At 36.1% G+C, this 60,948-nt stretch overlaps 7 protein-coding genes across 11 annotated transcripts; 2 read left to right on the forward strand and 5 right to left on the reverse strand.

Annotated features, from left to right (window-relative positions):
- Positions 1-6,156: 6,156 nt before the first annotated feature.
- On the reverse strand, positions 6,157-8,415 carry LOC125187130 (WUSCHEL-related homeobox 1). Its single transcript, XM_048083662.1, has 4 exons — positions 7,864-8,415; positions 7,457-7,780; positions 7,195-7,283; positions 6,157-6,640 (listed from the first exon to the last, which is right to left on the reverse strand). Exons 1-4 carry the CDS (start codon positions 8,003-8,005, stop codon positions 6,257-6,259), a joined length of 939 nt encoding a protein of 312 aa, XP_047939619.1. The 5' UTR covers positions 8,006-8,415; the 3' UTR covers positions 6,157-6,256.
- A 12,934-nt stretch (positions 8,416-21,349) lies between these two features.
- LOC125188473 (thaumatin-like protein) lies at positions 21,350-23,606 on the forward strand. The gene is made up of 3 exons (XM_048085329.1): positions 21,350-21,477; positions 21,573-21,938; positions 23,161-23,606. Exons 1-3 carry the CDS (start codon positions 21,363-21,365, stop codon positions 23,460-23,462), a joined length of 783 nt encoding a protein of 260 aa, XP_047941286.1. The 5' UTR covers positions 21,350-21,362; the 3' UTR covers positions 23,463-23,606.
- A 334-nt stretch (positions 23,607-23,940) lies between these two features.
- On the reverse strand, positions 23,941-26,602 carry LOC125188474 (ras-related protein RABA6b-like). Its single transcript, XM_048085330.1, has 2 exons — positions 26,203-26,602; positions 23,941-24,438 (listed from the first exon to the last, which is right to left on the reverse strand). The coding sequence occupies exons 1-2, from the start codon at positions 26,418-26,420 to the stop codon at positions 23,985-23,987; spliced, it is 672 nt and encodes a 223-aa protein (XP_047941287.1). The 5' UTR covers positions 26,421-26,602; the 3' UTR covers positions 23,941-23,984.
- Positions 26,603-29,223: 2,621 nt separating this feature from the next.
- LOC125188470 (golgin candidate 2) lies at positions 29,224-35,272 on the forward strand. The gene is made up of 10 exons (XM_048085325.1): positions 29,224-29,486; positions 30,254-31,369; positions 32,631-32,741; positions 33,149-33,208; positions 33,481-33,538; positions 33,803-33,846; positions 33,925-34,017; positions 34,249-34,374; positions 34,504-34,551; positions 34,635-35,272. The coding sequence occupies exons 1-10, from the start codon at positions 29,433-29,435 to the stop codon at positions 34,998-35,000; spliced, it is 2,076 nt and encodes a 691-aa protein (XP_047941282.1). The 5' UTR covers positions 29,224-29,432; the 3' UTR covers positions 35,001-35,272.
- A 720-nt stretch (positions 35,273-35,992) lies between these two features.
- Positions 35,993-39,447, reverse strand: LOC125188471. 2 transcript variants are annotated; one of them, XM_048085326.1, is made up of 10 exons: positions 39,230-39,447; positions 39,074-39,143; positions 37,972-38,039; positions 37,561-37,622; positions 37,318-37,399; positions 36,999-37,232; positions 36,766-36,894; positions 36,617-36,678; positions 36,418-36,528; positions 35,993-36,248 (listed from the first exon to the last, which is right to left on the reverse strand). In XM_048085326.1, exons 1-10 carry the CDS (start codon positions 39,278-39,280, stop codon positions 36,206-36,208), a joined length of 912 nt encoding a protein of 303 aa, XP_047941283.1. In that variant the 5' UTR covers positions 39,281-39,447; the 3' UTR covers positions 35,993-36,205. The 2 variants fall into 2 exon arrangements, with proteins under 2 accessions (XP_047941283.1, XP_047941284.1); XM_048085327.1 differs by having other exon boundaries at positions 35,993-36,242; positions 39,230-39,446.
- Positions 39,448-39,782: 335 nt separating this feature from the next.
- On the reverse strand, positions 39,783-49,000 carry LOC125187775 (probable serine/threonine-protein kinase SIS8). 4 transcript variants are annotated; one of them, XM_048084409.1, is made up of 14 exons: positions 47,911-48,987; positions 46,883-47,009; positions 46,572-46,678; positions 46,016-46,119; positions 44,552-45,813; positions 44,413-44,453; positions 43,816-43,884; positions 43,472-43,572; positions 42,468-42,546; positions 42,270-42,368; positions 42,121-42,189; positions 40,893-40,942; positions 40,601-40,777; positions 39,783-40,229 (listed from the first exon to the last, which is right to left on the reverse strand). In XM_048084409.1, exons 1-14 carry the CDS (start codon positions 48,388-48,390, stop codon positions 40,097-40,099), a joined length of 2,898 nt encoding a protein of 965 aa, XP_047940366.1. In that variant the 5' UTR covers positions 48,391-48,987; the 3' UTR covers positions 39,783-40,096. The 4 variants fall into 4 exon arrangements, with proteins under 4 accessions (XP_047940366.1, XP_047940365.1, XP_047940364.1 ...); XM_048084408.1 differs by having other exon boundaries at positions 44,570-45,813; positions 46,572-47,009; positions 47,911-48,989; XM_048084407.1 differs by having other exon boundaries at positions 46,572-47,009; positions 47,911-48,988.
- Positions 49,001-54,111: 5,111 nt separating this feature from the next.
- Positions 54,112-60,480, reverse strand: LOC125188361 (formin-like protein 3). Its single transcript, XM_048085156.1, has 4 exons — positions 60,248-60,480; positions 59,273-60,148; positions 54,753-54,839; positions 54,112-54,649 (listed from the first exon to the last, which is right to left on the reverse strand). Exons 1-4 carry the CDS (start codon positions 60,335-60,337, stop codon positions 54,482-54,484), a joined length of 1,221 nt encoding a protein of 406 aa, XP_047941113.1. The 5' UTR covers positions 60,338-60,480; the 3' UTR covers positions 54,112-54,481.
- Positions 60,481-60,948: the final 468 nt, after the last annotated feature.

A 60,948-nucleotide genomic window follows, 5' to 3' on the forward strand; every position in this document is an offset into this window, starting at 1 on the left:
ATTTTACCCCATTCTTCATCAAAATTACATAAAAATGTCATTATCTACATTAAAATAAATCAAAACAAAAATCAAAAGTCAAAAGGGACTCACTTTAACCAACTCCACCATCTCACTTCATTTATTACACATTTTATCATTTCACTTCATTTATTATACACTTCAACTTTTTCTTAAAATCCGAGCCATAACAATAAGTGACTCCAAATATGGGACGAAGTAAGTATTAAATAAAGTTGAGTGAAAAAAAATTAAATAACTAAAAGTCAGAGGGAATTAACTATAGAAATTAATACAGATCGTAAAAGTCATGAAAAGTAAATGTACAGCGGGTAATACAAATAACTATTATGAATTTATGATCTATTCCCCTGAATTATTGCGAGTTATTAATTGCATATGGATTTGTTTAAGAATCAAATTTTCACGGGAATTAAACATATTAAATTAGGGCATTTATCTAATAACAAAATAGTACTAATAAATTATGATTGGCAATATTCTGTTATCAAAATAATTAAAAATTCTCTTTTCAATCCTTCATTAAATTTATAAGTATATTGGAGTGTTACTTATATTCTTGTTTTATTGTAGTAGTAATAATATTTTTAGAAAAAGGTGTAGTGACCAGCCTACCCTAGATTGCAGGCCACACTGTGACAGAACAGATTTTTTGTAGGGACAATTTGGTTGGAATTAAAACATATATTTATGTTACTTAACTTTTATTAAAAATTAAATTCTAATTGACCCCATCATTAAATGTTTAATATTTATGGAGTATAACATAAAACTCTCACCTCTGGGACATTCCTACAAAAAGAACATTATAGTTTACTTAATTAGATCAACATGCTCGAGTGAAAATCCATGTTTTAAATAGGGACAATAAATTAATTTTTAATTAAGCGGGGGTAACATTAAGGTATGAAAAGACTAGTCATTTATTCATGTCGAGATGGGACACCATTTTTATTTGTGAAGGTGTACTTGTTTAACATTTAAGTGCTTAATACAGATTGCTGGTCCAACATCAGACATTTTTCCTATTCTTGTTATAAAGTGGTCATGTCCCAGTGGCCTTTCATCAAGAAAGATTCGCATTCACTCACGTACTACAAAATATGTCTATATTTACATAAGCCTTGGCTAAATTCATCCACATTTCACTACTTAACAACGAAAATATCTATCGGAAATTAACAAAACTCCGTAGGCAGACAGTGTTACCGACGGAACCATTAAATTATTTCTAATATATATGTTCAATTATAAATTAGAGAAAGATGATAGCACTCAATTTTAAGACCTTAGAGTAATTTTCGAAAATTAAATATTGTATTATACGGCAATAGGGTCCAAATGAATAGTTGATCGAGGACCTCTGAAAATATTGTCGGCAATATAAGTCTCTTAAAAGTGAAAATTGACCTTACTATGAAAAGAAAATAAATAAATAACAATGAGTTATATATATCTCAGGAAAATGACTTAATTCACTTTTGTCTTGGCAAGCATGGGGACATTTTGAACTATTTTACCTGTAAATACCGTAGTTGCAGTTTCAATTCATTTGGTCACAATTTATAAATAGTCCGCTAACTTTTGTGAGAGTACTTGAAACAAATAATTTAGCCTCAAATTTATACATACGGATACCATCAGAACGGCACATGTATATTTACTTTTTGAAAAATATATAGACCCTTTACTATAAATATGTAAATAATTTATACGCACAAATTTTTTCCTGTGCTATTACTAACAAACTTCAGTTAATTACAAGACTGAGACTGAAAATAAGATAAATTAATACTATGATGCTTAGCTGCTATCGCATTTTTGATAGAGTAGATAACTCAGCAAGAGATGATATTCTATGAATAAAAATGTGAATTCCACTCGGACCAAGTGAGTCTTTTGGACGAGGTGAAATGGGTTCCACTCGGACCAAGTGGATTATGAAATGAATCCCACTGGGACCGAGTGAACTCTCTGTATTGGCCGTTGGACATCCTACTCGGGCTGAGTGGAAAATGGTATGAATTCCACTCGAGTTAAATAAACTATCTATATTGGTCGGCCTCGGGCGGAGTGGAGGGTGGCCTATATTCCACTCGGATCGAGTAAACTTTCCTTATTACTGTGCTTGGGTTTTACTTGGACCAAGTAGACTTACTAACTCTCTCGTTCGATTTTTAGCCCGTTTCACTTGTATTCTTAGCACATCTTTAACAAACTCGTTAAACTCCAAATAGTTGGAAACAAAGGATTCGAGTTATAAAACTCAACTGAATATTACGATTAACGCGCATCAAACAACCGTATAACCTATACAAATACTAGTTTAATGATATCAATTTTATCAACGTTACACACATCAAACGACCAATCTAGCCTATACAAATACTAGTTTAATGATATCCATTTTATCAAAACTCTTTTGATTTTAGACCTATTATTTGAACTTCAAACTATAAATGCTATGAAATTTTTTATTGTATTTTTAAAATTATAATATGATAAACAAATGTCATATAGGCACTATAATATTTGAAAGAAATGATATCATTTTCTCAGTATTATTGCACAAAATGACTAGCTATGTCAGTTAAATTACATAGTGACATCTAAGCTAATATAGTTTGGAATTCATATGAATGATTCTTGTAATTCTATAAGAGTAGAAGTGGTGATATTTTCGAATAATTAAATATTAGTAAAACGTAATTTAATTTGAAGCAGATTAGCCTGAGTGATATGGTTTTTAGGTGTCCAGTGTAATTCCTTTGTCCTTACTCACATTCATGAGTTATGTAAATTGAAATGTCAAATTTCCTTTATTAGTACATATCAGAGGCCAAACATAGCCTTTGTAGCAGTTGTTAGGCAGACCTGTGTAACGTAGAAAAGGCTAGTTATACAATGCAGATTGAATACGACACACCTACACTAAACTCAAGAAAATATCACACACACACACACACACACCCACAAGTATATCTGTGTGTATATTCATTCTATTTCTAACTCAATATATATTTTTCAGATAAATCATTCCATCATAATTACAGTGGGACATATTCATGTAAGTAAATATTTTCTCTTATACGGATGACCTGTGCTACTGTTAAACCCAGTACCCTCATTTTACTCACTACCTAGAAATTAAATTCCTCAACTAATCTCGATTTTGTAATAATTAATTTTTATTATGAATCAATATTTCTCGTAATAATAGTACCACAATCCTAAATCATACTGGTGATATTATGTTCTAGTCGATATACTTGAAAGTCTTTCATATGAAACTTACCTAAATTTTGGTTATTCACAGAACAAGATGATTCTATCATTCTATGTATAAATTACCAAATTTTTAATTCATTTTGATTTTGCTAGAATCTCTTTGTAGTGTATAAACTAGAGATAATTTACATGCTAGGTTTTTTTTTACTGGAGGAGGAATTTTGAAATTTGAATCATATACCTAGTTGTTTAGAGTTAGAGATTTGTATCGCTTGGATGTTCCATGAAGAACTAATAACTCCTATACATAGTATGCATAGGGATTTTCAAATAAGAATGTTTTCATAGCTAGACAGCTGAAAATTATCATTCTTGATGATTCTGTCTCATTTATATATTCTTGGATAACTCTCCCCCATATAAGGCCTTTAAAGATATGAATGGTCCACTTCTAGATGGTATCAGAACATGCCCAAATCGATGTGGATCTCTTTATCTGCGCGTGTGAAAATCTGATGTGCATTCCGGCCCACACGTGCAAGGGTGTGTTGAAACTCCTCATTCTTGTCGCACATCAACTTGGTCATAATCATGTCACATCTATATATCATTGGATAACCCTTTCTCTTATAAACTTTTTCAAGGGTGGCTGGGTGAGTGACTCATTTCTCTCCAGTAATCAATTGCATATTGAATGTATACCATAAGTGCAATGGAAAGTATATACTCAGTATATTCATGTCATTAAGTATAGTGCAAAAGTTGAATGCATGTGGCTTATGGGTTGAATGCAAATTATTTATGAGTACGTTCTTATTTAAGTTATGATTTAAAAAAGATATAAATATGCAGAGAGAGGGTGAGAGTGTGTGTGTGGAAATTAAAGGAGGAAGGAGAAGAGACAGAAAGGAGAGGGTGAAATAAGAATGGTTGCAGAGAAGATTCGAAAAGGGACAGCACAGTAATTGTGATAGCATCTAAATGTGTAAAATGGTTGTATCATATGTCATATAGCATGAACGAAAGGACAATCATATTATGGGCATCAAAAACCACCCTCTCCTTATCACTACCTTGATTTCCCCTATGTTATGTCACTACGATTCTCTATCCTCCTCAATTCTCCTTCTTTCATCACAATTTACTCAATCCTACCTAATTCATTATTTTCTTCTTTTTTCTTTCTTTTTATTTTGTTATAATCAATATATTACCTTTGCTTCATTGCAATGGATTGAGTCGATTATTTACAAGCTAGCTAGAAGAAATTTATAATTAAATGTAAAAAATAACTACATGAATCGATCTGTCCCATGTAGTTTTTATACTTGTCATCTTCAAGTGAATGAATATCTTGGTGTTTCTCATTTTTTCCTAAAGAAGAAATTCAGTGATCATCGAACAACAAACGTACAATCAACACAAAGAAAAGGGATACCTTAGTCTTTGTGAATAAAAAATCGATGTACAAAATCAGGTCAATATATAGCGGCCAAGAGTCGAGGGCTGTAAATTTCTAGTGATGGTGCATGATTGAAGGTTGCCAAGTCTTGGTTTGTTTTGTAGTTTGGCAAGAACATTTTCTGAAATAATTACAGGGTACATTTTTAAAATGTTGGAAAATATACAAGATTTGAAATATTGCGGATTTTATTTGCGTCACTAACACCATATTTTTTTAATGGATGATTTTCATATATATGAAATCCTTTAAAAGGGAAATCCGAACTTAAAAAATTTTAATTTGGCATTAATAGTAAACAGTTAAAGAGTGCGCATTGTTACTTATATTGCTCTATTAATTTTAAATAATGTATGATGTATCAATGCAGTTGATTCTGTTCGTAAGTTTCAATTGAATTAATCTTTTATGTTCTTAGATACAAGAATTCACTATTTCTTAATCTTCTAATTTAACTACTCCATTAATTACGAATTAAAAGTTCAATTACGAAAGTTAGGTTAAACTCATTTATTGTGTAACAATCTAAAACAGCTAATTTTATAATCATCTCTAAAATGCAGAGTTTATTAATCTAACAATTATCTGTTTTTATCATACTTTTAGGAATATCATGTACTCCAAATATTGATTTACAAAATGCACTAGAAGTTCAGAGTAGATGTGTTGCTATATGTAACATAAATTATAGGAGTACTATTTATCCATGTGTAATAATAAAAACAATTTATATTAAATGTGAGTGTATGAACCACTGCACCTCAATTTTTTTTTTATTTTTAGTGTCTACACTTGTAAAATTTGTGATTTGTCGACCCCTGCTGTGGCTATCTCATTCACACACAAGTATTGCTCCATCACATAACAAGTAGGACTCTTTCATAAAATACATTAAATTAAAGAAGATCTTGTGTCCACCACTACATCTACATGTGTGTTTTCCTTACCTATTAATTCGACAATTTCTCACCGACTATGAGAAGGGACGATATATATTAGACTGGTGTTGAACCCTAGCCAAACTCCTACCCCAACAACATATTCATTTATTGGTATGCAAGAAAAATTAAAAATTTCAATGAAAGACGACAATTAATATACTCCATAAAACATCCGTGTAATAGATAACGGTTAATGTCACACAAATTTAGCATTGAATGCGACTATAGTCTATAGTGTATTACCAATACCTATCCCAAGATTCTAACGAGTCACCTCCCTTTATAGTTTCAGTCTCATTGAATTCTAAATTTATGATTTTATTGGAGATTCTCTCTCTCTCTCCTTCTACTATTGTCAACAAAGGTAGACCAATCTTCCTCAAATTAGCTTACCACTTTATTTGATTTTACCCAAATTTCAACATATGACAAATTCATACAAGGCACATTAACTTTTGATTTTCGTCTCATTTGGAATATTCAAAGCTATTTGCAATGATAAAATAAAACCAAGAAAGAAGCACAAATTCCATTGCATATCATCATATCATAATACATTAAATTGAGAAGCAAATTAAGTTCAATTTGGAGAAAACCCTAATTTTCAATTCTTTAAAGGAAGGAATTCGAAAAACTGGAAAGGGGCAGCAATATTATTGAGGGAAACAGCATCCGGAATATCCTGGCGGCGGTGGCAGTCGGTGTCGCTCTGAAGGGGGAAGAGCTGGAGGGTCTGTGCGTCGGCGGCGGGGGAGGAGGAGTGGTCGTAGGGTTGGAAGAAAATGTTGAAGAAATCTTGAGGGTTGAATTGCATAGTAGCAAGTGTAGAAGGAATAGTGGAAGTGGGGGCGGAAGAGGATGATGAAGAAGAACAAGACAAATTCATCATCTGCAACGTGGCATTCCTTCTCCGTTGCAGCTCTGCCTCCTCTTCGAACTGTACCCATCCATCATCTGCTTTACATTCTGCCTCTGCCTCTCCACTTTTCTGATAATCATATTTATTGCATGCAAAACTTGCTAAGCGTTAGTCAAACACTAACCTAAATCACAATCTGACATCCCTAAATATCTCAACAAATACTAAATTCCTTTATTCACTATAAATGATAATAAAAGAAAAATAACACAGTACTATATCAATGTGTATGTAATTAGAATGGAAAATGTGAAGGGTGAAAGTGTCATTTGATGGTAATATTAGTAGTCCACTGCATTGCTTCCAAAAAGTAATGAAGAAGCACAATCCCCAAAACCCTAGTAACAAAATGCAGCCCCGACAGAAAGGAAGGTATGCAGCTTTTGGATCATTTTCATTTCCCAACAAAAATAGCTTTTGCTGCTTCTTCACTCCTATCCCCTGAAACATTATACTTTTTCCAACCACACAACCTAATTTCCATAATCATCTCATAATTATGAGCTTATTAGTACTAGTACTCCTACTAACTACCACATTAGTATAAAAAAAAATGTTCCTATCATTCAACACCAAATTAAAGCCCTAGCTAGTGAGAGAGAGGGGGGGAGATAGTGATGAACCTGAGCAGCAGCAGCAGCAGCAGGTGTAGTAGAGTGAGTAGGAGATGGCCAGTCCTTGGTGTGTTCAACTTCAAATAGTGTCGTATTCGCTGGTGCGGACAAACAGAAAAACAAAATAAACAAGCAAATCCGAGAATACAAACAAAGGCCCATCGCGGAATCAAGCAATGGATCGCAACTTCTCATGGCAGAATTCCATGCTACCAAACAAACTCGGGTTTTGGAAGGAATAATATTAATTTATTAAATAAATATTCTTTACCTGCCGCTTCTTCTCTCTTCTCTCCGTTTTCTTGCTGATTGCTCTGCGCCTGCTCGACGTCGGGATACGACTCCAGCTGGCGCCGCCGCTTCTGCCTCTCCCTCGCCTTGTGGTTCTGGAACCAGTAGAACACGTTCTTCCCCTCGATCTTCCCGTACCGCCGGAGCTCCGTCGTGATGTGCTGGATTTGCTCGGCCGACGGCGTCCGCGTCCCCCGCCGGTACAGCTCCTCCAGCGTCTGCAGCTGCTCCGGCGTCGGGTTCCACCTCGAGCTCACCACCACTTGCTGCGTCGTCAGATCTCGCTTCCCTTGCTCCGCCATTGCTGCCGTCCATCCCAATCCATTATTATTAGTAGTAGTAGTAGTAGTATTCATAGAGATATAGAAAGAGAGAGATTAGACTTGCCGAGATGGTGATTGAGGGCGAAAATGTCGGCGCCATGGATGCGGGAGAGGCAAGAGGCGGGGCGGGGGATGAGGGGGCGGAGTTTGCGGTCTTGGATGGTGTTGAAATCTCCGCCGCCGTCGCTGTATCCCATCATCCACATGATGAATAGGATTATCTGATCATGCCTTTTTGGAATGAGAAAACCAGCTTTCCAACTGAAGAAGAGTGAAAATAAGGGTTTTCGATTAAAGGTGGGAATGAGCTCAAGAGGAGCAGCCGTGGGCAGTAAATATAAAAGCTTTTTTTATGTGTACGGAGGGAGCTGAAACAGTTAGAGTGAAATTCGAATTGTGGAAGAAAGGAAGTTGACTGGGGTTTGAAGAGAGGAAAGGAAATGAAGAGGGCAGTGCGTGGCAGAGAGAGAGAGAGAGAGAGAGAGAGGGGATGAATAATTGATAATAGTGAAGAAGGGAGGGTGCTCGGAATTCTGGGTATTGAGTTATCGAGAAGCGTGAAGAGAAAGGGACGTGACGATGATGAGGGTTATCATAAGCCTCATCACCTTCTTACAACATCATTTATTGTTCTTCTGCCTGTCTCGTGCCTTTCACACTTATTCTCAATCCGAACTGCCCCTCCCTCCCTACCTCTCATCTTTTTTCCTATCACAACAATTTTGTGACTTTTCTGGAATATTTGTAATTATTCATCCTTATATATATAAATACCTCTATATGAACCGCATCATTCTCTATAACTACGCACTTATGTGTTTTTTAACTTTGCAAACACATATTTGTGCTTGTCATCCCCTAATTACATTAAAGCCCATCATTTTGTTGTACTTTGAAACTGAAAAGGAAAAGAGAACAAGTGATTGGTTTATATTGTGTTTTTAGAACTACTCCATGTTTTTGTTTTATTCTATACCACTTGGTTACAAGTTTGTACTACTATATTTTTTGTTGAAAAATATGACTCAAAAAGAGATTAAGTATTCATAAACACGGTATTATAATGCATAGGGGTTAAATTTGGTGTGCCATGTGTAGTTTTCAAGCTATATGTCTGTGCCTTTGAATTCTCGTTCAATTATTTGCTTGATTAGTTTGGTTTAGTTTTGTAACATATAAGATGGTAAAAATGAGTTTGAACCATTATTAAAAGGCTACCAATATCGTCATATTAAAAAAAATTCGTGTGGATATCTTACACTTCTGAATCAGAATTATATATAGAGAGAAAGTTATGATAATCTTACCAAATATAGACGCAACCTGAGTGTGATATACATGATCGTGTGTCCATACATGTTGAGCACACAACCATCTGTGAAGAGAGGACTTTAGGCAATTTTAACTGAACGAATTTAGTTTCTTCAAACATGTGGAGAACACGACCCATCTCCTTAGCCATAGGTTACGATGGACTTCGGGCATCGGACATTATTTAGAGAATCCACAATGGTCACTAGATCGGGGGCCCGATCGCGCGAGATCGGGCTCGGGCGAGATCGGGCGTCCATTGCAGGCGACCGAGTGAAACGACCGAAATATCGGGCGTCCCACTCGGGCGCCCATTGCAACGCGACGCCCGAGCCTGATCTCGCGGATTTGCAATTTTTTTTTCTTTTATTAAACAAATATAAATACCCTAAACCCTCATTCACTTTTCACACACTTACAGATAATACTCTCTACTCTACTCTCTTTCTCTTATCTTTTCTCACTTTCACACTTTCAAGAATGGATCCGAATCAATTCCCAAACCTGCATAGTGTCGACGACGATATGTCGATGTTTGGCGGTGGCGGTGGCGACGCCCGTGAAGGGGTTGGCAGCGGAAGCGCTCACATAAATCAATTACATAATAATTCTGATCTATTTAGCGGATTATTTAGACAAAATCTATTCGCGTAATTATCACATGTATCATGCTCATAACTCAAATAAAACATGCTTTAAATTAATTGAAACCTAAAACATGTTTTTCTAGGGTTTAGCCATTATACCTTGAAGATTCTCCAAAGAATCGAAGATAGCTAGCGTCTTCTCCACGTGAAGATCTTTAGTACAAAACCACGAGAACTTCTGTCTGGTTCCCGGACTGTAAACGATATCGGGGTGAGCCAATCTTACCAGTGCACTAGGACTTAAATAGAGAAGACAAAAATCCTTTCCCACGGAGGAGAAAAATTCGACCACTACTAGGAGTAGAGGGGGCCGAAAATTTTGAGTAAAATTAAGTGTGTTTTCTGTCTCCTCTATTCTCCTATTTATAATAAGTCACATATTGGGCCCAGACAGAGATCTATCGAAGGCGTTGGATATGGGCTCCTCCAATTAGCTTTTTACTAATTAAATTAAACCCAATTTAATATAAGCTTGAAATTGGAATATTACGAGCAGCCACTACAGAAGTAATATTGCACTCCCCATCCAAATCCGAAATTATAAGTACTTCGGGTTTCCAATACTTTATATTTATTTCCCGCGCCAAAAATAGAAACATCCATTAATTAATTATTATCTGCTATGGACTTAATTAATTAATATCTTATTTATTCCAAGAGATGACTCAGCAAGAAAAACTTATTTATTATTCATAGAGTAATTAAACTCCAACTAGCTAGGTTTCGAATAATAAAACCTTATTTCAAGCTTCTCTTGAGGATGTTATCAAACGAGACTCACCTCGCGCACGATTCAACATAATAGCAATCCTAGCACCGCTAGATATTAATCACCACTACCCAATATACCAGGCTTATTGGGTTGCGAAAAAACCCGCACCATTTGGTAAGTCAAAGTAGTGCATAATCAATACCGTATGCTCAATGCTAACGTACATTGATTGAGAAATAATTTACGAGACCTCGTCTTTTAGTAGATAGCATAAAGACTGTCTCGTTTGTTAGATCCATTCAGTGCTATACCACACCAACGTCATTTTAGTTCAGTAAGGCTTAGAAATAATCGGACTGACATTGCAACCTTTCACGATAGGTAGTCTAAGCCTATCTAGGTTGTGAAATTATTCTTTTTCTTTGTTTAGAACTGACCGTGTTACCTTAAAGTGAACGACGCCCACAACCGGTCTACTAAAACAAAGACTTAGACTTTGTTAAGTTACTTATACATTTAAATATGCAATAAACATCCATTAAATGTAAAACATAACAACATTATAACAAAAATAATTTGTTTATTCCTTTGGAAAATAAAATAAGAGTTTTAACAGTATTCAATCACTCGAAAGGTGATTTCTAGTATACAAACTCTAACAGCCCGTTGGCCCGGCCACGAGGACTACCGAGTCGAGACTCCTGGATCTGTAGGGTCCACTTACGTTTCTGACTCTGAGTTCAATTCGTTCTTCAACACCAACGCGTATCGGGTTAAGGACATGGAACCCAGTTGTGGGCAACCTCCTGCCCCTGTGCTGCCGTCGCCGAGGTGGAAGAAGAAGATGCCGCGAAAGAAAAAGGAGCCATCCGTCCCAGTTACACTCCCATCAAACGAGCCCAACTAAGAGTATGCCACGGTGCGTACTGACTACGAGATGGAGGAGTACATGAAGGTGGCTCAGTGTTGGGTAGATATATCGAAGGATTCGACACAGCCCAACAACTAGACTTCGAGCAGGATGTGGGAATCGCATTGAGGCCAGATACAACTCGGTGGGCGCACAAGCGGACCAAGGATCAGCTGCGCAAGTGTTGAGATCGGCTCAAGGTCCATGTCAACAACTTCGCCTATATCTACACGAAGAACAGGGACGGAAGGGGCAACGGTGAGAGCATGGAGGATGTCATCCAGAAGTCGATGGCCGAGTAGCAGTAGGAGTACGGGCAGTTCAAGTTCTACAACATTTGGCTGATATTGAAGGACAAAGCGAAGTTCAACGGAGGGATACCGGTTGGATCCTGAGTTGTGAAGCGGACGAACACCGCCACTGGCCGTTACACGAGCAGCGGCCCATCTCTTGTGGATCTGAATGTTGAGCCGGAAGGGAGTTCCAGCATGCCTACGTCTACTTTTAGACGTCCCATTGACACCAAGGTTGCCAAAGCCCAGGCCAAAGGGAAGGCGAAGGCGGCTGCGTCTAGATCAGTTTCCCCGCAGACTACGCCTCTTCCGTCTACTCAGCTCGTGGCCTCAACGATCGAGGAGTTCAGTGGTTTTCACGAGGTGTGCGGGTATAGGTTCCTACTTGACACACAAAACAGCCTTCATCAGGAAACCGATCCGGAAAAACGACGGTGGACTGAGAAGATGTTCAAGAATTTGAGCCACAAGTTAAATTTAGATGACTAGTAATTTAGTTTAGTAATGTAGTTTTTTTTTAGCTAAATATGATATTTTTTTTAAAATTAAAGTAATGTAGTTGTTTTTTAAAATTTGTGGTGTTTAATATAATATATTTTGATATTTTAGTAATTTAAAATAAAAATAATAATAATATTAAAATTAAATGCAAATTGAATTTAATTAATATGGCGAACATTAGGGTGATATCATTACAGAAAGAAGGGGTGAACTAAAAATTGTTGATGTGGCAACCACTAGGGCGCCCATTGTGGATGCTCTTAAAGAGTAAAATCATAAAAAAAATTCAGGCTTTTATACGATTTTTTGTAATTTCAGTTTAATTTATTTTTGAATTACTATGATTTTTGAAACACTTATAAATAGTGGTTTTCATTCTTTTACAACCAATTTGGATTATTATTAATAATGGATCCTATATTCGAGAAACTAGGTGTGTAGACCACACATGAATTGTTGACCTTTTATTTTCAAATGAACAAAAATTTAAAAATCCCGTCACAATATAGTTAAATCTGAAACCTTTAAATTTAAACATTAATCTACCACTAAACCAACTAGGATATATTACTGGTGACTTTCTTGGTAAGAGATTTAGAAAGTGCAAATACCATATGTAGCCAAGTGGATAAGTAAATGAAAAATTATTTCTAAAATAATATCTTGTGAGAGTTAGGAATCAAACTTAAAACCTCTACTCTCACTAAGATGTCAATATTTGCTTTTCTCCACATTACAACTAATATATTTTATTTACAGAATTAATAAATTATACCATCTATTACCAAAAAATAAAGTATACCATCTGTGTGATTGCTGATCAATTTCATAATTTTCAATCCTGCATATGAAAGCATACTATTATTTCAATTTGCAATTGTACCACGATATACGCGAATTCCCAAATATGTGAATACCTAAATTTTCGCTTTTGTAATATTATCTTTTAGTTTTGGATGGCTTGAAAAAAAGTAAATCACTAACTGAAAAATTAACTTCCATAACTGCAGATTTACAGTTGCATATGCGCTTCTGCGCTTGTCTTAATTTGAGAAGTGGTGAGCTGTTAAGATTCTGGGACAGGTGTCACTGATATATTGGTTAAATCTTATCTTTTTCTTCTTTCTATATTTCGTTTTTTGTCATTTTATATATGTATGTGCTGGTTTTTTAAGTCTTAAACTTCCCTATAGTAAAAATTAACAAACCAGAAAATTACCGGATACAATAATGTTCGGTGACGTGATTATTTTTTCTATCTTAACCGTACTTTCCAACTTTATATCTCTTTTTTGTATCTTAGAATGTTTATTCTATTCGATTTTCATACACAAATAAAATTTTGAGAAAATATTTTTTTTTTTCTAAAAAGAACCCAGTGATCAGGTTTAGCATATAATAAATGTAATTAAGTTTAGATTTTGCACATCAGCTCATTAACGTAAAGATTTACAATGTGATTATGGATTTAATGTCCTTAGCAACTAAATCACACATGAAAAAACGTTAGGTATGAATTAAAGTGATGTTCGGTTTTCTAGATAAAATAATACAAGATATAATTTAGGATTGAGCTGTAAGATTATTTTAGTCACAGGCCCATAAAGGGTTAGTTATGACTAATTATCTCATGATTATACATCTAGGATTGAGTTGGAGGACTACATCTGATGAACCAAACACACTACTGAAATTAATCCCGGGATAAATCTTGCAAACCGAACACTCCCTAATGAGATTAAATTTGCTTGAGAAAAAATGGACGTTTAATGAGTTAATTTTATATTTGGGCCATCATTTACTGATGGACAATAATAATAAAAGTAATGATGAACAATAATAATAATAATAGTAATAATAATAATAAATCGGCCTGTATAATATGATTAGACTGGGCTACCTTATTTAACTATAGGAGCATCATTATCAATTTCAGATAATTGTGTTATTTATTTAGTTACAAATCACAGATTAATTAAGCTATATCGGCGGTTTCTCTTTCTTCCAGAAAACACACACAGAGAGGCTTGGGCTCATTTTATTGTTGGGCTTTACGATTTATTTAAATTGGGCTTCATATTATTTAGTCCGATCAATAGGCTTAAATTGGGCTTTTATTGGTTTGATACTTTGATTAATCAAATTTTAGGATTTACTCAACAAAATGTGTTTTAAATTATCGGGAAAGTAAATGTCTTATATTTCTCAGTTTACGAAATGCCGTTTTTAGTTGTGGTATAATTTTTCAAATCAATCTAGGGTTATTTGAAGTTTTGAACTATTTAGGATATTAATAATAACTGTACAATGGACGAAATTCCGATGATAATGGAAATTTCACTACAAATATTATTATGTCCATATTTTAAGTAAGAATAGATTGTGTATATTTAGAGCATGAGAAGAATAGCTTAGAATAACATAAAGTTTTATATCATGCATTTTGTGATTTAAGTATTTTGGATTAAAGTGATTTTTTTTGTAATAAGTCTATTTAAAGAAAAGTCAAGTAAGACATCGTTTTTTTCATGATTGGATATTTTGATTCTGAGTATAAGAATTTCTCCAGTCCTTGCAATGTTAAGTCAAATGGAAGTTAGAGTTATAAAGGGACTTAAAAAAATTCAAAATTCAAATTCGTTTAAGCAAACAATGATTAGGTTAAACCCCAGTCATATTGAGGGATTAAATGGTTAAACAAATTTAAAAGTAATTAATTGATCAATATAAATACTAAATTATTAATATCTGTCATCTTATTGCCAAAAGTAAACTTACATGAGAGATATGATTACACTTTACTAGCAAGCTCAAGGCCTGTTAAGCTTTAACTTATTTGTGAGCCCAGCAAAATATATTACTACTTTTTATTAGTATCCAATAGTATTATTGAAAAGTCCATAATGTGCTACGGGCTTGTTCATTTATTTCTACCCAAAAACGATATTTTAGCCAAATTATACAACATTTGTTTTCCAAAAATAGGAATTTTAGAAACAACATAGGTTATAATGTAAAATTGATAAAGTAAGAGAGACGAAAAAAATGGATAAAGTAAGAGAAATGAAAGGAAAAAGTAGTGAAATTGATATTAGTGGATTATGGGTCCTTTGCTTAAAATAGAAAGTTTCTAATTTTAGATAACGAACCAAATAAGAAAGAGTTTCTATTTTTAGGAAATGGAGGGGGCGTGATATTGAGTCCACTAACGAGAGTTCACACGTGATGAACAGTTCTTTTTTTAATTAAATTCAAGGGATAATAATTATTTAAATCATAAAATTTGGTCAAATTCTAATCTATCCCATAAACTCTAAAATTGGAATAGTAAAACAAATGCACTTCACTCAATCTATTGGACTTTGGCCTCCTTATTCTTTGTTAAATAGTTTTTCCTTTTGCAGTTTACTTTATGACATATGGAAAACAAAGTGTTCGATTTTATTATATATTTTGTTTAAACTAATAGTACTATTTACAACTAAAACTATTTTTTTTGGGTGAATGTAGTATTACCATGTACCATGTACCATGTTACCTAATTTTACCATCTTTTAGGTATCTCTAAAGGATAAAGTTGATACTTAGTTATTCTTTTTATATCAGTTGTTTCCCTTTTTATCTTTTAAGTTGGAGGAAGTGGTCTTTTCTTTCCTTTTTATTTATATGTATATATTTAATTTTATAGAGCATATTTATTTTCTTTAGCCGTTACAAAAAAGAAGAACTTGTTAAAGGGAAAAGCGAAAGGCATATCTCTCTGCAAATATAATTTCACATCTATTTTTAATTAAAGTGAAATACACTTTTCTTATTATTAGCCAACCCCAACCGTAAACCACAAATTAATCCTCCAAATTGACAGTTTGTCTCACTGTTGATTAACGTTCATGTAGTTCGAGCTTTGAAATCTGGGTTTTCATTACTTAATTATTTTGTCAGCAATAAAGGGAGAATATTAAATATAACCGCCGTACAACTTTTTCTATCTCTATACATGTAAGAAATTTATAGATCTATTGTGACTAAATATATCTTACCCAATGTCACCTAGTAATTAAATAATCGTTCCGTAGTTTGTCACTGAATTATTCTGTGAACCTCGAAAATCATAGTAGAAGAGTATTTATAGCTATAGTTCAACTTTTATTCCCTTCGATTAGCAAAAATATCATTTAGTAACAATCCACCGTTTTTGCCTTATTACGCAACAGTATTTTACATCTGGATAATGAATTTTATTAATTAAAATTAAATATTGTTAATTAAATTTAACATTATCTATACCATATTTTATCGTGCCAATAGAAATTTTATCACCGCATGTAATTAAAATTTATGAGCGAAAATTATTTACTCCAATGTAAATGTGAAATTTCTCTAAGAGCATCCACAGTGCCGGCTAGCCGGATTCGCGTCGCTAGCCGAACCATTACAATAGGCCACCGGCGAATCGACGTAAAAATCGGCGTGGGCTGGCCGATTAGAGGGCGCTGGCCGCCATTGTGGCGTGCCGATCGGCTAGCGATCGGCCAGCGCCAATTTTTGTTTTTTTTTTGAAAAAAAAAAAATTGAAAACGCGATTTTAGTTTCATTTTCATTTGCACCACTTGTTTTAACGAGTTTTCTCTCTCTCTAAATTTATGTACAAGAGCAACATCGAGGATGAGTAACGCGGGTGGTAGCGGTGGGGATGCTGAGGAGTACGAACGGCAGATGAACGAGGCAATGGAAGCCTACATGAACCGCGAGATGGAGCGGTACATGCGAAGGAGTGGAACAGCCAGGCGGTACCTCGCCCTCCACCGGTTGTCCACCGCCAAGCAGTGATTGATCGGGATCACGTAGCTGCACATCAGCGCGTTATATGACGACTACTTTCGCTCCCGGACCCGCGGTTTCCGGCCGAAAACCATGTTCGGGCGGCGTTTTAGAATGCGCAGGGAGTTGTTTATGCGTATCGTTGACGCTTTGGAGCGTCGATATCTTTATTTCCGCTTCGGGCACGATGCGGGCTGGCAGACTTCGGCCACACCCCTATCCAAAAGTGCATTGCGGCAATCAGACGGTTGGCCTACGGAGGCGTGGCAGACATGTGGGATGAGTACCTCCACATCGGTGAGAGCGGCTGCTCCGGAATGTCTGAAGGTTTTCTGTCGGGCGTGATAAACATTTTCGGTGACAGTACCTTCGAAGCCCTACTCCCCAAGATTGTCGGAATTTGATGCAGATGCACGGAGAGTAACATGGGTTCCCCCGGGATGTTAGGCGGCATAGATTGTATGCATTGGGAGTGGAAGAAGCTGTCCGACTGCCTGGAAAGGGGCCTACACGACCGGCTACAAGGGAAAGAATCCCACGATGATCCTCGAGGCCGTAGCTGATTATCCGGCTGTGGATCTAGCATGCGTATTTTGGGGTAGCCGGGTCGAACAACGACCTCAACGTCCTCAACTCGTCGCCCCTCTTCAACGAGAAGTGTCGGGGCATCGGTCCGGCCGTCTCATTTGTGGCCAATGGCAACCGACATGATATGAGCTACTACTTGGCGGATGAGATATACCCTAGGTGGCCCGTCTTTGTGAAGACGATCGGCACGCGGCGGATGACAAGAAGGCCTACTTTGCGGAACGACAGGAGTCGGCGCGCAAGGACGTGGAGCGCGCATTTGGTGTGCTCCGGTCTCGATGGCGGCAATTAAGGGTCCAACGCGTTTGTGGGATGTCAAATGCGTTTCCCAAATAATGTACGCTGCATTATCATGCACAACATGATCGTCGAAGGACGAAGGCGTACAACTGACTAGTTGGGCCAATGACGATGAAGCCGGTCCAAGCCACGGAGCGGCCACCCCTAGCGTACGACATGGGGTACCTCTCGATGAAGTCGGCCGCCTCCAGGAATATGCCGACATGCGCCAAGTGGATGCTCATATTCAACTCCAAAAGGATATAATTGAAGAGTTGTGGGCACGGAGGACTGCACGGCGATAGTTTTGTTTCTTTATTATGTAATTTATTTTTTTAAATGAATGTAATTTTTTTTAATGCAATTAATAAATTTTCCCGTATATGTCTCGTAAATTTAATTCCGCAATTTAATCGTAAATTTAATTTCGTAAATGTAGTTATTTTTTAATTATTTTTATTGCGGATGGCCTATGGCTGGCCTAAATCAAATGTGGCAGGTGGATTTTTAGTGCTATTGATGTGGTAGGAAGAGAGAGTGGCTGACCTATTTCTATTGTGGATGCTCTTACGCTACTAACTGACGTAGCAAGAAGATAGAGTGGCTGGCCTATTTCTATTGTGGATGCTCTTATAGTACTAACGTGATTTTTGTGGAAACAAATTAAAAATAATGAGTGGCAAAACTGAATTGGTAAATGGTTTATTCTTTGGAATGCGTGAAGCTGCATGGTAAACGACAACAATTCCAGTTGAATATCTTTGGACTTTGGCCTGAATAAGTCGGTAGTGTAATTAAAACTTTTTAAAAACTCCATCCATCAAAGCAGCAATATCTTATTTACTGTTACCTATTTGATGGTTCTACTAAAGATTTACAGCCATTTATGGCATTTTACGAGTCATTTATATTACAGTATATTTTTTTTGGGTTAAATAACTTTTGAAATTGCATATTTCATTCCATGTTAATTGAGTTATTTTATTTTCTACATTCATTTTAAAAATATGATAATAAATAGTAAAAATAGAGATAGAGTAAAGTAAGTGGCATCATAAGGTGGATAATAGTCTTATCTACATTATTCTCTCACTTACTTTACTTTTTCTCTACTTTAACTATTTTTATCATTTTTAAAAAACGAGTGCAGAAAATGAAATGACTTGACTACGGCGGAACGGAGGGAGTATTACATGTCAATGTTTCACAATTATTCTACTACTATGTTTTATCGATGCTTTCATATATTTATGGATATCAAAAGCATATCAAAGTTCAAACTGAGTAAACAATTTCTTATATGTCCATTTTTTTTTTTATATTTGTGATTGTTTTATGTTTATTATCCAACCAACAAATAATAATCACGTCCACATATTGACATATACACACAACTTTCAGTTTTTCTATTTTTTTTTACCATAATTTCAATTCTTCTGCAATTAATATCTACATGGGTGCTTGTAAGGTCAAAATAATGAAATGAATAATAAATCTAACCGACATAGTTGGATGTTTACTCTATTTTAGTTAGGAAATGATTACCGCACCTTGTTGTTTTATCTTGTTATAATGAAACTAGTTCACTAAAAATTGAAAATCAAATGACAAGCTCAAAAGAATTGAAAAATACATGTGGCTTGAACTGCTCCAACTTTTCGATCCATTGCAATTCACTCCACATCTCTTGCAATTTAAATTATGTATTTAGATGAGACATCCTAGTATATATTTCTTCCACCAAAAATTAATAGTTGCAAAATAACGTCCTTGTTATAGATGATAGCGAGAGGGGTAACAATTGGTTCTAATTGAACTATTATAAAATTTCCTATAATCTATTTAAGTCCGACAAAAGATCAAATATCATTAAATCCTTGTCAAATAATATATGGTCCTAAATGTCTATTTTCCTTTCCGATTACATTAACTCTGCGCAGATGTACGGTACATCAAGCACGGACGGACATACTACTACTCACATTATTAAAGCTATGACAATTCACCAATTATTTAGGTGAGGGTGGTACAAGTTTTAAATTTAAATTTTTAGAACTATTACTTTAACTTATTTCTTGTTTCTAGTTAAAAATTAAAATAAAAGGTAAAAGAGTTCAAATAATAGTTGTTACAAGTTTCAAATGTAAATTTTGGAATGTATATATATTTTTATACAACTTCTTTTGTAATTTGGAGAGAGAGATTTATAAAGATTTTGTCATACTAGTAGAGTAGTAGGTATTTAAAATCTTGTTACAATGGCTTTCATTTTTTTTAGTGCCAAACGTGAGAAATAGTAGTAATTTAATTTGCTTAGTCAATGCGTTAATTGTAACCAAAGTTTAAAAATATATAAATTCTAGCCATTTTATGTAAAAATAGACTATATCACTCTTAATGAAATTGAAAAAAAAACTTGCTCATGCAATAATCAAATGTTCACATGATTATTTCAGATGAATGATATCGCGTGAATATATATTCATGAAAAATCCAAATATAATCCGATCGAATGGATTGAACAATTATATATCGCACAAATTTTTGACATTTGCATGACAACATGTATTATTTCCAAATTTGACGCAAGCAAAGTCCAGAATTAATATAAATATATGACTATTTTATAATTTTAGTCTAAAACGTTATATTTAGTACCTTATGTATCTAATTTATGAAATTGGTGTGTTTTTTTTGTCGGAATCGTAAAAACTAACGGTCAACACATCTTTGACCGATTTAGTATATAGCATTAACTGATTATTTTGTTTTTATATTTGAAAAATGAAAATTTTGAGTTGATCTATTATATATATCCACACCACCAAATGTCATTCTCTCTCATTTTAAATTTATGTATGGGTCTTGAATATTTCTAACTTTATGAGTTATAGTCTTAAACATTTGCTTGGCCTTTATTCAGTCACGCTTTCTGCAAAATCAATGAATTAGCCAATCACTGAAATCTCAATAACCATTAAAATGAGATTATTATCAACTAATATAAGACAATATTACAACACACATTCATAATATAGGACAAAAAAAATGACCACTACTTTTCAAAATTAGAGATGACTTCAAAATAGGACCATAAACACTTTCCACGAATATAAAATAAAATGAAAATCAAGTCCAACTAACCTTCGTTATATTTAATTATTGCATGACTTTTACTGTTTTTGAACGACATCCTCCTCACAAGAGAGACGGATGTCGCGTGTGTTACGCCGGGGGAGCAATAAAACTAGAGCGCGGACTCTCATCTCATGGAGAAACAAAATTGTAAAATAATCATTTGTTTAGAACTAATTTTGAACTTTAGTTTACTATGCCATTTAAAGAAGAATGTATACTAAAAATCAATTATATTAAAGTTTTGGTATATTATTCCACCATTTATTTATTAAAGTAAATGTGTGAGAAATAAAAATTCTAGAAGAATATGAAAACCCTTTTCCCACTTATTTGCCTATAAAATCCCATCCAACAAACTCAGTAATGAGCACAAACTCTGCTTCACTCTACTCCACCACCCTCACTCCCACCATGGAATCCCTCAAACAACCCCTCTTCTCTCTCCTCTTTCTCTCCCTCCTCACTCTTCACATCTCAGGTAACTTCTCCCTCACCTCCAGATCCAAATCCTCCGACCGAAATCCGCCACAATTTCTAATTTATAATTCTAATTTTTTGAATTGATTTTGGCAGCTACAACAATGACGCTGTACAACAAATGCAGCCACCCTGTCTGGCCTGGGATCCAGCCTGGCAGCGGCTCTCCGGTGCTGGCCAAGGGCGGATTCAAGCTGCCTCCGGGGAAATCGTACGCGCTCCAGCTCCCCGCCGGCTGGTCCGGCCGCGTCTGGGGCCGCCACGGCTGCTCCTTCGACGCCGCCGGCCGCGGCCGCTGCGCCACCGGCGACTGCGGCGGATCTCTCTACTGCAACGGCCTCGGCGGAACCCCTCCCGCGACGCTGGCTGAGATTACCCTCGGGAACGAGCAGGATTTCTATGACGTCAGCCTCGTCGACGGCTACAATCTGGCCATCTCCATCACTCCCTTCCGCGGCAAAGGTATGATTTCAAATCGAATTCAATCTTCAATTTGCTGCACTTAAATGCGCTTCAGATTATACCTTTAGAATGTGTGCTTTTATTAATTGGGGCCATCTCATTCCCTATTTTAAATTGTGTTTCCAGATTTGTTTGCGTCTACACTGTTAAAAAGGGCTTAATTATGATTTTTTAATTATTAATCCCCTAATGATTTTTATTATGAATTTTTAGTCAACTAAAGCTGACATGTCTAGTGTTTTCTAATTACAACTTTTTAAGGTTTTACTGTTTTCATAGTTTTTCAATTGAATTTTCCACAAACTCTGCGCAATGTAACATATACTACTAAGTACTACTTATATTTGTATCCCTATTAAGTTTGAGCTAAAAATTGGAATTGGATGTCAAAGTTTATAATTTAACAATAATTCATTATAGCTTCTACCAAGTTTAATCACAGTCTGAATATATTTTACACGGCACTTTATATAATTAATTAATTTTCTAGCTGCTGTCACTGACTTTTCATTGTCGTCAAAGGGGATCTAAGTTTGGATCCGAAAAATTATTTATTGGTTATTAATAAGTCGAAGTGAATCTGAAAATTGATCCAAACTTTTGATGCAAAAGTGTAATCAGCGCTTTTATAATTAAACGAAATGCAAGAAAGCATATTTAGGTGTTTTAATGTGGTTTAGTTTTTAATTAATTCAAGAAGCTTTTGAATGCATAAAAGAAGAATATGATGTGATATTTAACTCCTTTTCTTGTAATATGACAGCAAAAATGTTTCTTGAATGTGATAGGGTCCATGGATAGGTCACTATTCAATAGTTTTACTTTCAAGTTTCAATGCTTTTCTTGAGTTGCGGATGCCACATTTGAAATCCTATTTATCTCAACTTATTCCTTTTTCGTGCATTGCCTTTTTCTCTCTCTTACTTTTTCACACGATTTAACATTTCAGAAGTTTGTAATTTCAATGGCATTATCTTGCAAAAAGCTGTCTTCACACATTCGAGTTCAACAATATCTGCCTGCCTCACTAGTTGAATTTTTTATAGTCTTTACTCCTCTTACATAATGTAAAAAGTGTAGCATGTTTTCCCTATCTTGATATATAGCTATTGCTTTGCTTCACATTGATTTGGTAAAGATCTGGTGTCTTGGATATAAGGTGTTTAAAGGAGATGATGTGTTCAATTCTAAATTCTGATAGTGATCACAAATCATACTACAGGCAAATGCAGCTACGCCGGGTGTGTGAGCGACCTAAACATGATGTGCCCGGTCGGTCTACAGGTCCGTTCTCACGATAAGAAGAGGGTAGTGGCGTGCAAGAGCGCGTGCTTCGCCTTCAACTCGCCCAGGTACTGCTGCACAGGGAGCTTCGGGAACCCTCAGACGTGCAAGCCCACGGCCTATTCTCGGATCTTCAAGACCGCTTGCCCCAAGGCCTACTCGTATGCCTACGACGACCCCACCAGCATCGCCACTTGCACCGGCGGCAACTATTTGCTCACTTTCTGCGCCCACCATTAGACATATCTCCCATTTATGCAGCACTATATTATTATTATTATCATAGTTAGCTAGCTAGTACTACTAAGTATGTTGTGACAATTGATGGATTTGGACAATGGAATTTTGTTGGTATTCTATTCATGGCATGTTGAATTTAGGTCATTCCTTGTTTTAATAGGCAATGCATTGGAATGGGAATCAATTTAGGTCACTACATATTGCACTATATTTTACTTTGTATTTTATGGGCCATGCTTGAACTAAAGTTTCTTTGGATCCATTTCTTTGCCATGTGACTGAGATCGTGTTTCTGAAAAGTCAGATGAAAAATCTTTTTAACTTCTGCTAATTTTCAGTCATCTAATGTCTTTTGTGGGTTTATTTTATTTTCTCAACTAAACTTGACAAAGTATTAACTGCTCCTTCCTTAATCTGAGATTCTTTTTTGTAGTAGGTTGTAGTGAAGTGATTCTTTAAACAAAGGTAAAATTGTATATCAAACACAAACAAATATATTCATAATAAATCAATCAACCTTGTTCAATAAGCGCAACATCGACTAGTTTGTTTAGTGGCAGACACTTCATCGATACATATGATTTCCTTGTTCCCACTTAGTGTTTCAACATTAATAGTATCAGTTTTTTGATCACTTGGTTTAGTGTTTAGGGCCTTATGAGAAGTGAGGGCATAGATCTTATTGATCATTTGCAAAAATGCTTCTTCCACGTTTAAATTCTCCTTGGCTGAAGTTTCCATGAAGGAGAGGTCCTCAAGTTGGGCTAGGCTTTGACCATCTTCCAAGCTGACCTCTCGGGAGTGGGCGAGGTCGGACTTGTTTCCGACCAGCACTACCACCATCTCACGGCTACCAAACTCCCTCAACTCCGTCAACCACTTCCTTAGGCTCTCGAATGTCGACCTCCTCGTTGTGTCATAAACGAGAAGGGCACCCATTGCCCCGCGGTAGTATGAGCTCGTGATGGCTCGGAATCTGAAATATCATCACATTGTAGTTATGAAATCTAAGGCAAATGTGTAACAGTGAGAGTGAAACCAATGTTGAACCAAGCCTATACATAATTGGGAGTTTAGGTAAGCCCATGAAAGTGATTTATTGTGTTTATGCGCAATTGAGCCCATTACTGATATAAGTAAGCCCATGAAAGTGATTAATTGGATTTGTATTCGTCGTATTGTGTTTTATGCATGATTGGGCCCATGCTCTCTCTCTCTCATCATTTAATTCATATTGGATTATTATTAGGGATATTGACATCTAATTTCACGAAACTTTAAAAAAATTGAGTTTTTCCCACAAACTTTAAAATTGGCAAATAATATCACAAATTTTACCCCGTGTTTGTTTTTTCCTACGAATGAAAAAATTCCCACAAATAATATTATGATACCATTTTTTTTTCGTAATTTCTCCACAACAATTTTGAAAATTTCAAGTTTTTCAATTTTTGTAGATAGTTTTTCTTGAAGCACACCCTCCAAAATTGTTCTTCAATCTATTAAAATAACATGAATTTTTTCATTCGTGGAAAAAAAAACACGGGATAAAGTTCGTGATATTATTTGCCAATTTTAAAGTTCGTGGAAAAAACTCAACTTTTTGAAAATTTTATGATATTAGATGTCAATATCGCTTATTATTACTAGACCACATACATAAATATATCTAAGTATCTAAAACAAAAGAGCAGCTATGCAATCCTTCTTCAAATTGGGAATGCCCTGTTTCAATCAATTTACTTAATTTAATTCCATAAAACGACTTAAACAAATACTACCATCCTCCTCTAGGGAGGGACCCCAGTCACCTTTATCTCCTAGGGACTACTTTTTTAAGTTGATACTTTGACATATCAATTTTAAGTTTTTAACTATTTTAGTAGTAGCACATAATTTGAAAAAAAAGGACATACTATAATTCAACCGGCAGAGTTTCTTTGGATTAAATTGTAAATTGGAATTGGAACTCTGAAACTTTCTAAAATAAATTGGGGGATGTCTGTCTTAATCGATACATATCATTTGGAGGTTAGAATTGGAGTCATGCTGCAATAGGGGTCAAATTAATAATTCCGACTTAAATTAATACTAGTATATAAGTATGCATTATAAATGTAAGGGTGGGAATATTTTCAAATAAATAATCAAATTTTAGGATACGATTGGGTTTCATTTTTAAAGGGAGGTTGATGGTTACATATCTTAATGATTTCTATGAAACGTTACGTACGGAACTCTCTCTCTCCCATTTTTTTTTATTTTTTTTCAAGGATTTCTAAGTGATCCAATTCCATCATAAATCTTCAGATATCAACTCAGAATCTATATCATGATTTTTAGGGAGGGATGCACTAATCAACCATCTGACTATAAATTCAATACGAACAATTTGTAATGGTTTAAATTCAATATGAACAATTTGTAAATTGTAATCAACCAACTAAATTGAATAGGATCAAAAACCATTTACCAAATTATGATTAGTTTGTGCTAATACAGTTTAGTAATTGATTCACCAAAACTCATTCACAACTAACACATAACAATATCAAACCCATCAACTCCTCCCATTTTCCATTCAAAAATCAACTCTTCCCATCATCTAATTAGATAATCCAATTTCATTTTCACAACACTAAAGTCCATATCAATGATCCATCAAAACACACACACAAAAGCAAAGTATTACCAAAATACATATATAAACATAAATTAAAAGAGGAAGAAGTGTGATTACCTTTCTTGGCCGGCGGTATCCCATATCTGAGCTTTGATGAGCTTATCGCCGATCCTAATATTCCGGTAGGCGAATTCGACTCCGATGGTCGGCTTCGACTCCAAACAAAACTCATCTCTAGCAAACCTCGACAGCAGATTGGACTTCCCCACGGCCGAGTCTCCTATTAGAACCGCCTTGAACAAATAGTCACACTCTTCGTCGAACGAACCTTCCATGATCCAATTCAAATCCAAAAATTATGTATACCTAACAAGATTTGTGTAAAGAGATCATACGCAAAAAGAAATTCGAAATATTGGTTTTATGCCATGATCATAATATGGAGAGAAGGTAAGCAAAGTTCACAAGGGAGATAGATATATTGATGAGTAGTGGCATGTGATAGCATTAAGAAAGTGACATAATTTGGTTGTTGCTTCATTATTGTTGTCAAATGGCTTTGTTGGCTTTTAATTTTTTTAATCATGGCACCACATATAATGCTTTATTTTTGGGTAAACTATCACTTTAAATTGCTAAATCACTTCCTCATTATATTTATATTCAACTATTTTAAATAATCGACTATTAACCGATTTTGTATCAATTTTGTCCTCTATCCACATGTATTTAGCTTTTTCGATTTATGATCTATAATTCGTGATTTGGAAAATTAATTTCAGAGTTTAAGCTACGATCAATTGTATGTGCTGAAATATTTTAGAGTTTAAGTTACTTTATTTCTTCTTCTTCTTTTTGTAAAGAAATTGAAAAAGTTTTGACAAACATACTTGACTTTTCTTGAAGCTAATTGAGTGCATGTCACGAGTGTCCAACCCTAATTGAGAAAAGGGATTTTTCTAGTAATTTCATATTTTTTGTGTGCTCTAGACATTGAAAATGTGTCTTCATGGACTCGAATGGTGGTATTATTACTTTATATGATGACATCCGACCAAAAACCCCATGCTTAGATAGTTAGATGTAATGTACTATAAAATTTTAATGTTTTTTTTTATGTTGTGGTCATCATATTATAATTACCAAGTTACCTACTAAGGTTGTTATTTATGATCATTAAGGAATATTGTTGAAGACTAGTCATTATAATGGGTACACAGTACACTTAATTAATCTTCTACTATTTAGTATCTACACTGTCTTTCATTAATTTTTTGTGTTTTACAAAGTATGCATACCTTGTGAATGAAAAAATATTTAATTTTAAAATATAAATTGAGAGTGATTTTTAATCATGAAACGTGAAGATTTGTGAAAAGTTGATCTTTGTTATATATCAAATCAAATTATTCAAATAATTATGAAAGGCGAATAGTTGCAATTAAATGTGCGTGCGGGTACATCTATTTAAATTAGAATTTCACCAAATTCTAATTAATAAAAATTTATTGATCCTTAATTACAATTAAATTAAGGCCGATGTATGTCTAATAAAGGAATAGGACTGCACATAAATTGTCACGATGGTGTTAGCTTAGCACCATAGGTCGTCATTTCGAATAAAGACAGGAATAGGTAGCTTAGGACAAAAGTAATAAAAAAAGATAATTACTCGTGACTCATTGCATTTGGAAATTATACCACTTGATTTGACCGATTTGTTGGCTACGAAACCAGAATCTCTATCAATGTTTTCATGGCCATGTGGTAGGTAAATCAGTAAATGAAATCATATTCAAAAATAAGAAAAACGAACAAATTTCAAAAGTGAAGAGTAAAAGTAATTAAATAAGGTTTCTTTAGATTAAGTATGATTATGCTAACCTAAGGACAATTATGTTAGTCTATAAAGAGAGGAGATAAAAAAAAAAGAGATCATTATACTACTACTCCTTATTATACTATACAACTAGATATTTTTTTTTCATTTATATAGTTATATTCAAATTTAATTATCTATATTAAGGGGCGGAGCTAGCCATTGTCTAGATGGGTCATGTGTCAATTGCCCCTCACCCCCAACAAATCCTTCTATATTTTGGTACAAATTTCTATATATATATCAACTTCTTCACTAAATGTCCCCTTATTAAAATTCATAAAATTACTATGGATATAATTTTGCCCCATGTGGCATGATGTTCTGGCTACGCCCCTGTCAGTCTGTATACCTATTTTTACTGTCAAAATTTAATATTATTATAGTTAATACATTACTTTCAATTAGATATTTCTAAAATTATATTTGAAAGACTTACGTTTTTTTTCATTTATTTTTACTCATTATTAACGATATTATATAATAGCATTACTTATTTAAATTAATATTTTTTTATTACTTTCATTCATTATTTTGAAATATTAATTATTTGTGGAGTATACTTAATGAATTTAAGAGTGATAAATGAAATAAATAAGAAAGAAAGAAAATAAAGAAAAGATATAGAGGAAGAGGATGATAGAATCATAAATAAATTGGAAGATAGTGGAGAAAAAATAGACTAATTTTAATATTTTGGGTCATCTTTCAAAATTAGACCATGAAAAGTTTTTAATAATATATTAATGTGGACTTCACAATCCACTTTCACACTACTTCCACTATATTTTTCTTTTATCTCTTACTTTAATAATTACACATTAAAATCTGTATGATTTACAAATTTGTCTATTCTTTTAGATTGGAGAGTATAACTTATATTTATAGTAGAAAGAGAGATATAAATACTTTAAATGTACTAAAATACCCTTCAATGCAAAAAAGTAAAAAAAGGTAAAAGTTAAAAAATAATGAAAAAGTACCTTAAATGAATTAAAATATTATTCATGTACGTCAAATGTAATTTATTTTCATAAAATTGATAGTATTTTTATAAAATATGGGATGAATTTGAAAATTTTGTAAAAAGAAAAAGATATGGTGATGAATTTGATAAAATTTCAAAAATCAGATATGAAGTTAATATTTTATAAAGAGTACGATAAAGTAAATCGGTTAATAGAAAATATAATTAATGAGTAGTCCTAATTTAAATAGGAATACAAAATTAAGAATGGGCGTGACACATCTGGGTCACAGCCGACACACAAAGCAATGAGAGACAAGCGTCACCTAACAAGTGAATTTAGCTACCCACAATCCACATCATCTTCTTCCTCCCAATTCACGCTATGCTGCTGAAATCCCGAGACTTTACAATTTACATGCTCCTCGCTAAAATACGCCGTGACTCAACGAAGTTGATCCCTGCGCCCCGACTAATGCTCTGAGAATTCAACGCCTCTCAATGGCTCACTGGATCTCCTCGAAGCTCAAAGCCGCTGAAACCCTACTCCAACAGGTAATCAATCAATCAATCTATCCGCATTTCTGTGTCCTTTTAATTTTAGGTTATTGAATATTTACATCCCTTGGTTTTGCGCTGTTGATTGTTATTCAGAATGTATTTCGGATCGTTATGAATCATTCTTAGCTGACAACTCATATCATACGGATCATAGACGCATTACATTATTGGCAGTTCGCCTGGCGAGGTTATTTGGTTAAATTGGGATTGGAATCATGAGAACTGGAATTTATGTAAATTGAACTGTAATTCAGTTTTATCAAAATGCCCTACATTTTGGGGATGATTCGTTTGGCTAAGATAGATTTGAATAGTGACATAATTTGTTCATGCTGAGAAGCCATACAAGTTTGGATCGATGACTATATCATTCTCAACAAGTATTTGGCTTCCTGAAAATTTAGAAACAGGCAACATTCATTTTGTTGTCAAAACTGAGAAAGGGTGTTGTGAGGAGATTGTAGTTGGCATAATATTGTAACGCACTGTTAGTAAAAAGGTGTATTTAACTTTCATTATATGATTCCAACTAAGGAACATTTTGCTGTATCAAGCAAAATGTAGAACTTACAGATTGCAGACTACTATTTCATGTCGGTATGTAGGGAAAGAACCAACACCATTTAAGAGTATATGACAATTATTCTATTGTACATCAAGATCTATTATTTTTTAATGGAAGTAGATTCTATGAGTTATAACTTCTTGAATGTCGAGTGCTTATTTCATGATACATATTTCGTATCTGTTGGATGATTTAGATCGACCAGCAAGCTGCTGACTCACTCAAAAAAAATGAAAAAGAGACGATAGATGATCCATTGGTTGTTGAAACTTCATCAAAATCTCCTGAAACTAAATCACTGATAAAGGACCAGCTGAAGAAGAAAAGCCCAGAAAATGTGCTTAGCCCAAGTATTTCTCCCAGTCACAATCGTGATTTAAGTGCATTTAGTAGAAGTAACAGTGATGTTAACAAGAATGTTGAAGCTGAGAGGTCACCGAACTTGAATTCAAAGCCAAACTTGAGTCCAGGACTAACTGATAGTGATTGGACAGAGTTACTCAGTGTGCCAGATAAAAGGCCTGTATCTGGTGCAGGAGTTACATCACAAGGTAGTAATCGGGTACCGGTAACTCGGGCCCTTAAGAAAAATGGGAAAAAGGCAGGCAATTCTGGGAAAGGACTAAATCTGTCTGTGGTAGACGGCAGGACTGAAAAGGTTGGAAATAATGAAGTTTTGAAGAGATCAAGAAAATCAAATGTTGGGTCAGAGAGTAACACTAGTGCTGATACCAATGAGAAGACGAGCATTGTTGGGGATGCAACTCCAAGAACCATAAGCTTTCAGTCCGTAAGCAGTGGAGGTGAATCCAACGAAAGAAACGATATGCTGACACCTATGTTTGGCACAACAAAATCAGGAACACTGGAGGGGGTGAATGATACTGTAGATGTAGAGAAGCTGATTTTGTTAAATGATAATGATCCCTCTTCCCAGATGACGTCGGTTTCCCTGGACAAGAAATCGGATATGGAGGTGGAACTGAATGATAGTGATAGGCCTGAAACCGCAATTAGTGGGACTATTAGTTCAAAAATTGGTCCCAGGGGTTCTAGTTCTAAAAAGAAGGTGTTACCATTACCAAGTGAGGTAGACTCTAATTCTGAGACAGATACATCATCATCAGATTCAGAGAGTGAGAGAGAAAGGGAAGAAAGAAGAAAGAGAAAGCAACAGATTCTGGCCGAGAAAGCAGCTGCAAAAGCAATCGAGGCAATTAAAGAACGAGAGAACATGGTTGCTAGGTTAGAGGGGGAGAAACAGAGTTTGGAGAAAATGTTTGAAGAGCGAGCAATACAACAAGTGCAGGAGGTACTTTGAAAGATTCCTACTTTTATTACTTGATTGGACTAGTCCTTTCCTTTTGTTGTTGTCAGACTTCTGTTGTGTACTTTTCTAGAAACTAATGCTGCTTTCTTTGTGAACAGATATCCTTCTTCTCCATACACAATAGTTTGCACAAATTCTTGTTCATGCTCTTCTCTCTGTGAAGTAGTATGAATATAATGTATAGGCTAATTGATGTAGTGAACTATGTTGCTATGAGTCTGAGATCATTGTACCAGAGCCCACAATATTCATAAATAAGCTTTTGTATAATGTGGACTTGTTTGTTAGATATTATCATATTATGAATATCGTAACTTTGCTCAGGTGCATATATCCATTTTTCTTATTGGAATAGAAGCTACTATTTTCAGTCTCATTTTGTTGACTCGACATGTCTTCCTGGATCGTTCGTAGTCTGCTTTATGACATATTACATAGATTATCAATTATCAATAACTCAGCTGGACACCTTCATCATTTTAGTTTTAAAAGCTACTCAAGTGATATTGATGAATATTTGCTTACCTTATTAATCAGTTTTACTGATTTTGTTGAGTGACTTTATCTTGTTTAACTAGGAAAATTTCTGCTGTCCATGAAGGGCTATTTCACTATTGTTTGTGGTGTTGCCGTGTTGGTGACTTGGTTCTAAGTTCTAACATCCCTTGGTTAATTTTCGAGTTTGCTCAGTTGACCTCAGCCCCTTCAAGATGTTTTCTTTAATAATTTTCTAGGCAATGATAGCGATTACTGATTTATGTTACTCCTTTATAGTTTCAATGGCTTTCTTGAATGCTACTTATCTTGAAACTTGATAGTAGGTGATAAAAATGCAAAACTGCAGATCATCTGATGTCTATTTTCAGACAATTAAACTTTTTAATCATGATATGTGATGCTCACTCTGCCCTTGGAATGTTAAAGCCTGAATTGCCTGCTTGGGGAGACTGCTAAAAAAATAAATACTATCTACCTTACGCATAAACAAATACATCTATTTTCAGTACAGTGCAAATGATTCTATTAACTTATTGTATTGTAGAAAAGTTCACCGTCAACATAATGGTCTTTTAGTATATGCTTACGGAACATTCTTCAGTAAATTTGTATTATTAGCTATGTCTTTTCAGTCTTGTGTATGTGTAATATGTTATTTTCTTTTCGAAGAGGATATTTTTTTGTTTTTAGCATTGTAAGAATCTCTTCATATGAATGCAAGTAGTAAATAGTTGAACCTTTTCAGGCTTCAGAATTACAGACTACAATGATGGAGACCATGGATGCAGTTGAGCTAGAGAAGCAGAAGCATAATAATACTCGTATGGAGGCCCTTGCACGATTAGCAAAACTTGAGGTGTTGTAATCTTACAAAAATGTACTTTGAACTTACTCTTATGGTGGTAAAGCATGGTCAGTATGCACATATATCTGCACATATGATGTGTTTGGCCGTCATACTGTCATTGTCTTTACTGAAAATATTAGTGTGTATTATTAGGTTTTTGCTTTTGTAGTAACTTTCTCTTTTGCTTGAGATTATTAAATTAGTGTGCATGTAAACATGTCATTCACATTAAGCACTTTCCTCCCAGTTTCTCTTATCTGGCATGGGAGGAGGCTGCATTGACAGTGGTTGGTTGGGGGTGGCCTGATAACCATTGTCTAATATTCTTATATGGGACTTATTTCTGGATTTCCATAGTTTCCTGCTTAAATTTCTGTTTATGATGATCTAAGTTTTATATTGCATTTGTTTTGCAGAGTCTAAATGCTGATCTTGCAAGATCTTTTGCTAATGTACAAAAAAGTCTTGAAGTAGAGGTATTTAACGCCTTTCAGTGTGATCATTTATTCTGGCTAGAATAATTTTAGTTTCTTGCCAACTTGCATTTATTTGTATTCTTTATTTTTCTGTATGTAAAAGTGTCTTGAAGACATTTAATTCATCAATATCTTGAGAAATTAAAGATACTGTGCTGGACCAGTAAAGTATCTCCAATGCTATATGGATGATAAATTTAGCCAATATGTATGCATCTTGCACTTGATGGAGTTTTGTACTGAATTTCTTGTATCTATATGTGCTGGAGTAGGCTGATCGTATAGCTGAACTTCGTCACCAAATTCAGGTGAAAGAGTCTACTCTCGAAGGTGCATTGTTGGACCCAGAGCTCTCTTTTAGTTATATTGTCCCGTATCTGCAAATTCTTATGCTTGTTCCTGATCCGTGTGCTAACCTAATCATAGTCTAGGACAGTTATTGAATTTTTGGCTGTGATGTCTTTCAGCCCCATAAAGCCCATATCCCATTTCTTCAAGATTTCTATTTTTTTCCTCCTAACATAATTGTCTTTATGTTGTTTTTGACATAAGTCATAACAAAACACTATCTAAACTTTTCTTTTCTCTTTGTAGATTTGAGAAGAGAAATATCAAATACACACCAAAATGGTGATGCCGTGAGTATCCCTGCATTTTCTGCAATATATAGACAGCAAGCTGTCTTCTAATTTAGTTTTATGCCTATGATGTTGCAGCTAAGAGCTTCAAAAGGTGCTGAGTTTGAAATGGAGATGCTTGAGGCAGAATATTCTTTCGTAACTGACAAAGTAGCAAGAATGCAAACTCAGGTATTTTTTGCAACAAGAAAATAAAGGGCAAGCCTGACATAGTTTTTTCTGAAATTCTTCTAGAAAGCACCTTTCTAGAATTTTTTTACCAAAATTCTGCCATCGGTAATGCTAAGATACAGGTTTGACAGACGTCTGTGATTTACATTTGCTGCTTATGCAAAGTACTTGTCTATAAGATGAGTATTTCCATCTTGAGTTGATACCAATAATCTTATCATATATATACAGGCCAAGACTCTGGAAATAAGCATTGAAACAACCAGAAGAGAAATAGAAGATCCTTCTGAAGTTGAAATTGAGCTCAAGCGAAGGCTTAGTCAGTTGACAGATCATTTGATTCAAAAGCAAGCTCAGGTTATTGCCTCAAACTTCATAAGCTGTTCGATTGGCAGTATGATTTTGATTTGCACGAATGCCATCTATCCGTCTGATTACATTTTTGGCGATTTATGCTGCTGACTGGATAAATGTTACCTCTATCAGGTGGAAACACTATCTTCAGAGAAGGCTATGCTACTTCTTAGGATCGAGGTAATACTACTCATCCTCAATCTAAAAACTGCATCCTGATGAACTTTCATAGCGTCTCTGAATCCTCGGATCAAACACTACAGGCCGTATCAAAATTGTTGGACGAGCAAGGGCCAGCTGATTTCCCGAGCACCTCATCTAGGGATGAACTGGACCAAGGTACATGGCACTTATCCAACTCAAAGTTCAGGTCCTTATTGAAAGGGAGAATGCAATCTGGTCAACATCAGTTTGGGTCGTTGGTTCGACAACTGGACTCACTGTTTTGCACCGGTGCTGTGTTCCTTCGAAGAAATTCAACAGCCAGAGCTTGGTCCCTTGTATACTTGGCGTGCCTCCATCTCTGGGTTGTATACATACTGATGTCGCATGCTCCGGTCACGGACGACTCTAGATCCGGTGCCGTCATCTCACTGGAGAATATTAACAACACTGGAGGAGGTGTCTGAATAATTGTGTACTTTTGCATTAATATTTTTTATCAGAAGGGATCTTGTGTATAGTTAAATGGATTTTCCCCCGACTTGATACACATTAATGTACAGAATAGAACATGTCGAGTCATTGCACCAAGGTATAGTTCTAGTGGTCACTGGGTGATGCATGGGGAGGATTTAAAAAATTGTTACTTATATTTTTTTGACTGTCATGTATTTTTGAAACGAATGCAGTATGCATTAATTTGTTCGCTATTAATTATTATCTCATTTCATTTTTACTATGTATATTAACTATTAACTATTAACTATTAAGTAGGTCTCATATCCTATTAATTCATTACTATAATAAAATTATATAGAATATAATTATTTCTCTCATTAACGTGGAATCCGATCAAATTTCATCATGTTTATATTCCAGCAATGGACCAATTTAGTTTTTTTTTTTTTTTTTTTTTTTTTGCATTATCTTTCACTAGATATAATCTGAAACAAATATTACACGAGTGAACTAATTAGGACGACTTGGAACTGGAACTTCATTTCGCCTTGGAGGATATTCGATTGTCGAAAACTGTTAAAAAGGCTTCACTTAGCCCAATGCAATTTGAAACTAGATCTATCACGTAAAAAGATCAAGACTCATAATCAGACACTAATCTATGTGACCTATCCTAATGTAAAATTTACCGAATGCGCCCATCATTTATAACACTAAAATTTATCAAATTTCACCAAACTGAACGTAGATGATTATCTTCAGACCCCAATAATTTGATACTTTTCTGACGTGGGATAATTTCACTCATTTCTACATATTATATACTAGCATTCATAGATGTTACACGAAATTTTGTAGCTTGACTAATTTCATTTTCAAATCCAAACGTACCCCTAATTAAATATGCGCATTGGTCTTTATCAACACAAATTCTACTTCTAACCACTCAGGACCGATTGATTCGTTGAAGAAAAAAAAATCTCTAATCATTCAAACATGATTCACAAAAATAGTCTTCAATCATCAAAAATTTATAGTTTTTCAATGTATATCATCTACTCTTTTTTACAATTCTACAAATTAAATCATACCATAATCCAACAACTTCGGAAATTTTGAGTACTGAAAAAATAGGTGTGTCACACAGTCATCCTTGAAAGGGGCTAAAAATCACAAACCTGATCCTAACATAGAGTCAAGATATAGTAAATGCTTAACTGATCTTCTGCACGTACGACTCCGGCTGACTTCTACTCCTTACACAGGCAAAAGAGAAGTACATCAAAGGCCTAGTAGATTAGTTTGCTTTTCAAGTGCAAAGCAACAACAAGAAGAGGCAAACACTATACTTTCTACATTTTCCCTAACATTATAAACCTATCTGGTTCTATAGGTGTCTAATTATAAGCTGTAGACTAGTCTCACCAGGTCTCTTGGGGTAAACCACGACTATAGAGAGGAAACTCGAATAGAAACGTGGTTTTGAACCATTGCGGAATACTTCCATACAGCGCAGGAGGAAGCAAGATGAGAGGGCTGAGACAAAAAGAAAAAATTTGAGATGCCTCACTTGAAAGGAATAAAACAGTATAAATGGGAGAAAGTGTTCAACACTGCAACCAACCTCGTCGTTCTCTTATAGTGCCTATATGCAGAAACATTGCCATACTTCTTGTCGGCCGATTCCTGTATGCATAAAGATATGTTTTGAGTCAGTAGATATTGATAATTCGGATCAATGTTGAGGACAATGGATTGAGTAAATGAAGCAACCTCGAGCAGTGGTATGCCACTGACAAAAAGAAGCAGTAACGTGAGGAATATTGGACCAAGGATGACGAGCCATTCTGCATTTTTTAGTACAGGCGTTGCAGCCACGAAGATTCCCCACCAGAGGAAGATCTGAGTAACACATGAAGATTCATGTGACAAAGCAAATATCCAAGAATATTAATTTGAAAATTTGCCATTATCATCGATACTTAGACTCAAACTTGTAGACTCACCTCTCCGAAATAGTTGGGGTGGCGAGAATACTTCCAAACTCCAACATCGCACCATTTGCCCCTATTCTCTGGAGAATTTTTGAATGTTAACTTTTGTTGGTCGGCAGTCGCTTCAATGGAAATTCCTATAGACCAGATGATCCACCCAATAATATCCGCAGCTTCAACGGAAGGATTCCGACTGCTCGCATTAACAACTGTCACAGGTAAACTCACAGTCCACACCCATACAGCCTGCAGAGTAGGGAGATCAGTTCACAAAGCTCGCGAGGACTGGTGAAACTAACCAAACAATGAAACAAAGCATTGTTACAGAAACCTGAAATATCCAAAATACGGCCAACTTTGCCAAATTTTCACGCATTTCATCAAAGCGCCGATCCTCCCCCCACTGCAGTATCCTGGACAAAGTTAAGAGCACGGGTGAATTCAAATCAAAGGCGAGTTTCAATCTTCATAACGTTGAATATAAGCTATGCGTAAATCTTTTGACTTTGTATATATTCATACACATTTTAGCATCTTAGAGTCACCAAAAAAAGGTAGTATGAAGTATACAAACCTCATTAATAGAAAAATCCCCAAACGAAGGCCCCACATAACTACAAGAAGGGACAATATCACCTGAAAAGTAAGATAAGAAACTCAATTTCAAAGAAAGAAGATGAAGAAAAAATATCAAGTTTAGTTCAAATTTATCAAAGAATTCAAGACGTGTTTCTCCCCCATCCCGAGAAGTTCAACTTAATCTGCAGCATGTTATTTGTATCTCAACTATATACCATTGTCTTACTCTTTATTATCTCATGACACTAATGCCGATATATACAGCATATACTTATCTTATTCCCTTACGCCCAGAAATATCAGTATGTCCTTCTCATACTTATCATATGCTAAATTTAATCTTGTAGCCATACAAAGGTGTATCCACATCATACGAATGAAAAAACTTTAAAACGGAAGCATTTACCTGCCGGAAGTACCATGATCCTTTCACAACCAAGGTAAGGATAGCAAGTATCACAAAATTTGTGCTACCTATACAATGCAAGTAGATGATCAGTAATGGTGAACAAGACCACAAGTCATAAGAAATCACTATAAACAGTAGAAGAAAATTTCATTCTCTGAATCCATAACATTGATCCTGTTTGTTTACATAGTTATCAAGATTCAGATTTGAAGTAACAAGTTGGACTTTGGCATTTGTGTTCAATATCAAATTAAGTTGTAAACATCTCATCCTAGCCACAAAAAACACAGTTTCCTTATCTGGTCTCGAGACAGATGATGCTGTAACATGAAAACAAACTGATATCTAACGCAGCTTTGCACTTCAGTTTCACTATACTATACTATCTCCCATTTTGTAGGAGATATTACTACAACTTATTACAAAATAAGCTTCACACATTGTTCTGATTTTTGCATGGTCACGAAAACAAAATGTACACGAAAAGTAGAGCTTGCAGCCTACCAAGAAACCAGTAATTGATCTTGAAATGAATAATCAACCATCCATGCCATCTAACTTTCTATTCAAAAACATTTTCCCATTATAAGTATTCCCTTTTTGATCAATTAAATACCAACAACTCAATTCTATTTCTTCCAGATTAAGGCAACAAGCAAATAGTCGAAAGACTTGAAAACAGAGGTGATAGCCTAATACACAAACTTTTACCCAATTTTGGTTTCGTGTATGAACTAAAATTTCTGCAGCCAAATACAAGAGCATTCACTTGTTATGATACTTTCGCACGGTTATCAGTTACCAACAAATTAATCCAACCATGGCTAGCATAAATGGTGTAGAGCATCCAACTACATTGTTTAGTACATCGACCATTTAGGTCATTTCAGGAATTCACCTCATCATTAATTCGGAGGCAACTGACAATCATGTAAGAAATCAGAAAATTGAAAGAAAGGCATAATTTTTAGTTTACGTGCAAAACCAAAATATAGTTAAACTCTATGTATTTAAAGACAATTGCCTGTTGAAAATAAATAAGCACACATAATCAGCTCAAAAAAATTCAAAATTATGATCCGCCGTTGATGAAAATCACCTGCAAAGTCAGTGACTTTATCAAATTTTAGAAGCGCTGTGATCACAAAGAAGAATAATTGATAAGCCACCTGCAAAAAACAACAAAAAGATTCAATTTTGAGCAAGCCCACCACGCCAATTGAACGCGCGTGTGTGTGGAGGAGATTGAACTTACAGTGACGATGGCAGTGAGGGCCAAGAAATGGGAGTCGATAACGGTTCCCATGAATGAATAGATGATCTTCTAAGTTGTAATTCCAACTAATAAACAACAACGCATATCATTGTAGTAACAAAGTATTGTTCTTGTTTTTGGACTCGCAAGCTTTGAATTTCATTTTATTATTCGCATACACGAAGAAAGGGATTGGGTATTTTGTGGCTCAGGACAAACCAGAGTTATAAGAGCCTGCTGTATCAATAACCACCTTGTTTTGTTTGCTTTTCTGTGGAAAAGTAGCAGTCAAGGCCTATTTCTTGACTCTCTTATACAATTGCAATTTCGTTTACTAATTTAACACAAAAACTTTTACTTTTGTAATTTGATTGAGTCAATTTGATTTACCAGAAATTTAACTTCTAAGTTCATATGTCGTTCCAACTTGATATAACAACTGGATTAATAGATTTTCAACACAAAATCAGTCCAAAAACTAAAACAGTTTTACAGAAACCAAATTGAAACGATACATTGTAGTAGTTTGGTTGGGTTCAATTTGACATTCTAATTTGAAACAACAGAAACTGTCCAATTATGAATTGAAACAGAGTTGAACAAGCAATAATTACAACAATTTTCTGGTGAATTTACAACAACAAACTGCACAATTTGCTTGAAGGTGGCATTACAAAGCCAAGAATATAAAAGGAGAAATACATGTAACAAAACAGAAACAAGAAGAAGAAAAAGGCAGAAAGAAAAAGATCTAACTGACTCAAACAAGTGATCTTCTTGACTTCTTCAAATAATGTCTCAAAGCAAGGCTGCAAAATGCCAGGCATTCAACCAGGGAAAATTTTCTGCTGCTGATTGCTTCTCTCACTAGTTTCTTCTATCTTGCGAATTTACACTTCTCCTGCTCATTGTTTTTGGTGCTTGTGAGCTTGCCATCGACTTTTGAAGCGGTTTCAAGGCAGCCATGATTTCACCGAATGTAGGCCGTAGATTCGGATCTCTGCAACACAAAGGTATTTCATTCTCTTGCAAAAATGTGTACTAATAACATAGCCATGTTGAGATAGTAAAGATAAATATAGCCACTAAGTATACCGTTTTACTCCTTGTTCACAACCAATAGTAGGTTTGATTGAATTACATTCACAATCAAGCAGAGATTTAGTCTATTCACAACCACAAATCCGGTTGTGAATTTAGTATCAAAATCGAATTAAAGGCAAACAATACTTTAAGCCCCAAAAAAGTTGCTGTTTTTATCATTTTAATATTTGTGGCTATTTTTATCTTTACACTGCAAAAATGGCTATATTGATATATTAACTCCTCGAGAAATGGCTGTCAAAAGTGGCTAAAAGTAGTTGGACTTACGTTTCCCAGCATCTCAAGACAATGTCTTTGATGACAGGATCCATGTCGTCTGGTATGTCAAGACGGCGATGCTGAAATCCGACAGCACCAACAACTTGCATGGGGTTCATTCCTCCCCACGGCTGCCGCATGGTGCAGAGCTCCCAGAGTATCACGCCAAAGCTGTAAACGTCACATCTGCATTTTGATCAACATTAATAAGATTATGTAGGTTGAGAAGCTAGCATGTGATTCTTAAGACTATCATACATTATTATAGCTGAATCAATTTTAATAAGATGGGACTGCATACTTCTCATTTGATGGCTCGTTTCTCAATACTTCCGGTGCCATCCACTCCGCCTAAGCAAGACGGAAAAGCTCAGAATTAGCAGCATTAACGCTCAAGGGAGCTAGTCAACCTTGGTGAGTTTGGCCTAGCGCGCTTAGTCATGTAACAATGACCAATTTTGTATCTCAAAGCACAGAACAAATGACATGGGAAATAATTTTTCAAACAGCACCATACAACTCAAGAAGATTCGTTCCAAATATAATGTTCGATGAAGATACCAAATAAGGGAAAGGTTCACATTACATAACCTTCTTTAAGTGAGAAGGTTGAGACTGAATGTATAAAGTATCTACACTTATCTGCACTAAATGCATAAATTTTCTGCAACGCGATAATATTAAGGTGTAAATGTTGTTATGGTGTTCTCACAAAAGTGCAGATACTATTACATACGCGGGCAGATACTTTGTATGTTAAATGCAATGTTTTCACATTCTCATGATAAAAAGGTTCACAAATTAACCATTAAGAAATACCTACCAATAATATTGCAGAATGGCACATTTATGCGCGGAAATAAGCTTAACATCAACAGCACAACACAGTGCAAGTGTTGATATGGATCTATAAGTTATCTTAGGACGAAATTTGGACTGCAAATAGATGCATGCTTCATTGATTTATGATACCTGATCTCTTCAAGACAAACATAAACAGAAAAAATGTTTTCCTACCAAATTCTAATACATGTTCGTGCTGCAAACATGAAGACACTTGGAATCAACTGCCGGTGTTTTCCTAACAAAATATAGACATAGAGAATTTGAAATTCATTTTTAAACCATAGATCACAGCAGACCACCTCTTCCGAAGGCAAACCTTGGCAATCAAATTTCACCAAAAGCCTGAGTAATAGGATCAACAGCAATTGAGCTACCTTCTACAAAATGGCTGGTAAATATAACGACGCATAACAATTGATTATGTTTTCATTTTTTTTAATGCAGCATCAACCGATATAGAAGCCAACCCCGATTGGAGAGATCCAAAAACTATTGAAATGAACACACATTACAACACAAAACCTCATTAATATACCAAGGGTAAAGGAAATAAAGAGTCAGCAACAAGTCAATTTATCGAGAGGACCCGAAATCTACAATGCAGAAAAGAAATATGACAAGTTGAGAAAATTTACATAGCATCACAATGTAAATCGTCATAATAAAGCGTAAGACTAGCTTACCGTTCCAGCAGTAGACCTTGAAGAAAGAAACGTGCTGTGCTTCATCCTCGATAATCCAAAATCACACACCTTTTACAGAAAACATAACATGGATTAGTTATTAAACAATAACACGGTAACTTATGATTACTATGTGACGAGAAAATCACCTTGACTACCCAGTTCTTGTCAACGAGAAGGTTTGGGGACTTCAGATCTCGATGAACTATCACAGGAGTGCAATTATGCAAATAATTCATTCCTCGAGCCTGTCACATCAAGTGTCTTTTATTAGCGCTAGGCGCTAGCACATTCCCCTTATTTAGAAACAGAAAAATGAAATGCAAAATAGAAAATAGTTTGCATACAGCATCAAGAGCCATCTTCAACCGTCTACGCTCATCTAGTTGATTGTTTGGGCGATGAAGTAATCTGTATAAACTACCTCTGACCAAATAAAGAATTCGTCAAATAAAAACCATTTATAAATTTGTGATGTGTATAATTTGATAGAGAGAAAAAAATGACAGCAAAATTCAGAAAAACCATTTTTTCTGCAATAAATTCATCAATTTTATCCCCTAGAGTCGACTAACCGTAGAAAATAAACTTATATATACAGAAAACTTTGTTTAACTTGATTGCTTTAAGAGAGATGGGCATCTGTTAAGTCAAGCATGCTTTTCATAATCTCAATTTTCAGTTTTTTAGGGCATTGCTCTAAACACTAGTTTTGTCTTTGCTTTATATTGAACCCTTCATTTTTCAAATAATAATGTACAAAGAGAAAAAAGGTAACTGCGCCAAATTCACAAACTTTCACCACTTCTAGTTGTACACATGAAATGTACAAAGAGAAAAAAGGTAAATGATGCATGGAAGAAGAATCAAGCAGCTGTGTAAGGGAGAAGAAACAGCGGTGACGAAAGAAGTTAGTTATCTCCGGCGAACCTGAGTACTGTATCAGTGCAAAATTAAACAACTGAAAGTTTGTGTAAATGGACGCATGATTTTTATTTCATGTGCAAACCTAGAATTGGGAGAAAGTTCGTGTATCCAAGCGCAATTACCCCAACAAAAAAATAAAGGACCTATCTTACCAGAGATACTAGGGACATGTCAATCTTTGTTAGTCCTATCTTGCTGCCCTCACTCACATTAGATTAGGGAACGGTGCTTGATTAGACAATTTATATTTGTTTCATGTTTAAGTGGTCAAAGCTTGGAATGACAGAAGATGGTTCTTAAATGTATGTTTCATAGGAAGTAGACAAAAAATAACAAACAGGTTTTAATATCACAAACCCAAAAAAATAGAAATTACAACAACATCAATCTTCACGGTCTGGAAGTTCAAAGGATCTTAGCATACCTAGGGAGAAACTCTGTAATAATTGAGAGATTTGGAGGTCGAGTAATAGCTCCCATAAAGAGAACAACGTTTGGATGTCTGACTCTTTTCATGATGCGGACCTTGGAAACCAGAAAATATGCATGTCAGGTCATTAAAACATCTCAAGTAAATATGAAAACCTGAAATAAAATAGAACGAGAACATAGAGTGGAGTCGGCGCTGCAAGATCAGTAAAGTAGGGACTGTAGCTTTGATATATACAAGTCAAAGTGTGAAAAATAATTTTAAAGCTAATACTGGTACAAGAAACTTCTTTGACCTTTGCAACTATGAAGTGAGAAACCATTAGATAGGGAGATTACCTCACTTCTGAATTCCTCGAGAGATTCACCGGTAATATCTTGGTCAAGGAACTTCTTAACAGCAACTTCCTACAAATTGAAATTGTGTAAATACTCATCTTCTAGGATTAAATTGCGATATAATAAGGCTTGTAATAACTCAAAATATAGCACATAAAAACAGAGGCATGATGAAAACAAATTATACTTAAGGAACCATGATGAAAATAAATGGCAATCGCCTGAAGACTTTGCTTCAGAAACAACAACACTACTACTTAGACCACCATCGAGACAACTCTATGGTTCATAGAGAAATATCATAATTGAGGTTCAATAATGATTTTACGTATTGATAAAGGGAACAGAGAGCCCAACACTTCAAGAGACAAAGCTAACAAACCCTTATTTAATGCAGGATGAGATGTCAAGAAGGCAAAAGAGGGACAAGAAAGCAACATGAATGGCCAAGTTTGAGTAAAGAAAAATTAAATAATAACAAAATGAATCTACCAGAACTTTTTCACGAAATGCAGGATTTTTGGATTAATGAATCTATTTTCCATTTGTATAAAATAAAAGAAATTAAAACCCTCAGATAGGCTTTGAGAAACTCACAGTTCCATGCCAGTCTCCATGGTATACCTCACCGTAAGATCCTACAATAAGGAAGTATATTATTCGTTTTGTCCAAGAGAAATCAATCATTTGTAAGTACAACAAAACAATTGGACAAACATAATGCAAGATTTAGTACCAAGCCCGATACGCTCACCCAAGGTGATATCTTCCCAAGGAATTTCGCAGTCCGCTACATCATCTAATGTTGAATCAGATTTTGAACTTTCATTCTCCGTGGATCTATCCGATATCCTCTCACCTCCAGAACTCGGTCCCGAACCTCCATGTCCTCTGTCACCACTACCTCGTTCATGAACAGCAATGTCCACATCACTTCTGACACCCACTGTCGGACTAAGTTCACCAGGGCTATCCGCTGAATGAACAGCAGATTCCAGAGCCTCATACTGTTTTGTAACAGCTGCGGTAGTTGCTACTACAGCTGCTGCTGTTGCAGTAGCTGCAGCTGCGACGGGAAGCTGAAGTTTTGAATCACTGCTTACCTTTGCAGCAGCAACTACCATCGAAGAGGCAACAACCGCAGCAGCTGCTGCTGCTGCAGCAGCAACCGGAACGTTTTTTGTGTATTTTACAGGAGTTGCTTCGGAATCCAAGGAAAGATTGTGTTTGTTAGATTCTTTTAGATCTAACTGGAGATGTGGATGCTTATCCAAACTGCCTCTAGGATGCGAAACCTGATGAGGCAGGGGAGGGAGAAAAGATCGATCATAATGGAAACCCTTTCCTTTAAGTTTGTCATCAGATCCTTTGCTATCATATTCTTGCATCGCGGACTTGACCTCCGACCGCGGCATATCCAACTGTTCTGTGTATGCTTCAGTGAACAAATTCGGAGGCGCAACGACGCCACTCTCAAGCAGAACATCGTGGAGCTTCTGAGCTAATTGTGGATTTTCTTTGGCAGCCTCGATCATGTATTTTGAAACATCCTTCACTTTTTTTTTCCGAACAGCTGGGGAGCTAACTCCTTCTGTCCAGGATGGAGATCTTGCGTGTGTGTGACTCGGCCTGGTAGAGGTTTCCAGTGCCGGCTCTATCTTCACATCTGAACCATAAACGCACTGGTGAGATCCTCCTTGGCCTTTCATCGGCAGCTCTACTAAAGCACTTGATGGTTTACTTTCACCTTCATCCGTCAATTCCCTTCCCTCAGGGATACTATTCCTGAATTTGGATCTTTGATCCAATATACCAAAATCCGATTTCTTGTCAAGTGCACTGGATGTTCTGCCACTAGACAAAGGCCAGTGAGAAGGACCATCATTTTTAGACACTGGGTAGACGGGGAGAAACGAGTCTTCGTAGTTAGGATTGGCCCCTGCTGCATCAGAAGGAATAAGTGTACCAGGGTCGGCCATCAAATCAACAATGTATTCCCTGAACCACGTTTCGACATCTTAGGATAGGATCACTAATTAATCACACAGTAGTTAGTGAATGTATTTGGAAACACTATCATATCATATGCTAGGAACTTTCAGAGATTCTTCTGAAAGCAGCAGCGTTAAGACAAACGAATTGAGATCAAGAAACGAATGTGGTTCTGACTGTGGTTAAAACATGTATAAATAGCACTTACCTCCCATCATCAATTTTCACGAAGCTCACTGCCACGTCGTCAGAACCAGTAAACTGTGGTCCTTTCACCAAGCGACAAGGAATTCCAAAAAAATCAGCCAAAACCTGCACAACATGCCATATAGACAAGATATTAGGTTAAAGTTGAATGTTCGTTATCCTTAAAGATCGGTCATTTCTTATATTCTTTGCACATCCTTTGCTGGTGTTATATGCTCGTGCTTATTTATTTTATGGTTAGTCATAGCTTGTACCCCAAACTTTCAGCATTTTCCAAAAAATATCCCCAACTCACGTTTTCACTTAAAACATACTCAACTTGAAAGAAAAGTGTGGTTATACCCCACAGTACAGAATCCGACGATGAAATGATGAATCACCTCGCTGGATTCTTAATTGGACTTAGCTCCATAATGAAAAACAAACAGGAATCAATAGAGCTTAAACTATGTTGACAAGATGTAACTGCCTCGATAGTCAGAAAAGGGAAATGAATCGCTATGTGTATTGCAACAAAATAAAAATAATAAACTCTCGATAATAAAATCATTGCATACCTTAAATAGCAATGCCCTGTGACGAGCCAATCCAACAGTCAGAGAACCAATAGGCAAAACCATGCTCCCATGCCTTGCTTTCAAAGTATGACTGAGATTTCTCCATGCTGCCAACATGTCATCGGGGTCACCAACTGGCCCTCCCATGTGATTGGAAACTAAAGTAGCAAGTTTTCGCACTGTACTGTGGTTTACAGAATTAATAGAATGTGACCTTACTCTGAATCCAATTTCGATGGCTTTCTGCTCGAGTTTCAACAAGTTTGAATCAGATTGTCTATTTACAAGAATGGCTTCCCAACTAATATCACCTGATAAGGGCGTTGCTTGCAGATCCACAAGGGAAGGCATTCTAGACGACATGGAGCCGGTCACGATGCCATAAAGATCATAGAACCCATCCAGAATCTTGTCATCATAGCTAAGGGCATTGTAATTCTGTGAAGCATGGATAAATCTAGAATATGAGATATGTTAGAAAGGAGAGCAGAGAGGATCATGCATATACAACAACAATATATATCTTCCTTGAAGTCGAGAACAGATCAGATAGCAAACAAAGTTTGAAGAAGCATCTTCAAAAACACGCAACGAGATAGGGTTATAGAACATTGTCGTTGAGAATAGATCTCCAGTGTTCTTTAACTAAGAGACTATTTAAGAAGCCTGTGTTTAAAATGTACATGATCATTTTTGCCTGAAGAATATAGAAATTTCTCTCCTGCAAATAATGGTTACATGCTGTGAAACAGGATACAGGAGAGTGAAAAAAATATCTAAATGTTACATTTTCAAGAAAATAAATGAGCACATGAAAGAATGGCCTCTCATCGGAGCCACTCCATCAGATTAAAACCGACTGATTCGTAAGGATGTGACTAGAAGAGGGAAAATTTCTTCATGACTCGTAAAAAAAGAGCCCAATTGTCCTTCATTGCATAATGCTATATGGCTAGGGTAGGCTACTATATGTTATACAATCACTCTTAGCCAAATGCAGTCTTCAACTCATAATCAGTCTATATATTCCCCATTCTTTTATGTCATCTATTTGAGTATGGTTTTGCATTCCAACACTAAACAACAATGATATGTATGAAATTAAAGAGGCATGTCTTGATTTTAACTTGAGTCTTCATCTCCACAAACTATTTATCAATTCATCTCAGCCTAGACATAAGTAGTTTCTTACCTTAATATATCCAGAATTTGCATTTCTAAACAGTTTTCTAAAAACGGCCATGGACTATTCCTAATCCATTCAACATCTACACGTACACCAAGAATGCAAAATGCTCAACAACAATCAACATTACAAACCATGAACACGAAAACATACCCAATAACGATAAGCCACAACTTCAGCCGGTGTATTCTCAGGATGACAAGAGCCCAAACTGATCTGCTTCACAGCCTCAATCTGCACAGCCTCAGGATCCTCCTTTGCACTTAGCTCTAAAGCCAACTGAATCTGATACTCCTCCTCAATATCATTCTCCCTTGAGTTAGAAGAGCCCGAATCAGGCCTCACAGCATCCAAAGCAGCATCCAAGCTACTGCTCCCCACAGAATCAGAGGGCTCCATTCTCTCCCCCTTTGTCACGTTAGATGAAGATGGAGGACTAGGGCTATGCCTATGAGTAACAGAGTTCAACCACCCCGAAATCGTTGAAAACGGCTTGTGCTCTGACTTAGAGTGGGATAGCTTAACACTTGGTGCACCATCACTCAATCTAGTAACCCTTGATGATGTTGAAGAGCCCTCTGCGTCCTCAGATTGATTGGATCCTATGTGAAGTTTCTTCAGAAAGTTTTTCATTTCTTCCCACCTAAGCTAAGGAAGTCAATGCTAAAGAAACAAGAACCTCTGCATAAATCTCTCCATGGCCTCAACCCAAGCATGAATCTTTATCAATAAAAACACCAATTTCACATCAACAATTGCAAATTCCCAGCTCCCTCAAAGAACCCTTTTTGCCATATCCAAGTATTCAACAGAAAATCCCACTAACACCAATAAAATCACTACTAAACCTCACTTCTGCACGATAATAGTAGCAAGAACCCTTTTTCTCATAAAATAGCAAAAACCCAAAAATCAATAGAATACCAACCACAGTTACAGCCTCGCAAAACCCAAAAAGTACATAAGTACACTAACAACTTGGGTGAAACAATATAAAGATTGCTTCTTTTCTTTCCAATCTCCAGATCAAAAATTGAATAACTTCTCAGAGGTGGGGTGGGAGGAGAGAGAGTCAAATGAAGTGCAGTCAATTTTACAATCTTGAATTGTGTGAAGAGAGAGAGAGAATTAAAAATAGAGGAAAAAGATGCAATTGGTCAATATGGAAAAAGAGGCCTACGCATATGCAGGTGCAGTGAGACAGCAAAGAGCTGAGCAAGTGGGAAGTGGAGTAGGACCTTCAACAATATGAACCATTTCTACCACATAATTGTATACCGCTTTTCACCTCTTTTCTTTATACGAACCAAAACTCAACTCCAACTTGTCCTCTCACTATCAATCCAAAACTAAATTCTCTACTCAAATTTCATTTTAAATCCACATCAAGAAAATTAAATATGAATTGATCCTGAAAATTTCCAATGTCTATCTGCATTACATCATCATATACTGCATTTTTTTTACAGTCTTACCGTGAGTTCACTTCTATTTTACTGCATTGCACTGCATGTATTAATAAATTTATTTTTTAAATTTAGTGTTGAATTATTCACTCTATGATTCAAACACCGTACTGTATTTTTGAAGTACAGTAAAATCAGTACTCAGTAATATGAGTATAAAATTACTGAATACTAGTAGTAGTACTTTGTAATTTAGTGCATTTTAAAAATATCTCGATTTGTTAACATAAGTTTTTAGATTCAAAGAGTATATAGATAACACAATTTACAAGGTTAGGAAGCTCAATCATTTAAAATTTCTATAATTTTCACTTTTTAGCACGGTGGCATAGTTTGGTCGGGGGGAGGGAGTAGTATTTCGTGATTATATCATTTCAAAATATTTTCTTAATTTCAAAAAAAAAATCTCAATGTCATAAAAATTGTAAGCTAATTGTGACATGAATTTTAATGAAAAATGAATCTCATTTAATTACTCATTTAGCGTAGATAGATAATGGTGGGACATGTTTTTGTAAATAAATTACAAATAAGGCTAAAAATAATGGAATTGTGTCAGAAATGAAAATTTAAGAAATAGTATGCATTACTTTAGGAACACCTAGAAATGCAGTGTGCACTACTTTTATAGAACAAACGTAACTAATTAATAATTTACTATATTTTTAATTAGAATATCTTAATTAATTTAGTTAAAGATTAATTTAATTATTTAACTAAAATTAAATAAATAAGTAAATGAAAAGGGAGTAGGTCAAGCTGAACAAATTGGAATTGTCTAATTTTACCCCAAAAAAGTTTAAATATACAAAATGTAAAATTGTATGGAGATTCAATCCCATAGCTAGATCTACCCACATTGAATTTAGTGAATGTGCAGTAGAGAATGTGTAGTTGGTGAAATAGAAGAGCTTTGGAACTGTCATTTGCAAAGTGGTGTCTAAAGTGTTTAAGTGTTTAAAATTTGGTACTCCAGTAAAATAATACTACTACTGCTAGCATTACTGTTCAATATCTCAACAAAAACTAAAGCTGTTCCTCAATTTTAATTTAACAATTCATTATTATTTTAAATAAAGTTAATTTCAAATTATAACCTCAATCTTGACTTTATGGCAACTTTTTTGCCTAAACTTAAAAACTACTTATAAGCACAACAATATGTATTTATCTCACTTAAAAGCCGCAATCACAATTTTCGTGAGGATTTTAGAGCATCTCAAATGGTCGGCTAGCGATCGGGGGACACGGTCTATCGTCCCACTCTGGATTTTTGACGGCTTCGTCTCACACGTCAACCCCAATGGAGACGCAGTTCACTGGCGATGACCTTATGTCATTGCATGACATGGGGATCGATCTCGGCGATCCGGACACTCCCGTTCCAGTCGGGCGGGCCGCGGCGAAGAAGAAGAAGACGAGGGGGAAGGCCAAGGCGGTCGGCGGAGTCGTCGCAGCTCGTTGTTGACGACATCCCCGGCCGGAGGAAGTGGACGGAGGATGAGTACGCCGGGGTGGCCGGGAGGGTGGTTGGAGGGGTGTGCGCCGATCCGCCTGGTTGCGAACAACCACGGCGGGTCGTCAACATGTGGGCGAAGATTAGAGGCGCCTACGGGAGGCAGCGTGCCCGCACGGGAAGGACTTCGGCGGGGAGAAGGTCCGAGGAAGGGGTGGGAGCGCATCAGGGCCGCGGTCGGCCGTTTGCACCGGCGTTGTACGCTAACGCCCTCCGTCGGCTCCTCACTAGTGGGCGGGAATGAGGAGGACGCCCGGAGGATAGCCGAGAGTCGGTTCCCCCTGGCGGGGACGTACAAAGAGTTCCACTTCGGGAGTGCTATGAGTTGTTGAAGGACTTCGAGAAGTTCCGTGCGGGGTGCGACGCTGGGTGGCCGAAGAAGCAGAGGCTGAACTATACCGGCGACTACGTAGGCGTTAGCGGCGGCGGATCCCACGACCTCTCCCCCGGATGCTTGAGGAGTTTCCATCCCTTCCTTCATTTGCTGGTCGCCCTCGCCCGGTTGGACAGAAGCGGGCGCAACGTGCTGCGAGGGGCGGATCCCCCCTATCACCCCGCGAGGTCCAGTCCTCCGCCCTCCCACCCGCCCCACTCGAATACACTCTCCATTCGCGTAACCAAACGCGGGCTCAGATGTACAAGGTCTTCCAAGATTGAAGGACCGCCACTGACCCCACGGAGAAGATGTTTCTTCACTCGATGCTCGAGAGCATGCGGGTTGATTTGGATGTCGCGAGGGCACGGCTAGGGGGTTCCGACGTGGGCTCAGATACCACGGGCGGCGGCGGCGACGGCGATGAGGAGTAGAGAGTGGCGGGGCTCGTGTGTGGAAGCCCTTTTTTAAAAAAAAAATCATGTACTTTTTTTAAAAATCTTTGTACTTTTTTTGAATGGAATGGATTAATTTTCCCGTATATGTGTCGTAAATTTAATTCCGTAATTTAATCGTAATTTTAATTCCGTAAATGTAGTATATTTTGAATTATTTTTATTGCGGCTGGCCTATGGCTGGCTTAAATCTGATGTGGCAAGTGGATTTTTAGCTGCTGCTGACGTGGCAGGGAGAGAGAATGGTTGGCCTATTGCTGACCTATTTAGCATTGGAGATGCTCTTAATTTACTATTAGTTTTTCAACATTTGAAAATAAAATAAGATCATTTGTACTTGCAGGCACATCAGCTTAGTCGGTCAAAAAATTTATGACTTTTGACTATTAAATGTTCAATGTAGCGGAATACATACATGCTATATTTATAATATTTTCAAATTTAAGTAAAAATCACCATTTAATTAAAAGTTCACGCAATAATTAAAAATAGCCTCTTTATCTAAATCTCAAATCTTTGCCCAATTATAAAAGCAAAAGTAGGAGACGTCTGAAATTTGTTTAGAAAAGTTAAGCATCAATTACTAACCATAATACTACAACCAATGGTGTGTGACATCTCCTCACTTTGGTCAAAGAAATATTGGTTTTACTAAATCGTATCCTTGTGGAATTCAACTCTCTGTTTTACACTTCAAATCTTCTGGTGATATTTTTTTGTTGGAAATTGATCGATCTTACATCCTCAATAGCTATATTATTTTTGTTTAATTTAGGCTTATAAAATTTCGCCTAAGCTGTTTTGTTTTTCCGGTATCTAGTCAGAATTTTGAAATATATAGAGATCAATGTTCATAATCAATTGAACAATAACGTGTGAATTAGTTAGTAAGATGTTTTCTCTTCGCTCAATAAGCACAGTTAAAATTACACTCAGTGCGCATGTGTTGGATGCGTGTGGACTCTACACCAAAAAAATTATGTTAAATATTAGCCCATGCACATTCAACCTCTTCATTTTATTCTATAGAGAGGAGAGAGTGCAAAACATTTATTCTTTTCAATAAACAAGTCTCTAATACAGTCAAATAACTTGTAAGATGTTGCTAGATTCCATTTGACTATAGATTGAAATATATTCCTCGCTAAGTTTAATATGCAAGACAATTACCCAAGTTAAATCCCAGCTATATGGGCAGAATACATATATGATGATACACATCCTACACATCTATGCTCATTCATATCCAATCATTTCAGTGAAATCAATAATTAGTGGTTGACAAGATTTAGTTCACAACACTAAACAATAAGGAAACAGAATAATATAGAACTTATCTACTAACAGCTTGGATATTTGGTGGATTACATTAGGTGAGTTGTTTAATTATTAATTTTAGTATACAAATATACTCCATTTTTTAGATACATTTAGATTTATTATAGAAATACATGTGGACATGAACAAGTCCAACAAAGCTCAAGATATATTTATTTACTAATTTCTTCTTGCTATAGCTAGGGATACTTTATTTGACCAAATATATTTAGTTCGCAAGCGTGCCTAACTCAATTAATTTAAATTGGAATTTAATACTACTAATTAAGATTGAGTTTCTTCTTTGGGCATACTTTCTTTCATCCACGATTACTTTGTTTTTTGTTTTCAGTTTCTTTCTGACACCACACATTTAATTTAAGAAATAGAACTATAGTTAATTGGAAATATAAGGCAACTTATTCCATAAGGCTGCTTAGTTGGCTAATTCATTATTTTTTTCATTAGGGGTCAAGATTTCCAAATTTTAGGGCAACTTATTTGGTTGGTTTTCAAATATACTTGTACGAAGATTTTGCACCTTGAAGATTGATTTGCATAAAATCTATTCTCCTCTATTGTTTTTAGTATAGCATCTTGTGTTACGTGAATAGGAATTGATATGACAATATTTGTGATTTAGGATTTAGTGTTTGTATAAGAATCTTGAACCTTGAAAATTTTTAACTTATGGATTGCCACCCATTAGTCATCTATATATACAATAGAAAATTAGGAGTATTAGATTACTTAATTCATATAGTGCCTTGATGAGCCCAATAAAATCATGTTATGCCTTCTCAACCGCAATTCAAACATTCATCCATTTTCATCCATAAAATGGAAAACATTCTTTTGTGTACATTGCTTCAATAAAGACGTTTAGGGGATTTTATTTTATTTCATTTTTGCACCTACTAAGTACTTCAACTCAATCGTCTCCTTGAAGACCAGCAAAGCAATAAAGCATAGTAGTAAATTTTTTATCCTTGAAAGGGAAGCTCGATTACTCAAGACTCTTGATGACCCAAAATTACCCAAAACTAATTTTATATGCACCATACTCACATCATCCCATCCCAAAACAAGTAGTACCAAGCAAAATCCACACAACAAATTAACAACAGATTATGAGGCTACAATTTTCTTCTTAACCTGCCATCCGGGAGTTTGCCACTACATTTTATTGAAAAATTTTCGTTTTAAAGATTCCCTAAGAGCAATATCTCAAACAAATGAACCCATAATTTAAGAGCACTAGATCTACCAAATGTATTACAGATCTGAAAGTTGCATCAGTTATGGGACATGTCAAGCTAACAGGAGAGTTATGTATGCCTAGAATATCTCGCAGCAACATACATCAATAGAAACATCCAGCAGTCAACGTATGATTACCTACATCTTACACGAACGAATACAAACCTATTTGTCTGGTGAAGACACCTTACAAGAAGCTCGATTCCACGCTAGTCTTCGCCCATAAATCACAATTCTCTTTTCTAAGCGCTAATCTTAACATTGTACCAATGACAAGGAAAAACCCCCAACTTAGCTTCCACCAATAGTCAGCACTACATTTTACCTGTCAGCGACTCTAACTTTGGGGCTGCACCTGCTCCGGCAGGGGCTGCTGCTGGGTTTGAGCATTTGGGGGTGCACTCGCATTCAACGCCACAAGCTCGAGCTCATCTATGGCGTTAATTGCAGCCTCACTCGTCAGGGATGGTCTGATCAAAGTTGCAGCTTGCTTGACCATTGATTGCTGGCAGTAAGTTAAGAGACGAGATCGTTAGAACATGAACCACAGATCATTATACATGTATGCACAAATATTAACAAACATCTAAAATGCTAAAAGTCCTCACCAAATTTTCGAGTTTGGCCTTGAGATCCAGATATGCCACAAGGAGATGTGAGTCCGGAGTCCGATTCACCGTTGCTTCAGCAACCACCTGACAACCACATAAAACAAACACAAATATGCAGTCATTCAGACGAAAAAAGAGATAATTTAGGGAAATCCAGAATTACAATTTGAATACATAACAACAAAAACAGTTTACACTATTGTCAAGCTTTTTATCCTACCAGCAATGTGACTAAATGAGTTGCTAGCACATATTATCAGAACTCTAATGTCAACACCATACTTCATTTATATTATAGCAAAACACAATAAAATCATGAGACATCAGACTGTATTGCAGATTGGAAGAAGCATATTAACGGATGTTGATAGTGAATACTTGAGCTAACATAAGCAATTAAGGTGTTGGTGCTCGTATAGGGAGCTTCATGAGATGGCGAGTGTTTGCATAGAGCAGGATTATAAGTGCTAATTTAGTTTACAATTTCTTCGATGAGCAAGCCTATGTTTCTAGAATCTAGCCTCAAGGCTTACTAGTTATTGTTGCAGACATTCACACGTCATAAGCTCAACAGCCTTATTTGAGGAGCTACTCTCCCAAGTACAAGCAGCTAAACAGTATTAACCAGATATGGTCCTGCTAACAGAACTTGTATTGGGCAGGAAATGTATAAAAAAATACCCATTCTCGACACGCATCTCATTCGTATACATAAAATACCATTTAGTTTACCTAAAAACAAGATGAATAGCAATGCTAATCGGCCTAGGTAGGCACATAAGGACAATGGTGGAGAGCTAAGCAACAAAATCAACAGCCGAGGTTACTTTGTTTTCCTCAACATGAGAAAAAATCATGACTAAATGATCGTCCTTTTCCTCTTTCATTCAGACTAGATTCTAGAATCGTAGAATTGTTTTAATTTTATTCAGAATTTAAGAGCCTTGACAAAAGGCTTTAAAACAATATATTTAGTGGGTGAACATTCGAACATGATATTAATTGTAAAAATATTCACCGCAATGGCCAATGGTTGAAGGAACCAATAAAGCCATCAATTATTAATTTGTGAATCAAACAATATATATCTAAACATTGAAAACTTCCTTGTCGAAAGTATATTTTTACTATTACTTGCGTCACATAGAACTAGGCACTTTGGGGACGACACGGATTTTCAAGCGTAATTGGTAGCGTAGGAGCCGGAGAAAAGGTAGTTGAAATATGTTGGTGGATGTGGAGCCCAAAGGGTAATGAATTGTGGAAATGTTTCCATAAATGGATATGGACTATTTCTACTGGACCGGTGAAAAGGAAATAATGTTGGGTCGGAGGGAGTATATATTTATTTGTATACGACATAAGACTAAATTAATGCTTTCGGATTGTTTCTTGTTCGCTCTAGTATGGTGTCATAGAAATTTGTTGGCAGAGCATTCTAAGGCTCATGGTTTCAATGGAGATTAGAGTTTCACACATCTATCAATCTATCAGGAGGGCAATCAAGTTGTTGAGTCATCTCCTCAATCCCAGCTACCCTCTTTGCCACTTCACTCTGATACTGATCGGAGGCAGTGTGTTGTCTACTTGGGGAAGATGGAGTCCGCATACGTGGATGTCAATGATCAACAACTTGTGTGAAAATATGCCTAGTTGGATAGCAGGTTATGTGGAGGTGATGGAGGAGAATGTGTATGGGGAAGTTGTAAATTACCAGTTGGTTATTGTTAGTTTTGCAATGTGGTAGATTTTTAGTTTATATACGAGGTTAGAATGGTGGTTATCGAATTGCATTTGTAAAATTTTGATAAGGATCTGAGAGGAATAAAGTGACTTACCAGCTTGTGTTTCGATCGTCTTGCATTGTAAGTTATCAGGGGAATAAGTTGGTCATGAGCTACAACTTGTTTTAGGGTTACAATAAGTTGGTTCGGAAACCGACCAAAACAGGGTTTTGGATTCAGGACTTCTACAACTTCTTTTACTTGTATATAATAGAGACGAGGTTATGACACCTAGAAACCTCTAGATCAAAAATCTCAAGTTTAGAAAGTCATATGTCAGTTGTGGTCCCTCATATGTTCAGAACTCACAAGTCAGATGTAGACTGGTTCTGTTCAGAAATCAGAAAGTCTGTCTGATTTCTTCTAGTTAGATATGATCAGTTAGAAGCCTAGAAGTCCAACTTTCTATGCTTAGAAGCCAGTTTTGGTCGCTCATCATGTTCCAATTATTGATGCTCAAACCTCAAATGACCAACCCTTGTTCAATAATCATAGTATTTCTAGAAGTTCGATGTTTAGACTATTGAAAAGACAAATGTTCTACTATCCTTGTGGTTCTCTTGCTTGTCTTGTTTCAGAGCTTGGCTAGGGTTTTGAGTTTTCCTATCGCTACAATTCCCCTGATAACAAGGCTCGGCCTTAAGGAATCGCATTTTGATCTCCTAAAGTTTTTGTTAGATTTCTTTTCTTTTTTCTTAGTAAAATGAAATTTCACAAGTAAAAGACAGAAAATCATTGGAATAAACTTCAGCGGACAATGACCTAGAAACCTATGGGTTTAACTTTCTTTATATAAATTCTAAACCTAAGTGAGATTTATATTTAGTCACATCATTAATTGATCTAATTATCAATCTGAAGTTAATGAGTTTTATTCATTTGAAATTTTAGCCAATATGTGCATAATTAATTATAGTTCACACGTAGCTTACATTCTTAACAACAATTAAGCACATTTCAAACTTTATGTTGAGGAAAAATTTGCCCCCTAAATTATTTCAATTAATTTAAATGCCATACTTTCTATACAATGGTACTAGGGAGTGTATTGAAGGTAGTCCATACTCCATAGCATTATAATATAATCGAATGTACTATAATTTGGACATGACTTGTAGAAAACAAAAGCAGGTACTCTTCATGGCAAATAATGTATTACAATGTAAAGAGTATACGCACCACCCTAATTCTATAAATAGTTTGAGCACTGCAGCTATATTATTATACAAAAAGGAAAACATTAAAAGAAGATAGGAGCACATTATGATTTATATTATTGCATTAGAAAATGAAAATAATATTTTTCCTTCCAGAGGATGACTAATTGATTAGTGTTGATTCTATAAATGAAGGAAAAGGTTAACAAATAGATATTAATAATAAAATATAACTAAAAAAGTTATTTAGCACGGTCTATATAAATGTTAAATGGCTGCCAAATCCTCAAACCAAAAGTTCTCAAGTATCTTAAGCAATAAGTTTTGGGTTTTGATGAATTTACATTTACTCATAATATATAAGGTTCGAAAGCACAAAGTGGTTGGCACCTTTCTAACTTCCAAAGTTTTGATTCGTATACTTGATAATGAATATTTTACTCCTTTTGAGATAGGTATCAAATGAGGTTTTCGAAGGCTAAATTACGTTTGAATGAAACAATGTGTTTGGTATTTATAATTGATTAATGCACCTAGGGTAATTCTTCTGCTTTTTTATTCACATGCTCTGTTTTTTAAATGCACACATATGAAGAAGCAAGGCGTTATTTAATCTACAATCATTGTTACTACGGTACTGCGTTCGTTAAACCAGTTCTCAATCCTAAAACCACTCCGCTAAACCTATTTTTCTCAAGATATGGCTTCTTCTTTTAGATGCCAATAGAACTCAATTAATCTCAAGTAAACGCTCCAACTCATTGTGAATTATGGCGAACTATTAAAAAATTACGATTCCCTTTAGTCCAATTATCTCAAGATGTAGTAAATGCAAAGAAGATATTTTTAACCAATACAGCTAGGAATGACCTTGCTTATTCAAAAGCGAATTTCTCGAAAGAAGTTATCCCTAAATAAAGGTAGGCTCACCAGACGACTTTGTCGTCGAGCAAATGAATTGCTAGATACTATCAGTAGAGTCGTGAGGGATGTACATTTTATTTTCCTAGACCGTTGAAACACATTAAATGTCCAACAATTTCACAGCTAAGGGCATCTTACCAATTGCTAGTACTAATACTTTTTAATCATACTAATAGCTAATTTTTCATTTGTGTTTGAATATTTGCATAAAAACGGACACAAAATTAGTGTGATTTTATAGCTTTTTTAACTCGAGTTATTATGATGGTTGTAATGTTTGCAATTTCTATCTTCAGTTCATTAGATTATCATAGACAAATTAAGCAATGAACTAACATTTCTACGCTAAAAGGACATGGTAGATAACTATGATGTAATTCACATACCCCATACAATAACCAATTAAATTTCTGTAATTCTAACTTTCTAAGGCCATCACACAAATAGATATTCTTGATTTGTTCTTGAATCTTTTATTCACAAATAAATTAAACAAATCAGTGTCCATTTTTAGCTTTAACCTAAATTTCCTACCGTTGCAGTTCTAGTAAAATTAAAAGATGAAATAACATTATAAGCATAGAAAATTATGATTAAATTCCCAAAAAAAACGATATCAGATTTAAAAAATTGTAAAAATAGAAATTTGTACCTTTCTCGGCCGGCCCAGCGGCTTGCCGGAGAGATTCCTCTGTCTCTTGTGAAGCGCAACAGTCATGTTCCTAGGCTTCTTTGCTTCGTTTCCGGGCTTGGGCGGCCTCCCGCGACGCTTCCCTGTCACCACCGGCGCATCCACAGCCGGAGCAGCGGTAACAAGTGCAAAGTGGTCAGCACTCACTGGAGAAGCAAACCCTTCCACCACATTAATAGGCTTGGGCGGCCTCCCTCGCGGCCTCCCCGACCCCTTCGCCTGTCCAGCCGGGGTAGCAGCAGGGGAAGCACTCTTCTTCGGCCTCCCCCTGCCCCTCCCACTGCTGCCCCCGCCCGCACCGTCGCCCTTAGATGGGCGGCCGGGTCCGCGCTTGGCGCTCTTTGGGGGGCGGCCGCGGCCCCTAGCCGGCGAACCCGTGGGGGTGGCGGTGCCGTTAACAGGCAACGGCAATGGCATCGGCACCGCAGCAGCGATATACGCACTCTCCGACGGTAAGTCGGAGGTGAAAGCCGGCGCGTCGTTGATGTTTAGGGGAGGGGGAAAGACGGGGACGGCGACGTGGACGGCGTCCGGCTTGGGCTTGGGGGGGCGGCCGGGGCGGCGCTTTGTGGAGGCAGGGGATGGATCAGCAGATTCAACGGCGGCGGCGGGGCCGTTGAAGGCGGGGGGAGGCGGAGCAGATCTGAGACCGGGGAGTGTGTAGGAATGCTTGACCATGAGGAGGTGACCGCTGGCTTTGAGGTGTTTGAGGTGGTGAGTGAGCAAGTCGGAGTGAGTCGGTGGGAGGTCGGAGTAGTGCGTCTCGATGTACTTAGCGATGGCTCTCTTGCTCGACCCGTCTCTCTCGTTCAGCGCCGTAATCGCGGCCGAAATCATCTGAAATCAACTCTAACATCACAAATCTATCTAATCTAGAGAGAGAGTGCGCGTGTGTTTGACTAAAATTGAGTGAGCTAAGAGTTAGAGACGACTGACCTCGGGAAAAGGGGGGTGGTTGTAGGCGACGGGAATTGCCGGCGCGGGCGGGGCGGCAACCGGTGGAGGTGGATCCAGCGCTGGGTCCATGCACTCAATTTCAAAAATATCTGGAGGAAAGATAGAGAGAGAAAGGGGGGATTTGGAATTTAGAGAGAGAGAGGAGGAGCGCGTCTATGTGTGTGTGTGAGGATAGAGATGAAATGGATGAGAGGGTAGATTGGAACGTTGGAGGCACTGTGTGACTGTGTGTAACTGTGTGAGAGAGAGCGTCTGAGTCAATTTGTTTGCAATTAAAGAAAAAAATAAAGTTGCTGCTCCAAATCTGTCTTTTTCTGCCCTTTATTATATTCGTCTTCCTATATTTAATTTTCTATTACTCCTACTACAGATTATAGATGCTGGAGATCTCTATTTCAACCAAATTATTACACTCTGGAATTGCTACTACTCATAATTCATTTTTCCTAGTATTTTTAAATAAGAAAATGTTTGGCAATAAAAGTGATGATATTATTGCTTGTACTACTAATTGAATATGAACATACTTTGAGTCATTGCCTTAAAGTATTCATTCTTATTTAACAATAATTAAAAATAATCACACAAAAAAATTATCAGTTTCAAACCAACAACTACTAGTATTCGAAGTGATTGATAAAAATTAATAACACTAAAGCTATGTATGGTTGACGGAAAAG

Source organism: Salvia hispanica, chromosome 5, assembly GCF_023119035.1.
Source record: "Salvia hispanica cultivar TCC Black 2014 chromosome 5, UniMelb_Shisp_WGS_1.0, whole genome shotgun sequence".
In the NCBI taxonomy this organism is placed as follows: domain Eukaryota; kingdom Viridiplantae; phylum Streptophyta; class Magnoliopsida; order Lamiales; family Lamiaceae; genus Salvia; species Salvia hispanica.

Excerpts from the sequence above, each read along its gene's own strand:
- LOC125187130 (XM_048083662.1), bottom strand. The coding sequence starts at position 8,005 with ATGTGGATGATGGGATACAGCGACGGCGGCGGAGATTTCAACACCATC. Across the intron at positions 7,284-7,456 it reads GAAGAGAGAAGAAGCGGCAG|CGAATACGACACTATTTGAA; the intron begins GTAAAGAATATT and ends TGTCCGCACCAG. Across the intron at positions 6,641-7,194 it reads CTGCTGCTGCTGCTGCTCAG|AAAAGTGGAGAGGCAGAGGC; the intron begins GTTCATCACTAT and ends TATGATTATCAG.
- LOC125188473 (XM_048085329.1), top strand. The coding sequence starts at position 21,363 with ATGAGCACAAACTCTGCTTCACTCTACTCCACCACCCTCACTCCCACC. Across the intron at positions 21,478-21,572 it reads CCTCACTCTTCACATCTCAG|CTACAACAATGACGCTGTAC; the intron begins GTAACTTCTCCC and ends TGATTTTGGCAG. Across the intron at positions 21,939-23,160 it reads CACTCCCTTCCGCGGCAAAG|GCAAATGCAGCTACGCCGGG; the intron begins GTATGATTTCAA and ends ATCATACTACAG.
- LOC125188474 (XM_048085330.1), bottom strand. The coding sequence starts at position 26,420 with ATGGAAGGTTCGTTCGACGAAGAGTGTGACTATTTGTTCAAGGCGGTT. Across the intron at positions 24,439-26,202 it reads GATACCGCCGGCCAAGAAAG|ATTCCGAGCCATCACGAGCT; the intron begins GTAATCACACTT and ends ATGATATTTCAG.
- LOC125188470 (XM_048085325.1), top strand. The coding sequence starts at position 29,433 with ATGGCTCACTGGATCTCCTCGAAGCTCAAAGCCGCTGAAACCCTACTC. Across the intron at positions 33,209-33,480 it reads AAAAAAGTCTTGAAGTAGAG|GCTGATCGTATAGCTGAACT; the intron begins GTATTTAACGCC and ends GTGCTGGAGTAG. Across the intron at positions 33,539-33,802 it reads GAAAGAGTCTACTCTCGAAG|ATTTGAGAAGAGAAATATCA; the intron begins GTGCATTGTTGG and ends TTCTCTTTGTAG.
- LOC125188471 (XM_048085326.1), bottom strand. The coding sequence starts at position 39,280 with ATGGGAACCGTTATCGACTCCCATTTCTTGGCCCTCACTGCCATCGTC. Across the intron at positions 36,679-36,765 it reads GTGGCATACCACTGCTCGAG|GAATCGGCCGACAAGAAGTA; the intron begins GTTGCTTCATTT and ends TTATGCATACAG. Across the intron at positions 36,529-36,616 it reads CACTATAAGAGAACGACGAG|CCCTCTCATCTTGCTTCCTC; the intron begins GTTGGTTGCAGT and ends TTTTTGTCTCAG.
- LOC125187775 (XM_048084407.1), bottom strand. The coding sequence starts at position 48,390 with ATGAAAAACTTTCTGAAGAAACTTCACATAGGATCCAATCAATCTGAG. Across the intron at positions 46,120-46,571 it reads ACAGGGCATTGCTATTTAAG|GTTTTGGCTGATTTTTTTGG; the intron begins GTATGCAATGAT and ends CATGTTGTGCAG. Across the intron at positions 40,778-40,892 it reads AACGAGCCATCAAATGAGAA|ATGTGACGTTTACAGCTTTG; the intron begins GTATGCAGTCCC and ends ATCAAAATGCAG.
- LOC125188361 (XM_048085156.1), bottom strand. The coding sequence starts at position 60,337 with ATGGACCCAGCGCTGGATCCACCTCCACCGGTTGCCGCCCCGCCCGCG. Across the intron at positions 60,149-60,247 it reads ACCACCCCCCTTTTCCCGAG|ATGATTTCGGCCGCGATTAC; the intron begins GTCAGTCGTCTC and ends AGTTGATTTCAG. Across the intron at positions 54,650-54,752 it reads AGGCCAAACTCGAAAATTTG|CAATCAATGGTCAAGCAAGC; the intron begins GTGAGGACTTTT and ends ACTTACTGCCAG.